Source organism: Adiantum capillus-veneris, chromosome 23 (assembly GCF_014529385.1).
Source record: "Adiantum capillus-veneris isolate H3 chromosome 23, ASM1452938v2, whole genome shotgun sequence".
Lineage (NCBI taxonomy): Eukaryota > Viridiplantae > Streptophyta > Polypodiopsida > Polypodiales > Pteridaceae > Adiantum > Adiantum capillus-veneris.
The window spans coordinates 91,790,510-91,851,414 of record NC_140953.1 but is presented as its reverse complement, the minus strand read 5'-3'; the positions used below and the strand labels follow the sequence as shown (position 1 = coordinate 91,851,414).

The 60,905-nt window shown below is 41.9% G+C and overlaps 1 protein-coding gene across 1 annotated transcript; it reads left to right on the top strand.

Annotated features, from left to right (window-relative positions):
• Positions 1-52,877: 52,877 nt before the first annotated feature.
• ASP1 (aspartate aminotransferase 1) lies at positions 52,878-55,801 on the top strand. Its single transcript, XM_086496497.1, has 10 exons — positions 52,878-53,132; positions 53,750-53,835; positions 53,915-54,121; positions 54,206-54,311; positions 54,444-54,548; positions 54,620-54,792; positions 54,889-55,048; positions 55,124-55,219; positions 55,324-55,418; positions 55,497-55,801. The coding sequence occupies exons 1-10, from the start codon at positions 52,923-52,925 to the stop codon at positions 55,564-55,566; spliced, it is 1,308 nt and encodes a 435-aa protein (XP_086352623.1). The 5' UTR covers positions 52,878-52,922; the 3' UTR covers positions 55,567-55,801.
• The last annotated feature ends 5,104 nt before the right edge of the window (positions 55,802-60,905 follow it).

The following is a 60,905-nucleotide window of genomic DNA, read 5'->3' as shown; positions in this document are numbered from 1 at the left end:
AGGCATTCCCCATGGTATTAAGAGAAGATCTGTAACACCTAGCTTTGTCAAACTAGCTTAGTCAGACTGCTTGTTTTTTAAACCTAGACAAGTGATTATGACAAAAAATTACATTGAATTTAATGTTTGATACCAAGCAAATGTGTTGAATGTTATGCTACCAATCACAATTAAAGCAGACAAACATGGATGCAAAAAGATAAGGGGAAATGCTAATGGACAAGAAACACCTCTTTATGTTGATGGTCGCGCTTGATTTGAAGTGTAAACGAGAGAAAGATTCCACCAAGTCCTAATAACAGCAACACGTCCTGTACACATTAGGAAACACAAAGAATACCTCTAGGAGGCACATTAGTGGGAAAAGGTACCAACACTTATTGAACACAATAAAGAATAACATAAGGAACCCTAACCTAATTATTTGCACTCCCCCTAGAGAGTCAAGGGAATATGATATTGTAGATATTGGGGGGAAACCCTAGGGCTAAACCCCTATCCTCGTCGTCGAGAAAAACAAAGTCATCATCTGTGAGACCATATGTGCCATCCGTATAATCATATAAATCTTCATCATCATCAGAGGCAGCATTGCTTAGTAAGAAGGTCACTAGACGTCTATAGTCATCTTGGTTAAAAGGATATGCTTGTGCAATGGGAGATACACTCTCTAGTAAGTATGGATCAGTCGTGGTCAAGAGACGTATCAGCCATTCTAACTCCTCGAAATTCCTCTCACATGCTAGCGTACCTACCAAATCCCATTCACAGGCAAGCACCGAAAAGACCATGTGAAACATTTGTGAAAAGTAATGAGGGTAGCTCTCCCCCAAGGCAAGAGTGGATGACTCTAGCGTACTAGCCATATCTGTACACGCAAATAGATGATGGTTAGAGTGCAAATATTACAAGGGTCGTATTCTTGTGCATAACGTGTTTTTATGATTTTGTGTTATGGCTCTTGCTCTTTTACTTTTTAATCTTGTTTTTGTGAGTATAAGGCTTTATATATACATTCCCTAAGATTGGAGATTAAGAGGTCAGGGAGGAAAGTTGAGAGGGAAGCAAGTGAATGATGGATGTCAGCAAACACTCCCCCCTTCCTTGGGTAGATCATACCTTTTGGAATGATGTCGTCACCTTTTGAAACCAATTGTTCCAAGTTGTTATGGGTGAAGGCTTTAACCAATAGTTTTCGACCGCCCTATGTGTTTCATCTAGTTGCAAGGGTGGTAAGGTACTCTCCCATGATTTTATTTGCAACATTGTTGTAGGTGGTGAACTTACAATGGGAGGTGTAAACTCTTTCTTGCTTGTAGTGATATGTACAATGGTAGGTGGAGGTTGTGTAGAAGCTTCTATTTTTGTATATGAACTACATGAAGAGCAAGAAGCTTCATTTGATTTCCATGTTCCTGAGTTAGGTGGAACAAATCGTTCTTTCTTTGGTACCCAAACTAGCTTTGGAGCAGGTGTGTAGCATTCCGTGATTTTTTCCTTTCCGCAATCTTCAATTTGTTTTGGAGCCACATGATTGAGCTCACATGGGCCCGCTGACAAGTAAGAGCACAATTTACGTTTTGGCACCCAGATTTGATCATTTCCTTCATAGTAGCCTTGGGCTTCCAACAATAGTTTTTTAGAAATCCAACGCAACGCTTCTTTACATTTCTTGGGGTGAATAGACGTCTCTTACCATGCTCCTGTCTTTTAGCAGTGGCTATGGTTGCTAAAGAAGCTTTAGGGACCCACTTGTATGTTTTCTTTGCTACATTGGGATGGGTCTTGTGTGTCTCAAGCTTTATTTCAACTACATCAGTTGAAGCTCTAGAGAGTTGGGCTATGGGGACATATGGTTCAACCTCTTGGACATGCAATGTTTTGGGTTTTATTTCCTTAAGAGGCAATATCTCAGGGACTATGGCTTGAGTGGCAGGGCTAAGAGTTGGTTTCTGTGTTGTGACACCCCCTGTCCCCCAATCAATAGTGCATTTGGTGGCTATTATCCACGTGCGTCCTAGGTTTATATCACCCTCCATAGTTCCAACATGCATGACCAAAAAGTCTTGAGCTACAACCCCATTGCCATAACTGATAGAAGTGTGCCAAATCCCAAAAACCGAAGTTTTTTTCTTGCTGACACCCTTGACTTGGATAATACTCTCAGATAAAGGTGGCTTCCCTAACTGACACCACACCCCATATGATAGCAGATTATATTTAGCACCCGTGTCCAATAAGGCATTATATAGCACTTTTCCATAGGTGTTGTTTAGCTCAATAGGGTATCGTAGAGGTGTGTCAAAGTCCAACCAATCCTCGTCGGTTTCAACGTGGAATTCATGTGTGACTCAAAGGTTAGCCTCTCGTTTCCGTCTTATGCATTGTTGTCGCTCCTTAGCCTCAGCTTGAGCTTGTATCTTCTTCAATTCTATTTGTGCCTTGGCTACCTTTTTGTATGGATGGCAGGTAGCTCCTCTTGGCTTAAAGGATCATAGTATCTTTTAAATTTGCTCCCATTGAGGAATCCAATGGTTTCAACTCCATCAAGAGTTTCCATACGAATGGTTCCTTGTGGGGTGATCTCACATACTCTATATGGTCCTTTTCCCTCATATTTCAACTTTTTCCTTTTGTTACGCACTCCACACATAAGGACTTTATCACCAACGTTGATATCTTTGTTCTTTAGATGACGGTCAAACCATTTCTTCCTCCTATCTTTCTCCACAAGTGCATTTTGCACAGCTAATTGCCTCTCTTCATCTAACCTTTCAAGGATATATAATCGCTCAACTAAGGGGTTACCATCCCAACCTTCTTGAGAAGCTACTCGAAGACTAGGAACGACAAACTCCATGGCATAACCGCTTCTTGGCCATACACATCTTAAATGGTGTGCAGTTAATGGCAACTTTGTACGCAGTGCAATAAGCCCATAGAGCTTATGTAAGCTTTAAATCCCAATTTGTGCGATGAGCTTCCACCGTTTTGGCTAAGATAGAGATTAAGGTCTTGTTGGTGCTCTCAGTTTGGCCATTTGCTTGTCGATAATAAGGTGTGGACTTATGGTGAGCTTGTTGGAATTAGGGTTGCACAGAAACACACACAGCTTGGAGAAGACGAAGGAAGCTCAAGGCACACAATAGAGAGTGTGTTACTTAGTATGCAATGGAAATATAGATAGCCCTAGAGTGATGGGCGTATATACAATGCACGGGGGAAAAAACCTCCTAAAGAGGGAAAAAATGCCCCGGCGGTCCTAGTGTGTTCACACACATCACTACCACATGTATGTGGTAACAAATCCCCCCTGAAGTGATGCGGTGAACGAGAGCTGGCACATGAGTAAAGGGAAGTGCCATGCCCTGAGGACACGATCAGTCTACAAAGGGGAGTAAGCCCAAAGCTTTGCGGAAAGCTTCAAGCTTCTCACGAGACAATGCCTTTGTGAAAAGATCTGCAAGGTTGTCCTGTGTTGGCACATAAGCCAAGCTGATCTCTCCTGCTGAGAGCCTCTCCCTGACATAGTGGTAATGCACCTCAATGTGCTTTGTGCGAGCATGAAAAATTGGGTTCCTCGCAACTGCCAATGCGCTCTGACTGTCAGTGTAGATAGTGTTGGCAGTGTCCTGTCCAACACCCAAATCAGTCATAAGGCGTCTGAGCCATACACACTCAACCGTAGCTGTGAAGACTGCCCTGTACTCAGCCTCACAACTCAAAGTGGCCACAGTAGGTTGCTTCTTGCTCAACCATGATATACATGAACTGCCAAGCATGAAACAAAAACCACTTGTGGACACTCGCGTGTCAAAACAACCAGCTCAATCTGAGTCCGAAAAAGCATGTAAGTCTGGCGGCAATGATCCCCCTTGGGATAAAACAAGCCAAGATGTAAAGTGCCACTAAGGTAGCGGAAAATCCTCTTGACAGCCTGCCAATGCTTAGACCCTGGGCTATGCATAAATCTGCTGACCTGTGAGACTGCAAACTGAATATCCGACCTCGTGTTGCATACATAAATGAGGCAGCCAACAACAGTTTGGTAAAGAGTGACATCAGCAGGATCGCAAGCATCATGTAGACTCAACTTCAAACCTGTTTCCATGGGAGTGGCAATAGGTTTGCAATCCTCAAGTCCAAACTTACATAGCAATGTCTCTATGTAACTTTTCTGACACAAGGCAATACCACCATCACACTGCTTAAACTGTATACCCAAGTAATGATGCAACAGCCCCAAATCTTTCATCTTGAAAGTAGCATTCAAATCAGCTTTAAATTCAGCAATATGTCTCTCATTTGGTCCAGTGATCAGCAAATCATCAACATAAAGAACCACGATGAGAAATACATCACCCTCACGCTTTACATACAATGTGCTTTCTGTTGGACTGTTATGAAAGCCTTGTTTGACCAAATGAGTGTCAACTTTCTCATACCAAGCACGAGGAGATTGCTTCAACCCATACAAAGCCTTGTTACATTTGCACACTTTGTCCTCTTGTCCTTTTATGACAAAACCGCGAGGCTGCGTTACATAAACTTCCTCAAATATGTCACCATTCAAGAAAGCAGTAACAATGTCTGATTGATGTACATCCCAAACAAAATGAGCTGCCAATGCACAGAGAAAATGCACAGTAGTCATACGACAAGTGGGAGCAAAAGTCTCTTCATAATCTATGCCTTTTTGCTATGCATAACCCTTTGCAACAAGTCAAGCCTTATGGCGATCGATCTCACCATCCGGTTTGCGTTTCAACTTGTAAACCCACTTTGTACCAATGGCATTTTTGCCAGGAGGCAAATCACATAAAGTCCATGTGTCATTTTCTATAAGTGCATCATATTCTGATTGCATGGCAGCCATCCAATTTTCTGAATTTTGTGCTTCATCAAAAGACAGAGGCTCCTCAACATCATGTAAACTAGACACAGCCAAAGCATAACAATCTGATGCATAAGATGCATGGCGAGAGCCTAAACGAGTACGACTAGACAAAGGTGCATCCAATTTACTGTCACGCAAAGTGTGCACCAGCCATTTTGGCATACCTCTAGCCTGTTCATTTTCAGCCCTTTCCTCATCAAGTACATCATGTACATCTGCATCAGTAATAGGTTGATCTAAAACATTTTCAGAAACCCCCATAGGCTGTACATTTGCCTCATTGGAACATACATTCATATTTCCACCACTGAAAAGAGGAGACAAAGTGTCATAAATGTCCTGTGAGCTTACATTGCTGTCTCTAGTACATGACAGCAAGGGCTGAACAGAATCTTCCACAAACACTACATCCCGAGAAACCAGAATACGTTTTGTTTGTGGATGATACAACCTGTAACCTTTGCTTTCAGCACTATAACCAACAAAAATACATTTGACAGCCTTATCATCCAATTTTCTGCGCTGCACTTGTGGCACCAAAGCATATGCCAAACAGCCAAAAACACGCATGTGCTCAATAGAAGGTTTTCTATCATGCCATGCTTCATATGGAGTAATAGACTGCAAATCTTTCGTAGAAAACCTGTTAAGTACATAAGTGGCACACATAATGGCCTCAAGCCAAAAAGAATGCGGCAAAGCTTGACTTTTGACCATACATCGTGCCATTTCCGTCAGTGACCTGTTTTTCCTCTCAGCAACACCATTTTGCTGAGGTGTATAAGGCACTGTACATTGGTGTTTTATCCCACGACTAGCCATAAATGCATTAAATTCATGAGACATGTACTCCCCCCCTCGATCGGAACGGAGGGTGCCCATAGTACATTTCAAGACATTTTCAGCCATAGCCAGAAATTGTTTGAAGCACATAAAAAGTTCGGACTTCGCTTTAAGCGGAAATACCCATGCATGCCTGGAGTAATCATCAATGAAAGTCACGAAGTACAGGTAATTGCCCAAGGACGGAGTTTGCATGGACCCACAAACATCACTATGCACAAGCTGCAACCTACATGTGGCCCGAACTGAACCATCCTTTGGAAATTTAGAACTCTATATCTTACCCAAAATACAGCCTTCACAAACATGTTTGACAGGTGCTTCAAGAGGTGGCAAAGAAGCAACCATATCAGATTTTTGCAAACGCAGCAAACTGGCAAAATTCAGATGATCAAAACGTGCATGCCAAAGTTTTGCATCTGAAATAGCCCTTGAATCTGCAATAGCATTTGCAAAGTTTTGTCCACACTTGTCATACAAAGTGAGCTTATACAGCCCACGGCACAAAAGCCCAGATGCAACAATTTCATCACCAAAACTAAGATCATGAACTGTACATCTGTCATCCACAAATTTGACTACAAGTCCAAGTCTAGCAAGTGCGGATACAGATAAGAGATTCTTCTTGATCCCAGGTACATAAAGTGTATCAACAAGTGTGAAGGAACTGCCATTAGAAGCAGTGAGCACAATCTTTCCAACTTCCTGAACTGGATAAGAGGCGTTGTTGGCACAAGTGACTGAATTCCCATGAGGGACAGACTCGAGAGAGGTAAACAATTCACGATGTGAGGTAATGTGCTTTGTAGCACCATCGTCGAAATACCACACATGTGAATCTGCAGCAACTGACAAGCATGCATCATGGACAGCAGGATTGTAAGTGCACTCTGCGCTAAAAGCCCATTCTGCATCAACATCAGCAACATAGTCTCCTTTCACAGAAGACTCAACAATGGCTGCATTTGTAGTGGAACCAGCAATTGCAGTGGAACCACCCTCTTTCTTCTTAGCCTCTTTGGCCTTCAACTTAGGACACGACTTGATCAACTGATCATTGACTTTACAATAATGGCAACGCATCTTCTTTTTGCCCTTATCACCAAAATTGCCAGAGGAAGTACTGCCAGCAGAAGCATTAGGAACATGATTTTTGCCACGTGCAGCAGAACCATAAGAAGTGGCTGCATTACTGTTACCACCCTTTCTTTGAGAAGCAATAAAGGCCTGCTCAACTGCACGCTGCCTAGTCCTGTTTTTTCTAGAAAGTGACTCTTGCAACAGCAATGTGCATAATGCATCAAACTTGACAACTTCAAGATTTCCTTGGGTCATCAGTCTCCAAGTACTAGCAAATGTATGGTAGGAATCTGGTAAGGCATCAAGAACCGTCTGCACAAGGGAACTGTCTGAAATGACTTCACCTGCAGAAATAAGCTGCTCATTGATATCCTTGACACTAGCAAGGAAAGTGTCCATATCATCTTCCTCATGCATAATCTTCGACTCCAACTCTTTACGCAGCAAAGCAATTTTAGCCTCATTGCGGCTTGCATAAAGACCTGCTAGAATATCCCAAGCCTATTTTGCAGATTTTGCAGAACGGATGTGAGGAACAATGGTGCGCTTCATAGACAACGCAATCAATGCATGAGACTGCGCATCCTTAACATCCCAACGAGCTTGTTCTGCCGTAGGCAAAACAGCTCTAACAGTTGCAATCCTTGCAGCAAGACCTGCAACATCCTCAACATCGCCTAGATCCTCAGAACCACGACGTACATCAATGCCCTGCACAATGTTCCAGACACCCTTTGACACAAGAACATGTTGCATCATATAAGCCCACATAGGGTAGTTTTCCCCATCCAACCTGTCCTCAGCAGCAAACATCTTGAACACATCTGTGTTGTTGTTGTCAGCCATGATAAATGCTGCACCTGGTGTGAAAACTGCCCGAAAATAGGACAAACAGAGCGGGAACAACCTGTGCTATATAGCACAAACCATAGAAGACTGTAAGGCACCTGTTATGCAAAAAACGGTACTGACAGAAATCCTGCACAAAATGACGAAATAGCCTGTGCAGTACTGCCTGTAGTGGAAACGGAGGCCGAAATGAGCCCAAATCAAAATTCTGAGCAAACCAAGCTCTTTGAGCTGTCCCAAAATTTTTGTCGACCTGCGAACGCTCGCCAAAGCTCACTGATATCGGAGAAGGTGAGCAGGCGTGTGTTGGAGCGGCTGGCGACTAAGCCCGGAAGGATGTGACCTGCTCTGATACCAATTGTTGGAATTAGGGTTGCAGAGAAACACACACATCTTGGAGAAGACGAAGGAAGCTCAAGGCACACAATAGAGAGTGTGTTACTTAGTATGCAACGGAAAGATAGATAGCCCTAGAGTGATGGGCGTATATACAATGCACGGGGGAAAAAACCTCCTAAAGAGGGAAAAAATGCCCCGGCGGTCCTAGTGTGTTCACACACATCACTACCACATGTATATGGTAACAGAGCTATCATAAAGTTGGTAGTGAGTTCTTGTATTACTCCATTTATAAAATGAGTACCATTGTCACTCACAATCCCAAAGGGACAACCAAATCTTGTAATAATGTTCTTAAAGAGAACCTTGGCAGTTGATTTCGCATCGGCCTTACGTGTCGCCCTGGCTTCCGCCCACTTTGTCACATAGTCAGTGGCAACGATAATATATCGAGATTGAGTGCTACGAGCTGCGAGACTAATTGGGCCTACAAAGTCCAAACCCCATTTTTCAAATGGTTGAGTCACTTTAACAGGATGAAAGGGAATCCTATCCTTTCGTTGTGTAATCTTGTAACGTTGGCATTTATCACATCCTTTTGCAAAAAGTGATGCATCCTTGAATAAGGTAGGCCACCAATAGCCTGATTGCAACACCTTTCTAGCTGTTAGTTCCCCTAAGAAATGTCCTCCGGCTATACCCATGTGGGCTTCTTGCAGTATGTATAAATACTCATCCTCACAGGCACAACGTCTAAGAATATCATCCTTCCCTAGCCTATAGAGAGTTCCTGCAATGAGAGAGTAAGGTTCACATTCTTTTAACAATTTTTGAGCTATGTCTTTACGAAGCTCTTTGGGTGGAAAACCATTAACTAGAAAGTTCACAATCTTCTCACTCCATTCAAGTATGGTTTCGACTAGGAATAGAGAAGTATCAGGCAGCTCATCATCGACTCCAGTAGGGGCTTCACCATTGGGTATGTGAGACAAATGATCCACCATGACATGTCTTTTACCAGGTCTCACCACAATGGTAAAATCAAACTCAAGGAGAATTAACAACCATCGTGTAATTCTTCCCGTGGAACAAGGTTTATTTACTAGATACAACAAGGCTTGATGATCAACATAGAACACAAACTTGCTGGCCAGAAGGTAGTAGCAAAATTTCTTCACTGCATAAATCATACCTAAACCTTCTCGCTTTGTAGTGGTGTAGTTTCTCTCGGCATCGTTCAATTGACGACTTGCAAAGCTAATGGGGTAGTCCAATTTATGTTCTCCTAGTTGAGCTAGAACACACCCAATAGCAAAGTTCGATGCATCAATATTCACATGGAAACATTCCAATCGAGCACTCGTAGAATAGGAGTGCTAGTCAAGGTCTTTTTCAATGACTCATAAGCATGGTCACACTCCGTAGTCCATTGGAACTCAATAAGAAGCTTGTACAGAGGATGAGCTATCTCGGCAAAGTGTAAAATAAACCGTTGGTAATAACCAACATGGCCCATGAACCTTTGAACTCCTTTATAGTTTGTAGGTCGTGGCAATTCAACAATGGCTTTAATTTTACTCTCATCTGTGGAAATCCCATTTTTGGACACTATATGCCCTAAAATGACTCCATGTTTAACCCAAAATTGGCATTTGAAAGGGTTTAAGGAGATGCGATACAATCTACACTTCTCAAACACTTTTTGTAAGCATGATAGATGTTCTTTCCAAGAGGAATAAACACAAAGGTCATCTAAGAAGGCTTCACAAAACTCCCTCAAATATTCTCTAAAAGCGGTGTTTATTAATCTTTGAAAGGTATCAGGGGCATTGGTTAAGCCAAAAGCCATAACACAAAATGCGAACACTCCAAATTCGGTTATGAAGGCTGTCTTAGCTTAGTCCTCCAGCACAATTGTGATTTGATTGTAGCCAGAGTACCCATCTAAAAAGCTATAAGCTTCTTTCCCTGCAACTCTTTCAAGCACATGTTCTGAATATGGCAAGGGGTAATGGTCCCTCCTAGTGGCGGCATTGACCTTCTTGAGATCCATGCACACTCTGAGTTTCCCATTCTTTTTTGGCACAATCACTATTGGAGACACCCATTCTGAGTTCTCAATAGGGTATATGAATCCGCATTCCACAAGCTTTCAATCTCTTTTTGAATGATTTTTGCATATTTAGGATTCATTGGGTAGGGTCGTTGCTGAACTGGTTTAGCCATGCTATTCATGGGGATTGTGTGTTGCACCACGGAAGGTGGAACACCTTTCATATCATGATATGTCCAGGCAAATATATCCCTAAATTCCTTGAGAATTTCTTTAAGTACACACTCCTCAGTCTCTGTCAGATCTTGGGCAATGAAAACAGGTTTCTTCTTCTGGGTCTGCTAACTCTATTTCCTTAACTATCGTTGGACTGTCATAGACTCCATTGCTCCCATCGGTAGGTTTTCTTTGAGCCTTTGTATACACAACCTTACGTTCCTCTGTGGTGTAGGATTTGAAATGTTTAGGTGGAGGGTGTATGTCTGTGGGGTCATGTTGTTCTGTGGACTGTGATTTCACTTTCGATTCCTTTTATTGTTGAGCTAACTCTTGATTTTGTCGTCTCCTTACAGTATGTCTCAACTTTGGCTTCTCTGTAGCTTCTCTGTAGCCTCTAGTTGTGCAATGTCAATGGGTTGTGGACTACACCACATAACGTTTTGAAGGTATTCACCCCAGTTATCTACCGACTTCCGATGAGCATCACATGCCCCTATATAATTAAGCCATTATGCGGTCAATTTCTTTTCATTTATTCTAGCACACACTTTTTCTCGATATCTTTGCCTCTTATATCTCTTACTCTTTTTGTGTAATTTTCGATTACAACAGATCTCCAGTGAAGAGTGACTAGATGAATCGCTTCTTGTGTCTTCTGCTCCCTTGGATAGATTGTCATCTGGCGTACCACTGGGCCATTTGCACTAAGATTTAACTCAGATTCTTTGTCCTCAGAGTCAATTTCAATTGATGATTTTGACCCCAAATCGTGTGGGCTATAGTCTTGTGAGGCGCTATTGGTTCCAATGCGAGTCAAACTTTCATCTTATAGGTCATCAAAAGCTATATGCATTGCTTGTAGCATATTTAAGGGTACGAGTGGTGGCATTTCATCCCCCTCAGGTGTTACCCAAGTCGTCCCCCTATTTCCCCAAGTGTCTATAGTTGTTGGTAGGTGGACCCAATCCACATTGTCTGACTCAGTCATCCCAGGTACATCCATATAAGGAGAATCTTCCCCAACATCAGTGTCCGCTTTACACGTGTAACAATACTGCAATGGGGCCGAGTGAACTGAGGTGTCAGATCTATGATCAATTATAAACCTGTTTCCTAGAGGATGTGCTCGACCAGCTACAAGATCCACTCTAGTGAAAGAATCTTGGAACTGCAGGTAGACATGGTTTTTAGACCAGTCATGCACCATTTTTGCTTCCCTCATGAAAGGACGTCCTAAGATCATCTCCGATGCCATAGTGTGTTTGGAGAAATCCATAACAATGAAGGTAATTCTTATTTTATTTCCAAAGACCTTGATCTTGAGATCTTCTAGCATCCCAATAGGTTTAACAATAGACCCATTGGCCATCTTCACTACTATGGTTGTGGTCGCAAGGTGAGGTCTTCCCATAGTTTCCCATCAATTTTTAGTCACAATGCTAACCCCAATGGCACCATCAAGGATTCCCTTCACAATTATGTATGGTTGCATTGGATTCATTACCCTCAAAGTATTGTCCCAACTTGTTAACAGGTATTTCTGTAACAAGGTTCTCATCTAGGTTGGGTTGTGGATCTAAGTGTTCCTCCTCTATTGGCATCTCCCCAGCTCCATCCATCTGTGCAAATTGTGGTAGCCCAAACTTTAGTTCTCCATTGAGGAAGGCTCGAAGAGCTGAGACTAGCTCAGGGTCTTTCTATAGTTTGGACATGATGGTGGTTCTAACTTCTGAAGACATGAAATCCATCAATTTGGCAATGTTTAACGGCACCTTTTGGACTTCACTCCCTTGACGTGGGGAAGATGGGATCTCCATTTCTTTGATAGGATCAAGTAGTCCCTCTGTAAACATTCTTTCCATCAAGAAGTGAGTACGCCAACTTTCCCATGATTTTAAGTCACTTTCTTCTTGGATGACACTAGGTATGGCTAAGGGTCTATGGACTTCATGAGGCTGTTGTTGCGTAGGGAACACGGTGTCTGTAATCTGGATCTGCCTAGGTGCTGGTTCTAGATCCCTTTGGGTATCTTCTACCAAACTCCTTAATTGCTTGACTCGCTCAATCTCCTCTGTAGGGCTTGAATAAGTTCCTATCTTCTTCTTGGATCTTGGCCATTGTGGCTCATGAAGATCTTCCTTGTTGGTTTCTATCTTAGTGGTCGTTTTGGTCTCCATGGTTTCACCTGAATCAGAATCCTCTTCAGCATCGTTTGTATATACGGGGTCGTCACCAGTCCCTATGTTGGTCTTTGAACTAGGGTTTGACTTCGCTGATTTTTGCGATTTCTTCCTTCGTATTTTCTTCTTTTTTTGAGATTGGGCAATTGATGCCGTGTCTCTTTCCTCAGGAATATAATTTTGTTTTTGGAACATGGATCGTGCGAGTACATCTACTGGTACCACAGGTGTACTTTGTGATGGATCCTCGATAACTCCAATCAAGTTTAATGGCGCGATCTTCGGTGCATTTGGATTATTTGGACATTGGGCAATCAACTGATCTATGCCACATCAATTACACATGAGTATCGGCATTGTGGACGTGCTTGCTTGATTGGTTTGCATTAGTGCGGCATTCTTTTGTAGCCTAATAGGACACTCGGCTACACGATGTGGACCTCCACATTCATAGCATTGAAGAGGTGGTCTCTTAGCAGTGTAATTGATATTTTGGCCTCTTGCCGCAAGAGCAGCTACTTGATATACAGGTTTGACTTGTCCCCAATAGTCCTCCATGTAGTATTGTGGACTTTCTTCAAGCACATCCATCCCATAGGCAATATTAGGATCTATATCTTCCTCCCAGCCTTCCAAACAAGCAATAGATGACTCACAACCCACTTGATTCATAGAAGTGATTCTCGGATGTGGTGGTTGCAGTCCTAGCACTGGAGGTGGTAAGGGTGTTGTTTGAACAACATTTTGGGCCCTAGGGACCATGTGTTGTGTTGTTTGTTCAAGAGGTGGGGCCGGCATCAATGCAGGCACTCCAGGTGTGTCTGTCCATGCTAAGGTTGGTCTATTGGCCATCGCACGCTTAAATACTATGCAATCCTTAGCTTGATGACCATACCTCCCACAAGCATTGCAGTTCCCATTGAATTTTACTTTAAAAGTAGGGCATTCACTGGTACTATGCGGCCCATAGCATACTGAGCACCATTGTTGCTCCCTTGTTGGATAGATATGATTGTTTTGTGGAGCACGATTGTCTCTAAGACTCTCTTGAATAGCCTTGGTGAGATCTGCTAAAGTCATCTCAGATATCTTTGGCTCCTTAGCAATAGGCTTTAGGGTCATTGGCTGATGCCCTGATGCTTGCGAGCTAATAGATTTAGGCTCAACAGACACTCTTTCTCCTTGAATCATTAAATTATCCTCCAATTGGATCGCATTGGTGGTGACAGCTTCCCAAGTGGTGATACCTCTAATGACTAGGCCATTGTAGATATCCTCATGTAGTAACCCTCTAATGAAGCAATTGGTTATTGTTGAAGCGCTCATTTGGATTACAACGAGAATCCAAATGCTTCAAGCGACTAATAAAGTCTCTCACCGACTCCCCTTCCTCTCCTTGGGCTTTCTGGAGTTGAGAGGCTACACCCCAAAGCACTCCCTCTCTTCTGGATTCTTTCAAGAACAGTCTCCTAAGAGTAGGGTAAATCATTTTTTCTTCCACCCTTAGGGTTCTATACCAATCCCCTGCCTTCCTACTTAAGGTTAGGCTTAAGGCATTACTCTTATGCACGTCATTGTGTTCTCCTAGAGAATTGCATATTTGTTCAAACACTTCGATATGCTTTCTCACATCCCCGTCTCCACTAAGTTTTTGTGTGAGCTTGGCTATTTGTACTACCTTACTTCTAGGCTCTCTATCAGGCATGTTACGCATATTCTCAGCAATAGATTGACCAATAGCTTGAGCAAACGTTGGCGAGTTACCTAAGTGAGCAGGCAGCGTGGGTGAAGGCGCTCCAGAGACTACATGTGGAGTAGGTATTGGCATTGGGCTTGGTGCATAGGAAGCCCTTGGATTCCATGTTGGGTACGATGTTGTGCCATGTGGTGGGCCAAGGTTCATGTGGGTGGCCCTAGGCATAGCAGACGTCGCATGTGACATGCTAATGCTAGCCGGTATGGTCCCATGGAAATAAGAGCTTGGGAGTTGTGGTTGTGGAGCATAGGTTGTTGAAACAATGGGAGGAGTAGGGACTACATGAGTGCGATGACCCATAGGTGCATACGATTGGTACACACTTGTAGGTACTGTTGCATACATTGAGCTACCATGTAGCGGTGCTTTATTAACAAATGAGGTCCATGGTGTGTTTCTTGGCATGCCCATCATTGGGGTAGGCAATGTAGTCGTGGTGTCATCAAGGGAAAGATGAGCTAGACTTGGAAATGTAAAGCTATCACTTGTGGGCTCAGATTGCACTGAGACCCCTGGAGAAACAACATATGGAGGATCCATCGGACTTACCGAGGGAGTCTCCATTTGCGATAAGGTCGGTTGTTTAGCCTTTCCTGTATCCAAGAATCTCATGAGACTCGTTGAAGGCATGTTGATCCCCTTGTTCTGTCTCTCTAACTCAATGACCGTATGGATGACCTCACAAACTATTTGTTGTTGATCCTCCACACTAGTAGCACCCATTGTGGATTGTAGGACATCTAACCAACCCACGTGATAGGTGTGACCTATGTATAAGTTGGTTAGAGTTTCCATTTGTAGTTCGTACTCCTAGTTCTCATTTAAGAACGCTCCTTCTAGGATTGAGGTGCTAGGGGTGTCCTTTGAGCTAGATGCAATGTTGCTTTCTAGGGGTTGGCCCTTAGCGGTTGCTAAGTCAGGAGCACTCGATTGCTATCTTAGCAAGGATATTGACATAGGGGCTTTCGATTTTAACTCTCTTTGTTTCTCCACCTTGTGTAAGCTGTCGACTTCCTTTTTCCTAGCCGCAATGATATATCGCTCAACCTCTTGCACTTCGGCAAGGCTTCTACCATCGGGTAATATGACCTCGAAGGGGAATAGCTCTGAAGAGTCAGGAGGTGCAATGAATGAAGTATTCACGTGCACACTCTCTAAGGGCATAGGGTCTACGTTGGTCATGAATGGAGAATTTACTTCCCCACCCCCCTCATTTACATCATTAGCTCCATGTTCAGAGCGAGTGGCTCTACTAAAGGTTTTCTTCAAGCAGCTAAGCACGCTCGGCCCGGACCGCGGGCCCATGGCATGCATGTCTTGGCTTGAGCTATCAAGATGAGGCATTGGGAAACCCTCCATGACGTCGTAGTCAGAGGAAGAGTCACTAGCCGCTATGTTCGGGTCTTGGTTTGTACTACCTTGGGTCCCCGCCGAGGGCCCGGAATCTAAGGTAGGTGGATATTGAGAACTCGCGTAAGTCAAAATTCTCTATAGTTGCTCCGTCTCTAGCACACGACCAGATCGCAAATGCATGTGCCTTTGGCACCCTACAAGCGTCGGCGAATAACCTCAAAGGTTAACCGCTTACTTTTTTAGGCATCCGTTTTCACTCATTTTTTTATGTTTTTTAATGATCGGTTTTTTTTATTAAAGTGTGTGATAGCTCAAAACAAACGTATCACTCAAAGGGTAGCGGTGTGCTTTACAGCACAACGTTCGGTCACCTGGAGCTCCGTTGGTTCTCAAAAACGTCGAATTTTACCTACGTGTGAAGCTAAAATACGTAGTTTTAAAGGGCGACTGAGGCTTGAGCCTGAGCGTGAGCTTGGGCTTGGGTCTGGGAGATATTCCCGCTCTGGGCTTGGGTCTAGGATAAGGTCGTCGCAGCCTGCGCGCACAAGCACACACACACTCTACCTTCCTACTTACAACTAATACACCTACTGTTACGCACTAACACACTTCATTAGCTCTCACATATCTACTTCCTACTTACTGTACTTTACATTACACAGAACTAACAACATTAATACTAAGACCTTATCACAGAGAAAACACAGTAACCTTTCAAAACTTCATTAACAAAGAAATACACAGTAGCAACACAAAATCCTTCTTCTCAACACACAGACCTTCCTTCCCTACCCTTCCTACAATTGAAATTGCACCACAAAAGAAGCAGAGAGTGCCACTCAAGCTTAGTATATGGCATTCCCCGGCAACGGTGCCAAAAATGTGCGCGTATGTCGCACATGTCAATGCAAGGAACTTGCCGATACACTATGTGCGAGCCACAAATGGCTCCAAGCACACAACAAGCCTAAACTAGTAGCTCAAAGATGGCGATGGTGTGTCACTCACTACTCTACGCTTGCTGTCGTGGAGGATTCCTCGCCGTGAAGAAGAGGGAGATGCCGCTACGCCGTGCTCAACCGCCTCGCCGTTGTCGTGTCACCGCAATGCTCTCTCTCTCTCTCTCTCTCTCTCTCTCTCTCTCTCTCTCTCTCTCTCCCTCACGCATACACACACACACACACACACAAGGAGATGAAGAAGAAGAAGATGGAGATGGAGCAAGAGCACTCTTCAATTGCACAAATGAGAGAATGAGTGAATTTTAGGTTTAGTTCACTTTTATATGAGCTCGCCCCATTCACACTTGGGCACCCATGCTTAGCCAACTAATCCCTTGAATGTTCCAATTAGAGTGCCTCTCTCATCGGTGATCACTCTTACCCTTTTTCTATTGGACCGACAAGCCCGGTACTTGACTCTACCAAATAAATAATACAACGTCCGTCGTAGGTGATAGGAATGTGCGTGAGGGTTAACACACATAATCACTCTAATTGCATAGCTTAGCTTAGTAATTTGCATGGTACAGGAGATGAGCATGCCATTGAAGCTTGGCTCTTGGTTGGATTTGCATTCCATAGCCAAGAGTTGTTGGTGTAGGCCTCTACTTCTTAATGCTTGGAGAAGGAGATGGAGTTATTCTTGCACACGAGTTGTGTGTGTGTAAGTGTGTGTGTGGCCATGAGTTAGAGTAAAATGTAGCCTTTTGCTATTTGCTCATGTTGGCATCATATTGGCTCCTGCAAAGCTTAGTCAATGACAATTTAGAAGCATAATTGCTAGCCTTGTGACATGTCCCCTTTCCCCTTTTGTGAGAGCTTAGGTAATTAAATAATCCAATTAAACTCTCATTGGACCTCTTAGTCTTCTGGCCAATAGGAATCAGGCAAGCCATTGGGCTGCTGAATGTTCATTGGACCCCTTGGTAGAATATCAAATAGTCTTCTAGGGAGCTTGATTTCTATTGGTTCTTTTATCAAGCATTTTTAAATTAACTAGACTAAGTTTACTCTAGCTTAATTCTCATTTGTCCACCTCTATGGCCATCCAATAGGATTTGAGGGGAGGTTGGGGGCAACTGGGCTAGGAGCCTGACATGTGTCCACCAGTTTTCCCTTTGTGTAAAGGGGGAGCCTTGGAGAGTGTGTGTGTGTGTGTGTGTGTGTGTGTGTGTTTCTCTCTCATCCCCTACAATAAGGGCTCGCCCCCTTCTTCCTAGGGATGTGGGATACTTTTAGTCTTCCCATGACCATCCAATTTTCCCTTGCTTTGGCCATTGGATAAAAGAGTTAATTTTTGGAACCTTAGCCTATGGAAGTCTTAATGGAGATGAACCTTAGGTCTTCTAAGCCCCATTGAAGCACATTGCTCTTTTGCAGTCTGTCCCCCTTTGGATCCCTATTTTCCCTTCTTTGGATCTCTGACAGAGACAGTTTGGCAGCCTTACCAATATTCTAGCTTTTACTCCCCTGGTACTTCCCCGTATTAAATGATCAGTTTAACATGAGAAAATCATTTGGGAGTATTAGATATCAGTTTTTATGACATTAACTCTCTCTTGAAATCATAGTCGTCCTCGACTATGAGGTAGAGAAGATCAAGCCTAATCATTAGCTTGTTTTCTAGCGGGTATAGGATCCCTATTTTATCCTACGACATTGTCCCAAAATGGATGACTAGTCCATTTGGTGCTTGAGAGCGTTAGCTGCCGCAAGCATGTCTGCACATTAGTTCGTATCAATCTTCCATAGTAGAGTGGCAAGCTCTACTTGGTGTTCGGGAGACGTCGTCTCCACAAACATGACCCTCAGCATGCATACTCATTAACATGTGCACACAATAAAGAAAAGAGAGTCTTATAAGACAAAAACTTTGTTTATTTATATATATTTACATTTTCTTACTCTAGGGAATCATTGTAAGCATTGACAAGGTTTAGGTTATCCTTTAGTTGTATGCCTTCCATCCATCTAGCATTTTCAAAAGGATAATTTTTAAACTTGATAAGATATCATCGGAAAGTCTTACCACCTCGTAATTCCTTGTCTTCGTGTCGGAGAATGGACTCGGATGTAGCACCTCTTCTTGGTCCTTGATCTCCGGTGGATCTTCAATTATTGCTTCTTGAGGTGGCTCTCCTTTGTAGGGCTTTAATATTCTCACTTGTGGAAACCATTGTGCATGAGCCAATGGTTGGGCAACTTGAGTTGATAGGTCATCTCACATTGATTGGCCTAAGAATCTAAAAGGGGCCATAGTATCTTTTTGCTAATTTAGCATAGTACTTTTGGTGTCCCGTAGGATTCTTTCCCGTTGTGTGCCTTAATCAAGCCTTGGGAAACTTGAGCAAGACCCAATCGTTTTGTTTAAAGGATAGGGCTCTTCTGTGCTTATCAGCAACAACAGCCTTTTGCCTTTACTGAGAGATGGATTTTGTCATTAAGTATCTAATAGCTAACCAACCCAAATGATTTTCTCATATTAAACTGATCATTTAATATGGGTAATAAACGGGAACAAGGCTTAGAATATAGACATGTGCTTACGGATCTATCTCAACACGGGGCCAATGGTAAAGGGGCCCAAATGAGAGATGGTATGTCAAAGAGCAAGGTTAACTAATGAAGCTTAAAATACCTTAGGGTTAGCTTCATTAAAGACCTCCAATGGTTAATGTTAAAAGTCCTTTTGACCTTAGGCAATTGACCTTAGGCAAGCTAGGGTTGTGCTTGATGTGGGAACCCGACCTAAACTTAGGCAACAAGCTAGGGCTGTGCTTGAGGTGGGAACTCCACCTAAGGTGCTTGTCATGCTTGATGACTAAGGTACTTGAGATACTTGTCACATTTAATGAGGAAGTTGCTTGAGAAGCTTCCTATGCATGGGGGGTAAGATGCTTAAGTCAAAAAGAGAACCGACTCACTTAATGAGGAAGTTGCTTGAGAAACTTCCTATGCATAAAAATCTCAAAGTTAGGGGAATTCTAAAAGAGCACGAGGGACACATGTCAGACTCTCACTAAGCTTAACCACATGGTGTGCTTGAATGCTAATGGTTGGGCTAAAGAGGGGTCCAATGAGCTTCTACTTCCACCTAACAAATATCTAGATATTTTCAAGCTCTCTCTCTCTAAGGGGTAAGGAGGACACTTGTCAAAAGACTACCCATGTACTTGACTGCATGCTACATGTGATTGGCCAGAGGGAGAGGCGTCCAATGAGCCTGCAGCATGTGGAAAAGTCTCCACTCGCCCAAAGCAAGGAGGGGGGGTGCTAGGGGGATATACACCATCACACACAGTCATTGGAGACACCATTCTCACTTGGTGAAAGTTGAGGAACATCACCTCCTTCTCCAAGCTTGTGAGAGTGTAAGCCTACACCAACACTCTTGGCTATGGAATGTAAATCCAACCAAGATTCATGCCTCAATGCTTAATCTTGTCATCTTCTCCATCTCCATTACTATGCTATTATGTATGCTAGCAAGAAGAGTAATGATAAGTGAGGAACTACTTCTTTCTCTTTTGGAATGTTTCTTCTTCCTCTTCCCTGTCCTCATTCCTCGCTAGCTCTCTCCACCTTCGAAGGTGTTTGAGGCCTTGGGACTGAGGCTTGGGATAGTTAATGCTTTCTTTAAGTTTATGCTATGCTTGTGATGCATGAAACTTTCCATCTTCATTGCATCACGTAGGTCACAAGGAACACAAAGATTGTATTGTACCAAGTCTCTCTTGATGGGAGAAACTATAATACAAATGCCTATTGGAGGGGGGGCGGCTCCAAATGAATCCGGTCCTCAATTATTGTCATGTTCTCTAAACTCTCTCTCTTGCAAAAGTATTGTTCATGCCAAGTCAACTAAGTACCATGCCTATGTTGCTACCATCAATTAAGTTCACCCACTATGCTCACAAAGTAATCTCTCAAAAGTGCTTCACCTAATTTCCTAGTTCCGCTACTCTCAAAGTTCATAGGTCATTTCCATTACATTGGTATCAGAGCATTTGGTTTCTCTTTCTTGCTCAAGAAGAGAGGTCCTTAAGTAGCCTATTAATGGTTGATTTTGTTAATTATACTAGGGTAAGTGGGACTAGGATCTATTATCAGTTTTGTTGAGCCCACTATGTGGGATATGGTGCACACCTTGGGAGCTTTGGTCTTAATAATGGAGTCTTTTTAGACTTGCCTATGGCTTTACCATTATTGAGCCATAAGAAGTCTGAAAGGAGCTATCCCTCAACAACTTTGCTATGTTAGACTCACTCCACTACTCTCTATAATTAACCAATTCGAGCCGTGGGTGTAGATACTTAAGTGCCTATTTTCAAAGGCTAAGAGGAGTAGCAACTAAGGTTTTGAATTGCCAAATCATACACTAAGTAAACACATAAGTTTAATTAGCATGGCTGACAATAATCAAGAGAGGTGAACATTGATAACTTTGATTTTGCACATGAAGGTGCCAATGATGATGCTCCCATGTTTGTTAATTATCTTGTCACTAGGTTGCAACAAGCTATGGGCAACCCCACTTTGCAAGCCGAAGTTACTCAACAACTTTGTGCTTATGAGATTTCCTTTCCTCTCCAAGAGGAGAGAGAGCTTACGAGGCCTCTTGAAGAGACCCCCAAAAGAAGACTCTCTCCCATACGAGAGGAGGAATCCAAAGATCAAGAAAGCAATGAATCCCTAAATTCCTCCGAAGTGGCTCCACTAAAAAGGAGGACTAAACAATCACCAACTCCTCCCAAGAGGAAACGGTTAACAAATAGTCCTCCTCGTCACTCCAAAAGGGAAGAGAGGAAACCAAGGAAGAAAAGGGCAAGAAAGAGGTCACCCTCTTCACCTTCCTCTTCTAACGATGAAAGCTATGGCTATTCTCTTAGAGAATACAAGAGGGGAGGACATCGCAAATCTTACCCTGCATGGCGAAGGTCACAAAAGCTCAAGAAGTTCAAAGATGGAGGAAAGAGTATCTCTTTTCTCACCTTTGGTGCTACCGACAAAGTATTGGCCTTCATCCAACAATTTGATGCGGCCTTTGGAAACGAGGGCTTGACGGAGTCCTCCAAGCTACGCCATGTAGCTATGCACTTCCAAAAATCGGCTCGTCAATGGTGGGCTAGCCTTCGAGGCAATGGGGAAGCACCAAAGACATGGAAAACTCTATGAGTTTCCTTCATGAAGCAATTCCTTGCAAGTGATGCAAAGGACAAAGTGCTCACCGAATGGCGGAGTTTAAGGCTTCTCTCTCATGAGTCTATCCACAAATATGTGGACAAGTTTTGGGATTTACATCTCAAGGCTACTGTCTTTCAAAAGATAGACTTTGCTGAGCAAAAACAACAATTCTGTGCGGGATTACCTGAAGAGATGGCCGAGTACGTCAACTCTCAACGGCTTGACTCTATCAGCGAAGTAATCCACCATTCCATGGTTGCTTCACACATCAATTTCCAACAAGGGGTTAGACGGAATGTGAAACCCATGGAAAATAAAGACAAAAGTGATGCAAAGGGAAATTAATGCCCAAAATTTTTCCCACGGCCATTCCAACAACAACAACAATAATCGGTCCAAGGAGAAAGAGTTTACAAAGGTAAAAATAAACTCTCTTCTGAAGAGCTTGAAACTTTTCGCAAGGATCACAAATTTTTAAAGTATGGGGAGCAAGGACATGGCTATTGCTCTTGTCCCAAAAGAAATGCTCGCCAATGAGACTCCTAGAGCTTCCACTGTCGAAGCTCCAAAAGAGGATACTCATTGCAAAGGATCACCTCTCTCCTATGCTTGGGGAAAGGTAAGGGAGCATGATGCTTTCATCTTGTTTGACCCTGGTTCTGCTCTCAACTTCATATCAATGGATTTGGCCACCAAGTTGGGCATTCAAGCTTTTGAGATGGGAGATGTTGTAACGGACGATGCCGCTTTCAAGGGACAACAAGCCTCCGTTACTCCCTTGATTGGGAATTTGAGGCTTCATGTCCAAAGCTATGTCGAAAAAGAAGACTTATTCATCTCTCCTCTCCAGCATGAGGATGTTATCCTAGGGATACCATGGTTCAACCGCATGGCTGCCAACATGAAGTTCCCTGAAAGGAGAATCTACTTCACCTACAGGGGAAAGAATATGTATATAGATGCTAATGAGTCTGGTCGTACTATACCACTTGTAAATCCTCTCGCCCTTGATAAATCAATGAAGAGCTTAGTTTCTGCGTACATGATTTTTGTCAAAGAATCCCTAAAAGGTTGTAATGTTTCATCAAAGGTGAATGGTAGGAATCAAGAAGAGTTAGACTTGTCTAACTTTCTAAAACGATTCCAAGATGTGTTCATTGATGATATCCCTATGTAACTACCTCCAAAACGAGGGGATGATGACCATCGAATTGAGCTCCTATCAGGAAGCTCACCGCCTAACAAACCTCCTTATCGAGATTCACAAGCTCAACAAGAGGAGATCATGAGGCAAGTACAAGAATTGGTAGACAAAGCAATGGTGAGGCCTAGCTCCTCTCCCTTTTGCTCTCCAGTCCTTATAGTGCAAAAGAAAGATAGTACATATCGCATGTGTGTGGACTATCGCGCACTAAACCATATCACTATCAAAAATAGATTTCTCGTACCCCGGGTAGAAGATCTATTTGATAAGCTACAAGGCTCTACCTACTTCAGTAGGATTGACCTTAATACCATCAAATAAGGATAGTAAATGAAGATATCCTAAAGATCGTGTTTTGTACAACGTTTGGCCTTTATGAATATCTAGTCATGCCTTTTGGCTTGACTAATGCACAAGCTACATTCAATCGATTAATAGCTACATTCAATTGATTAATGGAGAAAATTTTTAGACCCTACTGCAAATTCATTGGAGTGTTCTTTGATGATATCATCATCTACTCCAATTCCTTGGAGGAACACAAGCAACATCTCCAAGTGATTTTTCAAGCATTAAGGGAGAATAAGTTTTTTCTCAATCAAAAGAAAAGCAAATTTTTCCTTCAAGAGATTCAATACTTAGGCCATATTATCTCTCGAGATGGTATCCGTATGGATCCATCAAAGTTGGAGGTAATAAAAGCATGGCCTAATCCAAGGAATCTACATGAGCTAAGAAGCTTTATTGGTATGTGTGCATACTATAGACGCTTCTTAGCAAAATTTTCTCAAATAGCAAGACCATTACATGACCTAACAAACAAAAACATTAAGTATTCATGAACTGCTAAGGAGGAAAGTGCTTTTGACAAGCTCAAAGAGAAGCTTATCTCCCAACTAGTCCTTATGCGTCCGGATCTCTCAGAGCCATTTGAGGTCCAACGTGATGCTTGTGGTGATTGCCTTGGAGCAGTCTTGCTTCAAGAAGGGCATGCCATAGCATATGAGAGCCGAAGGCTCAACACGGATGAACGGGTCTTAGGCATTTATGAGAAAGAGCTGTTAGTTGTTCTACATGTCCTAGACACATGGAAGCACTATCTATTGGGGACTCCATTCATCTTACCAACAGACCATCAAAGTCTCAAGTACTTCATGACGCAAACAAAGCTTTCCGACAAACAAATGAGGTGGGCAAATTTTCTTTCACAATTTAATTTCCACATTGCTCACATTGCTGGTAAGCACAATGAAGTGGCTGATGCACTTTCACGACGACCAAAAGTTAATGCTGTGTCAATAGCAACTCACAATGATCTATCTTCTATGATGGATGAGTATGCTACTGACCCTGACTTTAAAGACATAATGTCAACCCTTGCTTTGGGGAAGAAAGAGGAACCATTCACCTTGTAGGATGGTTATCTTCTCCATGGCAATAGGCTATGTGTTACTCACTTCCTTCGTGAGAAAGTCATGTATGATTCCCATGCTCCTCCATATGCGGGGCATAGAGGCATTCAACCTACTCTTCAAGGAGTAGAGACGTACTTTTATTGGCCTACCATGAAAGTGGACTTACAAGAGTATGTTTCAAAATGTGTAGTATGCCAAAAGACCAAGTCTGATAGAGGGAAGCAACCTGGATAACTCCAGCCATTGCCAATTCCTAATTCACCATGGGAGAGTATATCCATGGATTTTATCTTTGGATTACCAAAATCTATCCATGGGAATACGGGAATATGGACAGTAGTCGACAGGTTTAGCAAGCAAGCACACTTTATCCCTGTTAAGAAGACTATTAAGGCATGCCTTCATATCACAGATTTTCAAACACCATGGATTGCCAACATCCATCGTGTCAGATAGAGATCCTAAAATGACCAGTAATTTCTGGAAAGGTCTCTTCAAAAATCTACGTACAAGATTGAATTTCTCTTCGCCCTATCACCCACAAACGGATGGCCAAAGTGAGATAGCCACTCTTACGATTCTTGATCTACTAAAGACTTATGTTACAGAAATAGATCAATGCTCACAATGGGAAAAGTACTTACCTCTTGTAGAGTATGCGTATAATAATACTATCCATACTTCTACGGGAAAATCACCTTTTGAAATCATAGAAGGAAGACCTAAAAGTCCCTTGCTACTTAAAGTACATGGGAAGATCTTCGCTACCGATTAGTATAGCCGTGACCTACAAACATCTTTTCAAAAGATTAAGGAGGCTATATCCATCTCCCAACTAAGGCAAAATGATGTTGTTGACCAGCACAGATGGGCCTTAACGTTCAAAGAAAATGATTGGGTCTTACTTAAGTTTCCTAAGGCTCGATTGAGGCAAACGACCGGCAAAAATCCTACGGGCCATCAAAAGTATTATGCTAAACTAGCAAAAAGATACTATGGTCCTTTACAAATTTTGAAGACAATCAATGAGGTAGCTTATCAACTCAAGTTACCTAACCATTGGCTCATACACAATGCTTTTTATGTGAGCCTACTCAAGCCCTACAAAGGAGAGCCTCCAAATGAACCAATTGAAGACCCTCCCGAAATCGAAAATCAAGAAGAGGTACTACAACCCGAAACTATCCTTCCGCATGAAGAAGGTACTACGACATGGTAAGATTATCGGACGGTATCTTATAAAGTTCAAAAATTATCCTTTTGAAGATGCTAGATGGATGCAAGGAATCCAGCTTAAGGATAGTATAAACCTTGTCAATGCTTACAATGCTACATTAGAGTAACCAAATGTACGTGTTTATTTTAAATGATCAATGTTTTTGTCTTATAAGACTAATTCTCTCTTTATTGTGCACAAATTTAAGTAGTATGCATACTAAGAATCATGTTTGGGATGACGACGTCTCTCAAACACCATGTAGAATTTGTCACTCTACTTGGGAGGATAAAATGGACTAAACAGCAGACATGCTTGCGACAGCTATGTCTCCCAAGCACCAAATGGATTAGTCATCCATCTTTGAATAATGTCGTAGGGTAAAAAGGAATCCTCTACCCGCTAAGACAAATTGACTAATGACTTTGACTTTATCTCTTTTACCTCATAGTCAAGGATGACTATGATTTCAAGAGAGAGGTAATGTCATTAAATATCTAATATCTAACCAACCCAAATGATTTTCTCATATTAAACTGATCATTTAATATGGGATAATAAACGGGAACAAGGGTTAGAATATAGACATGTGCTTACGAATCTATCTCAACACGGGGCCAATGGTAAAGGGGCCCAAATGAGAGATGGTCTGTCAAAGACCAAGGTTAACTAATGAAGGTTAAAAGACCTTAGGGATAGCTTCATTAAAGACCTCCAATGGTTAGTGTTAAAAGTCCTTTTGACCTTAGGCAATTGACCTTAGGCAAGCTAGGATTGTGCTTGAGGTGGGAACCTTAAGCAAGCTAGGGCTGATGTGCTTGACGTGGAAACATTAAGCAAGCTAGGGTTGTGCTTGAGGTGGGAACCCAACCTAAACTTAGGCAAGCTAGGACTGTGCTTGAGGTGGGAACCCGACCTAAACTTAGGCAAGCTGGGGCTATGCTTGAGGTGGGAACTCCACCTAAGGTGCTTGTCATGCTTGATGACTAAGGTACTTGAGGTACTTGTCACATTTAATGAGGAAGTTGCTTGAGAAGATTCCTATGCATGGGGGGTAAGATGCTTGAATCAAAAAGAGAACCGACTCACTTAATGAGTAAGTTGCTTGAGAAACTTCCTATGCATAAAAATCTCAAAGTTAGGGGAATTCTAAAAGATCATGTGGGACACATGTCAGACTCTCACTAAGCTTAACCACATGGTGTGCTTGAATGCTATTGGTTGGGCTAAAGAGGGGTCCAATGAGCTTCTACTTCCACCTAACAAATATCTAGATATTTTCAAGCTCTCTCTCTCTAAGGGCTAATGAGGACACTTGTCAAAAGACTACCCATGTACTTGACTGCATGCTACATGTGATTGGCCAAGGAGAGAGAGGGGTCCAATGAGCCTACAGCATGTGGAAAAGTCTCGACTCGCCCAAAGCAAGGAGGGGGGGTGCTAGGGGGATATACTCCATCACACACATTCATTGGAGACACCATTCTCACTTGGTGAAAGTTGAGGAACACCACCTCCTTCTCCAAGCTTGTGAGAGTGAAAGTCTACACCAACACTCTTGGCTATGGAATGCAAATCCAACCAAGAGCCATGCTTCAATGCTTAAGCTTTCCATCTTCTACATCTCCATTACTATGCTATGAAGGAGTATGAGCGGAAGTGCGACGCGAGAGAGAGTGCGAGAAGAAGAGCATGACGATATGGTGAACTCGCTCTACTGTAATGTGTAAAGCATAGTGAGTTCTTATTAGGTTTTCACAAAAGAATGTGTGTACATACCTGGCGGCCCGCCCACTTACTTGGGCGACCACATTGGGCTTTATACCCCAACAACCTCCCACTTAAAGTCCAACGTGGTACTTTAAGTATGAGAGAAGCTACTATACAAGCTAATATACAAGAGATGTAGAGAAGTGATGCACTACCCTACACCTAACTGCTTGCCAAAATGTGCAAAGCTCTCTAGGGGAAGTCCTTTTCTAAGTAGATCAGCAGGATTTTCTGTGGTGTGAACTTTGACAAGCTCAAGTTGCTTATCCTCGAGCATTTCCCTGAGGAAATGATACTTCACATCCACATGCTTTGTCTTTGAGTGATAAACTGGATTGCGAGCCAATTGTATAGCACTTTGACTATCACAATATAGCACAGGCATCTCTTCTTTGATTACCAAATCTATTACTAGTCGATTAAGCCAAATTGATTCTTTGCATGCCTCTGATGTTGCAACATATTCAGCCTCTGTAGTAGACTGAGTAACACAATCTTGTAATCTAGAATTCCATGATACTGCTCCACCAGCCAATGTAAAGACATACCCTGACGTATACCTTCGGTTGTCTAAGTCACCTGCATAATCTGAGTCTGTAAAACCCTTTACACTTAGCTCCTGACTCCCATAGCATATACGCATACTCTTTGTAGCTTTCAGGTATCTCAATATTTCTTTCACTGCCTCCCAATGTTTCTTGCTTGGGTTTGACATGTATCGACTTACTACTCCCACTGCAAATGCAATGTCTGGGCGAGTAGCAATCATTGCATACATTAAACTACCCATTGCAGACGCATATGGAATCTTATCCATTTCAGCCTGTTCTTCCTCAGACACAGGACAATCTTGTTTGTTAAGTTTCACATATGGTGGCAATGGAACACTCAATGCCTTTCCCTTCTCCATATTGAAACGTTGCAAAACCTTGTCAATATACTCTGTTTGAGATAACCAAATCAACTTCTTTGATCTGTCTCTCTCAATGCGCATACCAAGTATATGACTTGCCTCACCCATGTCTTTCATGTCAAACGATTTTGCCATCTTTGACTTCAAAGCTGAAATTTCTTCCAAGTGCTTGCCAGCAATCAACATGTCATCCACATACAAAATAAGGATCAGCCAACTACCATCCTTAGCCTTCTTTGTATATAGACAGTGATCGAACTCACTATGTTTGTAGCCTTGAGAAAGCATAAACTTGTGGAATTTATGGTACCATGCCCTCGGTGATTGTTTTAAGCCATAAAGACTCTTTAACAACTGGCATACCCAATCTTCCTTGCCTTTCTCAACAAACACTTCTGGCTACTGCATGTAAATTTCCACATCTAAATCACCATGTAAGAACGCTGTCTTGACATCCATTTGGTGCAACACCAAATCTAATATGGCAACCAATGCAAGAAAGCATCTCAATGTAGTCATCTTGACCACCGGAGAGAAGACGTCATCAAATTCAATGCCTTGTTCTTGCTTAAAGCCCTTGGCAACAAGCCTTGCTTTGTACTTTGGCTGACTATCATGAGCGGTGATCTTATACCTGTAAACCCATTTACAAGGTAGAGCCTTTTTGCCCTGTGGTAATTTAACTAGCTTCCATGTCTGGTTTTTATGCAGAGCTGTCATCTCTGACTGCATGGCCAATTGCCAATTCCCGGAGTCCTTCATTTGCACTGCTTCCTTGTAACATGAAGGCTCATTGCAATCAGTCAACATGACATAGTTCATAGATGGAACAAACCTATCAGGAGGTCGTGTGATACGTCCAGATCTACACACAATAGGTGGCTCAGGCTCAGCCCCAACCTGTGGTTCCAATCTATCCTGTCCTTGCTCCTCTTGAGCCCTGACATTTTGTCTTGCACGTGCAGGTCCATCTTCTTGGAAGAAAACTTTTCTAATCTCCTCAACCCTCTCTGGTTTAGAATGATATTTGGATTCATTAAAGTGAACATCATTGCTGCGGACAACCTTTCTGGATTCAGGATCCCAAAGTCTGTACCCCATCTCACTAGAATTACCATAGCCTAGAAAGATGCACTTTCTACTCTTTGGCTCAAGTTTGTTCCTAAATTCCTTTGGAACGTGAGTATATGACTCACAGCCAAAGACTCTGAGATGCTTGTATGAGGGCATTTTGCCTGACCATACCATCTCTGGCACTGAATCCTTCTGCAAAACCTTGCTAGGAGATCTACTTACAAGATGAACAGCTGTTGATACAGCTTCAACCCAAAACCCATTTGGCAGTTGTGCATCAGACAACATACGTCTGACCTTCTCTTGTATGGTCCTATTCATCCTCTCAGCAACACCATTTTCAGGAGGATTGTAAGGAGCAGTAAGTTCACGTTTTATACCTTTTGACTCACAAAAGTCCTGAAAGGCCTTTGAAACATACTCTCCACCATTGTCAGTGCGTAAGCATTTAAGCTTCTTGCCACTCTGATTCTCCACAAGTGTCACAAACGTTTTGAAAACACTAAACGCTTCATCCTTGTGTTTGAGAAAGTAAACCCATACTTCCCTCGAGTAATCATCTATAAATGTCATAAAGTAAGAAGCTCCCCCTAGAGATAGGTTAGGCATAGGTCCACACAAATCACTATGAACAAGTGCCAACTGTGTATCTCTTCGACTGCTTCTATGCTTATGTGGCTGCTGTGTTTGCTTACCATACAGACAATGTTCACAGAATTCAAAATCATTAAATGAAAAGCCAGGCAAATAACCAAAACAAGACAAGATTTCCATTCCCTTCTTGGACATATGTCCTAACCGGTTATGCCACAAAGAAACGTTCGGCTGCTCGGTTACATTGATTGCATTTTTAGAGACATTTGATACATAAATCATGTAAAGTCCTCCAGACTTTACTCCGTGTGCTACTGTCATAGAACCCTTGGATATCTTCCACATGTTCTATCCAAAAGTGGTGACGTAGCCAGCATCATCAAGTAAACCTGTGTTGATCAAGCTCTTTGTAATTGCGGGAACATGTCTCACATTCTTTAGCGTGAAAGAAGAGCCATTTTGAAACTTCAATTGAACATCTCCAACACCTAAGATCTCACATGTCTGCCCATTGCCTAGCCGAACATGATCTTTAGTGGTCACATAAGAGGTAAACCACTCCTTGTTTGGAGACACATGAAGTGATGCCCCTGAGTCTATAATCCAGTCACTCAATGCATTTCCATCAGATGCTGTAAGAAGAGCTGAGTCCATTGTATTCTTCACAAAATAGATGTCTCCTGACACTAGACTGTCATCCTCTGCAACAGTGTTTGTCACATTTATTTCTTGAATCTTCACTGAGGACTTGTTCTTCTCACCATGGTCTTTAGCTTTCTCTTTGCCTTTTTCTGCTTTCCATTCTCTGCAGTGTCTTTTCATGTGACCCTTCTTTCCACAATGGTAGCATTCTATGTCACTCTTGCCTTTAGCACTGCGGGACTTGCTACGAGACTGATTCCTCTTTCCACCTTTGTACTTTTCTTTGGTCCTTCCCCTGACAACTAAGGCTGTTCCTTTGCCTTTGTCCATTGTCTTTCTATTGGTTTCTTCAGTAAGCAGACTTCCTTCTACACCTGCTATGTTCAAACCATCTGGAGGTGCAGAATTACTCAAAGCTATGCGAAAAGTGTCCCAACTCTCCGGCAATGTGATCAATAGGAACATAGCTCTAACAGGTTCATCAAACTTGACACCTTGAGCTGACAACTGACTAGAGATTGTGTTGAATTCATTCATATGATTGGACATAGGTGTCCCTTCTTTCATCTTCAAGTCAACAAGCTTCTTAAGCCAGTATACCTGTGAAGCTGCACTCTGCTTCTCATAAAGATCACTCAGCTTTAACCATGCTTGATAAGCCGACATCTCATCTGCTACATTGAAGTAAACGCTTTCTGCCAAAGTCAGCATAATGGTAGAAAGTGCCAATTCATCCATTTCGCTCCATTCATCTTCGTCCATATCTTCTGGTTTTATCCTCTTGAGATTTATAGGTTTTATCCGCTTCTTTTGTACCAACACCTGCCAAATGTGCTTCTTCCACAATGGGAAATTGGTTCCATCCAGCTTCTTGATATTGTAAAGAGCAGTGTCCTGTGATCCAGCCATAGCTACGCTTCACAGTAGTTTACTTTCCTGGGAAAAATTCGGCAGAGTTTCCCCTGTAAACTGACCTCTGAACCAATATCAACCTGTCAAATGAACCAAGAAAGCTTCAGATTCTGCAGAAATTTTGGCAGAGTCTCCTTTGTAAAATGGCTTTGGTGTACTCAAAAACAGACCAAAAACAGCTCAAAAAACACTGTCTCTCTGACACTGTAAGCTACGGGTAAACCTATCCTGCACTTGTACTGTCTGTCACTGTCCTGTAAGCATAGACTGTGACAATGCCTCAACGGCAGTAAAGCAAAGATGCAATCCCAACTGTCTAACTCACAGTCAATACATCCTAGCTGCCTATCTAAGGGTGCTCGAGGGATCGCTCCAAGACCTGTATCACCGAAAGGATCTCAACATTCGAGAATCCCCCAGCTCAATAAAACCTCACTCAACCCTCAACAAAGGCTTCAGTAAATCTGACAGTACATAGACTTCCCACAAAGTCATACATCCACAAATTTCCCACTATATGTTGTAACCGTTGTGGCGGTTGTTTGTTGCGTGACTCACAGCCAGCAAACCCTCAACAAACATACATCATCTCTGACAATACATCCCATGTGACATCCCATGTGGAAGTACCTGCAATGTCAAGATGAAATCTGGAATATCAAGCAGCAAACACAAGCTACCTGATGAACTAGTGAATGTCGCCTACAGTCTGTGTGTAGATGCGCCCGTGTCGTATGTGACACGCCTCCAAGAACTGTGAGCCGTCCTTCGATGTGTAGACAGCCACAAATCAACACTCTGGGAGTGTCGATATCCTCAGCACCTACAGTCGTAGGCCGAAAACCCCAAATTTGCAGAGTTAGATCTGCACCCGCTGAGACCACGTAGTCGAAAATTGCCTGCGCAGAACTTTGTCGAAGCCGAACGGTGGCCGAGATGACCTCAGAATGAAATTCTGAACACACCAAGTCCTTCGGGCTGTCCCACAAGATTTGGGGCCGTGTCTTTGCCTGTCGAATTTCACTCCAATCTGAGCTGGTCACTCTAGCCTCCTACATTGCTGCCCCGAGCCTCGATCTGAGCTCTGATACCAGTTGAAGGAGTACGAGCGGAAGTGCGACGCGAGAGAGAGTGCGAGAAGAAGAGCACGACGATATGGTGAACTCGCTCTACTGTAATGTGTAGAGCATAGTGAGTTCTTATTAGGTTTTCACAAAAGAATGTGTGTACATACCTGGCGGCCCGCCCACTTACCTGGGCGACCACATTAGGCTTTATACCCCAACATGCTATTATGTATGCTAGCAAGAAGAGTAATGATAAGTGAGGAACTATTTCTTTCTCCTATGGAATATTTCTTCTTCCTCTTCCCTATCGTCATTCCTCGCTAGCTCTCTCCACCTTCGAAGGTGTTTGAGGCCTTGGGACTAAGGCTTGGGATAGTTAATGCTTTCTTTAAGTTTATGCTATGGTTGTGATGCATGAAGCTTTCCATCTTCATTACATCACGTAGGTAACAAGGAACACAAAGATTGTATTGTACCAAGTCTCTCTTGATGGGAGAAACTATAATACAAATGCCTATTGGAGGGGGGACCGACTCCAAATGAATCCGGTCCTCAACTATTGTCATGTTCTCTAAACTCTCTCTCTCTTGCAAAAGTATTGTTCATGCCAAGTACCATGTTTATGTTCCTACCATCAATAAGTTCACCCGCTATGCTCACAAAGAATCTCTCAAAAGTGCTTCACCTAATTTCCTAATTCTGCTACTCTCAAAGTTCATAGGCAATTTCCATTACAGATTTAGCATCCTTAATCTTTTGGAAAGATTCTTTCAAGTCTCGTCTATATTCATTTGCAGCGAAGATCTTCCCATGTACCTTGAGTAGCAGGGGACTTTTTTATCTTCCCTCTATCACCTCAAAAGGTGCTTTTTCGATGGAAGTATGTACAGTGTTGTAAGCATACTCCACTAAGGGTAAGTAATTCTCCCATTGGGACTTTTGATCTACTTTTGTGACATAAGCTTTTAGTAGATCAAGAATTGTTAGGTTAGCTATTTCACTTTGGCCATCCGTTTGGGGATGATAGGCCAAAGAGAAGTTTAGCCTTGTACCTAAATTCTCAAAGAGACCCTTCCAAAAATTATTGGTCATTCTAGGATCTCTATCCGACACTATGGACATTGGCAAGCCGTGGTACTTGAAGATTTGTGATATGAAGAGGGTTGCCATTTTATGGGCTTTGATAGTCTTTTTGACAAGTATGAAATGTGCTTGTTTGCTAAACGTGTCTATTATCGTTCATATTCCTGTATTCCCATGGATAGAGTTGGGCAATTCAAAGATAAAATCCATGGATATGCTCTCCCACGGTGAATTAGGGATTGGCAAAGGTTGAAGCAATCCAGGTTGATTCCCTCTATCAAACTTCGTCTTTTGGCATACCACACATTTTGAAACATACTCTTGTATGTTAAGGAGGAGCATGATATTCATACATTACTTTCTCATGTAGTGAGTTAGTAACGCATAGTCTATTGCCATAGACAAGATAACCATCTTGTAGGGTAAATGGTTCTTCTTTCTTCCCTAGTGCAAGGGCTGAAATCACATCTTTAAAATCGAGATCGATAGCGTACTCATCTATCATAGAAGATAGATCATTGTGAGTAGCTATGGATACCGCATTCAGTAGCTATGGATACCGCATTCACTCTCGGTCGTCTTAAGAGTGCATCGCCTACTCGATTATGCTTGCCAGCAATGTGAGCAATATGAAAATGAAATTGCGGAAGGAAGTTTGCCCACCTCATTTGTTTGTCGGAGAGCTTGATCTGCGTCATGAAGTACTTATGACTTTGGTGATCTGTTCGCAGAATAAAGGAGTCCCTAGTAAATAGTGCTTCCACGAATCTAGAGCATGTAGAACTGCTAAGAGTTCCTTCTCATATATGCCTAGAGCTTGCTCAACAGGGTCGAGCCTTTGACTTTCATAGGCTATGGCGTGCCCTTCTTGGAGAAAAACAGCTCCAAGGCAATCACCACAGGTGTCGCATTGGACCTCAAATGGATTTGAGAGATCCGGTAGTGTAAGCACAAGTTGAGAGATAAGCTTTTCTTTAAGCTTTTCAAAAGTGTTGTTCTCCGTGGTGGACCATATATACCTAACGTTTTTCTTTGTTAGGTCATGTAATGGTCCCACAATTTGTGAGAACTTTTCTATGAAGCGTCTATAGTATGCACACATACCTATAAAGCTTATTAGTTCATGCAGATTCCTTGGATTAGGCCATCCTTTTATTACCTCTAGCTTTGATGGATCCATTTGGATGTCATCTTGAGAGATAATGTGACCTAAATACTGAGTCTCTTGTAAGAAAAATTCACTTTTCTTTCGACTAATATAAAGTTTATTCTCTCTTAAAACTTGAAATATTACCTGGAGGTGTTGCTTGTGTTCGTTTAATGAATTCGAGTAGATGATTATATCATCAAAGAACACTCCAGTAAAGGTTCAATGAGGCCTAAATAGCTTCTCCATCAAGCGATTGAATGTGGCTAGTGCATTGGTCAAGCCAAAAGTCATGACAATGTACTCTTAAAGACCAAACGTAGTGCGAACTGCGGTCTTTACAATGTCTTGATCAACTATCCTTATTTGATGGTAGCCACTTTTTAGGTCAATCCTTTTGAAGTAGGTTGACCCTTGTAGCTTATCAAATAGGTCTTCTACCTGTGGAATGGGAAACCTATTCTTGATAGTGATCCTATTTAATGCTCTATAGTCGACACACATACGATATGTGCCATCTTTCTTTTGCACTAATAACACTGGTGAACAAAATGGAGATGAGCTAGGCCTAACCATGCCTTTCTCAACTAACTCATGCACTTGCCGCATAATCTCCTATTGTTGAGCTTGGGAAACTCTATAAGGAGGTTTATTAGGTGGTGAACTTCCTAGAAGAAGTTCAATTGCATGGTCGTCATTGCCTCATTTGAAAGATAGTTCACAAGGAATATCGTCAATAAAAACATCTTGGAACTCCTTGAGAAAATTAGATAACTCTAATTCCTTTTGATTGTTTATATTTTCTTTTGCTAAAGCATTAGGTTCATTTTGAGAATCTTTAACAAAAATCATGTACACGGAAATAGAGCTCTTTATTGACTTATTGAAAGCTTGCTTATGTACAAGAGGTATGGTACTACCCAACTCCTTAGCATCTATGTCCATATCTTTTTCCTTGAACTTAAAGTAGATTTGCGTTTCAGGGAATTTAACATTGGCAGCCATGCGATCAAACCATGGTGCCCCTAGGATTACATCCTCATGCTTGAGAGGAGAGATAAAGAAATCCTCCTTGTCCACATAGCTTTGGACATGGAGCCTCAATTTCCCAATTAAGGGAGTGACTGAGGTTTCTTGCCCCTTGAAAGCATCATCAGCAGGTTCTCCCATCTCATAGGCTTGGATGCCTAGCTTGGTGGCCAACTCTGTGGATATGAAATTGTGAGTAGAACGAGGGTCAAATAGAATAAAAGCATCATGTTCTCTTACCTTTCCCTAAGCATGACATAGAGGAGATCCTTTGTGATGAGCATCCTCTTCTTGAATTTCGACCAAGGTAGCTCTAGGAGGCTCATTACGTGTATTCTTGTGGGGGCAGGCACGATAGGCATGCCCTTGCTCCCCGCACTTAAAACAACGGTTATCTTTTCAATAACGCTCTAGCTCTTCAGGAGGAGTTTATTTTTTCCTTTATAAACTCCCTTCTCCTTAGCTTTGTTGTTGTTGGCGTTGCCTTTGGGAGACTTTTGGACATTGTCCTTTCCCTTAGGCTTGTTACGATCCTTGTTTTCCGTGGGCTTAAGATTTCTCTTAGCCTCTTGTTGGAAGTTGATTCGTGAAGCCACCATGGTATGGTGTATGACCACAGATATGGTGTGTGGCCTTTGGGAGTTAACATACTCCCACCATATCCTCAGTTAAACCCGCACAAAATTGTCGTTTTTGCTCTCCAAAATCCATCTTTTTGAAGACAGTGGCTTAGAGATGTAAATCCCAAAACTTGTCTACATATTTGTGGATAGATTCATAGGGAGAGAGCTTCAAACTTTCCCATTCAAACTGCTTCATGATGGAAGCTCTTAAAACTTTCCATGTTCGCAGAGCTTCACTGTTTGTTCGTAGGATAGACCACCATTGCCTGGCGGACTTTTGAAAATGCATGGCTACATGACGTAGCTTAGAGGACTCTGTGAAGCCCTCATCTCCAAACGTCGCATTGAATTGTTGGATAAAGGCCAAGACTTTGTCCGTAGCACCAAAAGTGCCATCATAGGTAAGGAAAGAGATGTTCTTTTCTCCCTCTTTGAACTTTTTGAGCTTGGACGACCTCTTCCAGGTGGCATAGGATTTTCTATGGCCTCTTCTTTTAGGTGGTTCAAGAGCTGCACCATCACTTTCTTCAGAACAGGAAGAGTATCAGGAAGATGGAGAATAGGGTGACCTCTTTCTCGCCTTTTTCTTCCCTTGTTCCTCCTTGTCTGTACCATCACTTTCTTCAGAAGAGGAAGAGGATGAAGAGGGTGAACTCTTTCTCATCTTTTTCTTCTCTTGTTTTCTCTCATCCCTCTTTGAATTATGGTGTAGAGAAGTATGCGAGGGTCTTCTCCGTTTAGGGGGTGTTGGAGAGCGTTTTGCCCGCCGTCGTGGAGCCATCTACGCCAAGGTGGCAGGAGACTCACTTCTTTCTCGTTCTTTCGGTGGGGTCTCTATCATTGAAACTTGGGTTCTCCTTTGGGAAGGAGATACGTCATCGAGTAGTAGATTTTTGAGCCCTCCATATGGATCCTCTTCTTCTTCCCTTATCGAAGAGACTCCTCTTTTGGAAGTCTCACTAGGAGGCCTCCTAGGTACCCTCTCTTCTTGGTGGGGAATTTGGAGAATACCATGGGTGCGCAATTGTTGTAGCACTTCACCTTGGAGGAACGGGTTGCCTAGGGCTTGTTGAAGCCTAGAAACAAGATACTTTACAAGCATAGGGGCATCATTAGTTGCTCTTTCATTAGCAAAAGCAAAGCTATCAACATTCATTTCAATCTCTTTTCCTTTGTCAACCATACTAGCAGATTTTTGCTGTAAAATTTTACTTGTACTTTGGCACTTCAAGCCCTAGTTGCTACTTCCTCTTTACCTTCAAAGATAAGCACTCAAACATCTATACCCGTGGCTCAAATATTATTAATTGCAAGAAATAGAAGAGAGGGTTCAACACAGCCAAGATAGGACCGATTCCTGTCAAGCTTCTAATAGCTCAATAATGGTTAAGCCATAGGCTAAGCCATAGGCCAGCCCCGTAGGACTTCGTTATTAAGACCATAGCTCTCGATGGTATCCCCGTTAACTGCATAAAGCAGGCGTGCTTCAAGGATGAAAAATCCCTATTCTACTTATTCTTTTGCAATTTATAACACCAACCATTTGTAGCAAGCTTGAGGACCTCTCTTCTGGAGCAAGAAAAGAGAAACCAATAGCTATGATACCAATGTAACATTTAATGCACTAGTAACTTGTGTGTAGCTGAAATTGATAACATAGTGAGCATTTCATTAAGAACAAGTTCCTAATGAGCATAGAGAGAGTACTTAATTGAGAAAGAAACCTAGCAATTTACACCTAGCTAATTTGGCATTGAAAATGTCATAAAATCTAATATCTAACCAACCCAAATGATTTTCTCATATTAAATTGATCACTTAATGTGGGAGAATAAACGGGAACAAGTGTTAAGATATAGATATGTGCTTATAGATCTATCTCAACACGGGGCCAATAGTAAAGGGGCCCAAATGGGAGATGGTCTATCAAGAGCAAGGCTAACCAATGGAGCATAAGACCTTAGGGTTAGCTTCATTGAAGACCTCCAAAAAATGTGTGTAAAAGTCCTTTGACCTTAGGTAAGCTAGGGTTGAGCTTGAGGTGGGAACCCGGCCCAAGCTCGAGGTGCTTGACCTGCTTGAGGTGCTTGTCGTGCTTGAGGTGTTTGTCCTGCTTGAGGTGCTTGATTAAGGTGCTTGAGGTGCTTGACTTACTCCATGCTTGAGGTGCTTGACTTGCCGCTTGATTAAGGTGCTTGAGGTGCCTTGACATGCTTGCCTGAGATGCTTGTGGGAATACCCCCTAGTCCAAGTGCTTTGTCATGCTTGATGACTAAGGTGCTTGAGCTTCTAAAGTCAAAAGCATCCCTACAAGAGGGGGGGCGAGCCCTTTTCCTAGGGATTAGAGAGAGAACACACACTCACACTCACAAGCGAAGCCCAAGCTTGAAGAGGCAGCAAGGACACATGTCAGGTCCCTACCCATGTTACCTTCATGTGTTGCTTGAAGCCTATTGGCTAGGCTTCAAAGGGGTCCAATGATAAATTACTTGAATTATCTAATTGTTTTTGCATTTATCAAGTTCTCTCTCTCAAAGGGGAAAGGGGGACACTTGTCCCAAGGCTATCCCTGTTGCTTGTAATGGCTTCTGCTTGTGATTGGCTAGGCCTGGAGGGGTCCAATGAGCTTCAAGCATGAGCTACAAGGGGGGGTCGACCCAAGCAAGCTAGGGGGGTGCTTAGGGGGTATACTCACCCACACACACTCACAAGCACTCTCATTGTGTACTATGCAAAGTGCAAGAACTCCCTCTCCTTCTCCAAGCAAGTAGAGGTTGAGAGCCTACACCAACACTCTTGGCTATGGAGTGCAAATCCAACCAAGAGCCATGCTTCAATGCTTAAGCTTGCCATCTTCTTCTTCTTCATTACTATGCTATTATGTATGCTAGCAACAAGATTATGATAAGTGAGGAACTAATTCTTTCTCCTACGAAATGTTTCTTCTTCCTCTTCCCTACCCTCATTCCCTGCTAGCTCTCTCCACCTTCGAAGGTGTTTGAGGTCTTGGGACTGAGGCTTGGGATAGTTAAAGCTTTCTTCAAGTTTATGTTATGTTTGTGATGCATGAAGCCTTCCATCTTCATGGCATCACCTAGGTCACAAGGAACACAAAGACTGTATTGTAACAAGTCTCTCTTTATGGGAGAAATCATAATACAAATGCCTATTGGAGGGAGGACCACCTCCACATAAATCCGGTCCTCAATTGTTGTCATGTTCTCTAAACTCTCTCTCTTGCAAAAGTATTGTCTATGCCAAGTTAACTAATTGCTATGATTATGTTGCTATCTTCAATTATGTCAACCCGCTATGCTCACAAAATCATTTCTTGAAAGTACTCTCATTAAATTCCGCTACTCTCAAATTGAATAGGCAAATCCCATTACAGAAAATACTTGAAAAGAGAGAGAAAAAAAACAATTGACAACAGTTGAGGACCGGATTTACATGGAGCCGGTCCTCTCTCCATAAAGGCTTTGTATTATAGCTTCTCCCATCAAAGGAGACTTTTGTACAATACAATTCTTGTGTTCGTTGACAAAAATTCGTTGGTGCAATGAAGATGGAAGCTTCATGCACCAAATTATTCTTGAAAAAAACACACCTAGTGTCCCTAGCCTCAGTCCCAAGATTTCACACACCTTCAAAAATGGTGAGCGTAGGGAATGAGGATAGATTGAGAGAAAGAAGAGGTATCTTACAAGAAAGAAGTATTCTCCTCACATAATCCCTCTAATTGCATAGCTTAGCTTAGTAATTAGCATGGTAGAGGAGATGAGCATGCCATTGAAGCTTGGCTCTTGGTTGGATTTTCATTCCATAGCCAAGAGTTGCTAGTGTAGGCCTATACTTCTCAATGCTTGGAGAAGGAGATGGAGTTCTTGTTGCACACATGAGTTGTGTGTATCTGTGTGTGTCCATGAGTTAAAGTAAAATGCAGCCTTTTTCCTCATCTTGGTCGACCCCTCTTGCTATTTGCTCATGCTAGCATCTTATTGGCTCCTGCAAAGCTTAGCCAATGACAATTTAGAAGCATAATTGCTAGCCTTGTGACATGTGTCCCCCTTTCTCCTTTAGTGAGAGCTTTAGGTAATTAAATAATTCAGTTAAACTCTCATTGGACCTCTTAGTCTTCTGGCCAATAGGAATCGGGCAAACCATTGGGCTGTTGAATGCTCATTGGACCCCTTGGTAGACTGCCCAATAGTCTTCTAGGGAGCTTAATTTCTATTAGTTCTTTTATCAAGCATTTTTAAATTGATTAAACTAATTTTACTCTAGACTAATTCTCATTGGTCCCCCTCTATGGCCATCCAATAGGATTTGAGGGGAGGTTGGGGCCAACTAGGCCTAGGAGCCTGACATGTGTCCAGTATTCCCTTTGTGTAAAGGGGGAGCCTTGGAGTGTGTGTGTGTGTGTGTGTGTGTGAGTGTGTTTCTCTCTCATCCCCTACAATAAGGGCTCGCCCCCTCCTTCCTAGGGATGTGGGAAAACTTTTTAGTCTTCCCATGACCATCCAATTTCCCCTTGCTTTGTCCATTGGATAAAAGAGTTAATTTTTGGAACCTTAGCCTATGGAAGTCTTGATGGAACTGAACCCTTAGGTCTTTTAAGGCCCATTGAAGCACGTTGCTCTTTTGCATGATGTCCCCCTTTGGATCCCTATTTTCCCTCCTTTGGATCCCTGACAAAGACCGGTCTGGCAGCCTTACCAATATTCTAGCTTTTACTGCCCTGGTACTTCCCCATATTAAATGATCAGTTTAACATGAGAAAATCATTTGGGAGTATTAGATATTAGTTTTTATCACAACACACCACATACACACAGGATGGACACAAATGCACGCACGAGCAGCTGTTGCAAGTCGAGATTGGACCAAGCATTCAAGCATCGAGGTCGTCAAAGTGCAGTGATTTCATGGAGTTCCAAATGTGGACATTTGTGCAAGGTGCAATGGATGACACGTGGAAGGCATCTCCTTGCTTGGGAAATTTATGCCCCATTATATATGTATAGATAGATTTACTTTAAAATTATTTTGATCAAGAAAAAAATGTTGGCACTCTCTTTGAGACCTCTCTCTCTCTCTCTCTCTCTCTCTCTCTCTCTCTCTCTCTCTCTCTCTCTCTCTCTCTCTCACACACACACACACACACACACACACACACACATGCCCTTCCATTTTGGGGCTATTCGTGACCAATTTTTGATTGAAATTGGGATTTAGTGTATTAATTAAAAAATCCTAGCTAGAGTCCAAGTTTGCCTTGAAGTAAATCGGTAAAATTTTGCTAGTGTACACACGACCAATTTCTTAAATTTTTAAATTTTACGCCCATTGGCTCTCCAAAAGCAAAGTTGAGCCACCCTTCAATTAGAGAGCAGTCAAGAGCTTTTTTTTTTACTTTGAACACACACACACACACACACAAACACAAACACATAACACACCACATACACACAACATGGATGCAAACGTACGCACGAGCAGCTGTTGCAGGATGAGATTGGATTGAGACCTTCAAGTGCCAAGGTCGTCAAGGTGCAGTCATTTCATGGAGCTCCAAACGTGGATGTTTGTGCAAGCTGCAGTAGGCTTCTCCTTGCTTGAAAAATTTAAGCTCCATTATATATGTATAGATTTACTTTCAAATTATTTTGATCAAGAAAAAAAATGGCACTCTCTTTGAGACCTCTCTCTCTCTCTCTCTCTCTCTCTCTCTCTCTCTCTCTCTCTCTCTCTCTCTCTCTCTCTCTCTCTCTCCCCCCCCCCCTAGTGCAGCCGTTTTTTGACCTAGTAGACAACAGTTCACTCTTTTGATCATAACTTTTTCATCCGAACTCCGATTTAGGTGATCTTTAGCCTTAATCAAAGAGCACGATGCCCTCTATGCATTGATGTAAAGGCAAAAAAAAAAAGGTAGAGTTATGGAAGGCATTTTTGTAGCATCATTTCTGAAGTAAACAGGTTCAAGAAAGTAGACTTTCATTTCTTATTTTACGTAAGATGTAATTTATCTTTGATAATTATCTCAAAGATTTTTGGATTAATTTGCTAATTTTTTTCTAAAAATAGTGTAATTCTGCTGAGATAATTAGTTAAACTAATTATCTGAGGTTAAAAAAATTATCACGGGTTCCATAACATATGATTTACCTCTAATAATTATCTCAAATCATTTTGGATTAGTTTGCTATTTTCTCCTTAAAAAATATAATTTTGTTAGATAATTAGTTAGAATAATTATTTGAAGTTAAGATAATTATCACGGGTTCCATAAAATATATTTTACGTCTGCTAATTATCCCAAAACATTTTGGATTAGTTTGCTATTTTTCCCCTTTTATTTTCTCCTAAAAACAGTGTAATTCTATTGAGATGACTAATTATCTGAGGTTATGATAATTATCACGGATTTTATAAGATGTATGTCTCCTAAGTGTGGAGATAGCAACACAACCACCCAACCAACGACATTGAAAATCATGATCATGGCATACTTGATATTGTTGCAAGAGACCGTAAACAAACAAGGTGAAGACTTACGGGCACTTGCAATGGAGAATGGCACACTAAGGGTACTTGTGGTTGAGAATGAGAATCTCAAGAGGACACTTGAGATGGAAAAAACACGTTTGATGCAACTTAAAGAGGAAGTCAAGGAATGTAAACGCTCTCTTGTGGACTTGAATGCTTTGAAGGGATGATATGAAAAATGACATCATGAGCCGGGATGATATGAAAAATGTATGCACAAATAAGTCTTGGGATGATATATGTAGTAACAATGTGGTTCTAATTCCTCACTCATGCAAGCTATGGTTCAAACAAAGAATGTTGAGAATGTGGATGTGGGGGAGTTGAAGGAACGAGAGCGACGTTCCAAGAAGAATGTTATTCGTGGAATTTCCGAAGAGAAGTTAGAGACACCTCCTTCTTTTGCCATTGTTATCAAAGATTTCTTCAAAACCTACTTTGGCATGTCCGGAGTTATGGTCTATGGAGCACATAGAATGGGTAATCAAGGAGCTCCTCGCTCGGGAGAACGGCCAATTGTATGCACCATGCCGGATGAGACCAAATGAAAGATTATCCTTGATAATAGCTGGATCTATTTGAGGGATACAAAATGTTTTGTATGTGAAGATCCACTATTAAGCAACAAAATATGCATCGCAAGGCATATCAGGAAAAGAATAAGAAAACCAAGGAGATCTCTCACGAAGAAAATGTGCCCAAGGAGGAGGCAAGTCCCTCAAGCAAATAGGTTTGTGTGGCCTATGAGACCGAGTTAATGTGCCCAAGGAGGAGGCAAGTCCAAATAGGTTTGTGTGGCTTTTGGAATTGTAATGGATACCCATGGAATGCGGGGATTGGCATTGATGGACTAACAAGCAAAGTCGATGTTGTACTTCTTGTTGAAACTTGGGAGCATGATACACAAAGGATTAACGGCTTGGAGGATTACAATGTATATTCATTGATGTGGTCAAAGAATCTCAAGCAACAAAGAGGGCAAGGAGGGGTAGCATGTATGGTTAAGAAAGGATTGGAAGATTTTGTATCAATTGTGAAAGATGACAAGTACAAACTTTATGTATGGCTGAAAATTATGACACCAAAAAGAGCACCCATTTTTACAACCGGTTGCTACATCCCTCATCAGGATTCTCCCTTTTATACTTGCATGAATAGAGATCATTCATTTTTTTATTTAGAAGTGGACATTGCTTATTTCAAAGGCGAAGGTGATGTTATTGTATTTGGGGATATGAATACTCGCACAAAAACATTGCAACATGATACTCAACAAATTGATATGTCATACAATTCAACTAAGTTGGAGGAAGTTCACTTGTATGACCGTACTTCAATGGATGAGAAAGAGTTGGATCACTATGGAAAGTGGGTATGCTAGGAAACATAATGAGGATAGTGTGATTGACTATATGATACTCTTCGAAGCCATCATGTATCGCATAAAGAGTTTCATGTTTGGTCAATGGATCCCGGAATCCGACCATCGGACCTCATGTATTGACCTTTCCTGTGGAGAAGTAACTAAGCATGATAATCTCAGCCAAAGGGAAGAGAAATTATCACTATTTATGGATTTCAAACTGGCACCAATGTACATTAAAATGGTTGAGCAAAAGTTATGAATGACAAAGCTTCAATATGACGCACCATTGAAAACTAAATGGGAAGCTTTCAAGAAAGTTATTTGTTCTTGTGTAGAAGAATGATTTTCCATAAAGCATCTCCACGGTATCAACAAAGATAGATCACGCAAAAGGTGGTTTGATAAAGAATGTCAATATGCTCAAAAGTCCTTGATAAAGCTTGATGCAACTATGGACAAAGACAACTATCAAAGTCATTTGCATACATACAAAGCATTGATTCAAAAGAAGAGAAGAAGATGGGAAGTAAAGCAACAACTTTTTCAAGTTCAAGAAAAGGCACATGCATGTGGAAGATTTTGGAGAAACTTGAGGGGCAAGCGGGTTGAGAATTTTGGTAACTTGAATCTTGTGGATATGTATACACATTGTATGCAATTATATGAGTAAGCAAATACTGAAAAAATGTCATTTTATGGTTCACTCCCATGTATGTCCTCTTTTTTTATTATTGAGGATGTATGCGGTGGGCTTGAAAAGTTGGCCACTCGCAAAGTGGGAGATCTTCAAGGTATCAAACTGGAGATGATCAAATGGACGGGAGATTTTACCCATGAGTGGATGTGTGATATGTTTAACCTTGCACTTCAACATGGTATGCCTATGATTGGAGTACTAATTGGGTTAAGCCTTTGCATAAAGGAGGGGATGTAAAGAATGTAAACAACTACTGGACTACAATGATTGGGTCTCTTATGGAAAAGTTGTTTGGGTGCATAATGGAGATGAAATTGAGTGATTGGGTTGAAGAGAATGACAAGCATGCAAAAGGACAAGCGCGTTTTCGTCCGATACCATAGCACCATTGATCATCTTGTTAATCTTTGTGTTTTCATAGTCGGTTGAAAGGCAAGTGATTGTCTTGTTGTTTTGTGGACTTTAAGAAAGTCTTTGATATGATTCCACGTAACAATTTGTGGAGAAGGATGAAAGAACTCCAAGTGCCAAGTGAGTTTATGCTTGCGGTTTCTCGAATCTATGAGAAGGTGATTTGTCAATTGTGCATAGGAAGAGAAATTTCAGAAATTTTTGTAAGCACTATTGGGGAAGTACGTTTTCATCAACTCTCTTTGGTCTATGCATCGATCAATTGGAACGAATGGTACTTGACTTTATGCAAGAAGAAGGCATTGAAGAGGTCACTATTTGCAATGCGATAATCATACTTTTGTTGTATGCGGATGATGTAGTGTTTCTAGCACACACTTTAGAAGATACACAAAAGTTTATATTTGTTCTTGAGAACTTTTGTTTGCATAGTGGGTTGATTGTGAATGAATCCAAAACAAAGGTTATGCTTGTGAAAACCAACCATAAGGAGAAGCCATGCATTGTGTACAACAAAGAGACACTTGAAGTTGTTGAGAGCTTTAAGTACCTTGGCCTTGAGGTTCCGTCCAATTACAAGTGGTATGAATGTGCTATGCATCATTTAGAAGCGGGAAAGAGAGCATATTATGCATTTGAGAACATGTGTAATGCGGAAACATCAAGTGTTGGGTTCTCAAGAAGTACTTTTTTAATCCATTGGTGACACTGGTTTTTCTTTATGGAGTTGAAGTGTGGGGCGGGAACATCTCAAACTCTACTTGGAAAGAGTTTGAGAATGTCCGACGTGTTTTCTTACAAACTTTCTCCAAGTTAAGACACAAACACCATATATGCTTCTACTTCTTGAGTCAGGATCTCTTCCAATTGAGGTTATGCGCATGAAAAGGGTTGTGGAGTACATGATAAAGAAGCGTCAAAACCCCTCACATCGACTTCCTACAATTGCATGGGAAGCAAGTAAAAAAGTTCAAAAGATGCATAAAAGCAAGATCTTGAGCATGGGATGGATGCAACACATAAAGAAGTGGTTTGGGAGATGGGATGCATTACACTTGCTACATGATGCTTCAATTGACTCCCAAGTGAATGAAGCTTTTCTACAACGCCAATGTATTACGGCTTGGGAGAAAGCCGGAGAAAGCCGGTGGGTCACGCTTCATACATTACACCACCCATATTGTCCCCAACTACAAAACCATATTCTTTGCTGAAAGAAGAAACCGTACTCACACTTACATGCTTGAGCCTATCCCCTTGTCGGCGATACGCACTATTGCAACCATTTGGCTTAGCTTTCATTTCCTTTGATGCGAGACAGGGCGTTGGGGCAACGGAGAAGAGTCAAATCGATTGTACACATTATGCTCATTGCAAGTTCAAGAGTCTTAGTACCACACACTACTAAAGTGCTCAACTTTTGGCCACATCCGAACTTGCTTCTCTCACATTTTCAGCCATGACTTAGACCTACACACTTTCCTCTCACAGCCACAGTGTGGGCTCTCCATTGCAACTCTCATCACCCCAATTTTGGAGCATCGAGAGTCACTCATCAGTCATACACATACTACATCACATGTAACTTTGGTCCCATACGTCATATTTGACCTCCGAGGACGATAATAAAATCTCTCTCTCTCTCTCTCTCTCTCTCTCTCTCTCTCTCTCTCTCTCTCTCTCTCGCGCATGCATGCACACACACACACACACATACACATGTCCTTCCATTTTGGGACTATTCTAGACTAATGTTTGATTAAAATTGGAGTTTAGTGTATTAATAAAAAAATCCTAGTTAGATTCAAAGTTCGCCTTGAAGTAAACTTGTAAAATTTTGCTAATGTACATGAACAATTTCTTAAATTTTGAAATTTTATAACCATTGACTTTCCAAAAGCAAAGTTAGCCACCCTTCAATTAAAGAAAACTAAAGTCAAACACTTTTTTTGTTACTTTTTTTTGTTACTTTGAAAGGTTGAATATTGAAGGTTTTGGCTCTCTCTCTCTCTCTCTCTCTCTCTCTCTCTCTCTCTCCTGTGCATGCATGCACACACACATACACATGCCCTTCCATTTTGGGGCTATTCAAAACCAATGTTTGATTAAGATTGGGGTTTAATGTATTAATAAAAAATCCTAGTTAGATTTCAAGTTTACTTTGAAGTAAACTCGCAAAATTTTGCTAGTGTACAGACGAATAATTTTTTAAAATTTGAAATTTTATGACCATTGGCTTTTCAAAAGCAAAGTTAAGCCACCCTTCAATTAAGAAAAGTAAAGTTGGAAAAGTAGAGTCAAACCTTTTTTCTGTTATTTTGAAAGGTTAAAAATTGAAGGTTGTGAAAAGGTTCACAGGTTTCAAGCTTTAGAGAAATCAGACAATTTTGTAAGGTTTTCTTTGAAGTGAAGCACTAAGTGATATGTGAAGGGTCTCTCCTTCTTTGAAAATTTGAAGCTACATTATATATAGTATAGATATAGATATAGATGTTATTTGTGAGAAGAACGTACTCACATGCTCCTTGGCATGGTTGGCAACTATATCAATTATTTGGTCAATTTTTCCTAATGGCAATTATTTGGTCAATTTTTTGTAATGGCAACTATATCAATTATCTGGTCAATTTCTTCCAATGACATCAAAGATGGTTGTGGGGGGAAAGCTAAAGGTCGGAATAAAGGGTGCCTTTTTCCAACTTTGGTAGCAAAGGTAGATTGGCGAGTGAGTGGAGACTTGATGAGATTTTGTTCTTTTTGGAAATGAAAGGTTTTTTTTTTTTTGTTTGGGGGGGGGGGGGGGGGAGGGGACCCTTTCTGATCAAATATAATTTGTTACCAATATATCTATGTACGCTTTGTTAAGGCATTCGGGCTAGAGCCCCCTTCACCAAATTCTCATACACAAATAGTGCTAGTGGTTTAACAATGCATGTGGGCATTGGAATGTGTAGTGCATCCACTGAAAACTACGTGGCTTCTAACTTGTTCGGGAAATCAGAGGGCAAAACACTTGCTACACGATTTTATGTACAAAATTGATGAGTCAATTATAGGATATATGGGACCTTGTGGAGCAAACATCGAGTATTTGTTGCTTATAAGTTGTTGGTTACAATGTGCTAAAAAGTAGATATATTGCAAGAGAATTGGTTATTTCACTTGAAGGCCCACCCAACCCCTTCGTGGGGACAAGGTGCATACTACAGAGAATGCATTCACGGTTCACCCCATTCATGTGTTGCAAATGTGTCTGTCTAGTGATGTTTGAGGTGCTCCTCTCTTGCCCCTGTCTAGGCCCTCCATTGTGGAGGATATTTTCAAGCAGAAGAACACACCCCAATTGCCACCCCATAAATTGGTAGCACTAGCACCAGTCTCAAGTCATAGATGCACAATCTCCTTAAGTCAATGGCAAGAGCCCATCAAAAGGGTGGTGCATCTTTGGTTTGGGGGTTGCTTCAACACAGCTAGAGTAGAGAAATTTGGAGTGATGCCGTGCAATAGTAGTATGGAGTTCAAAGAGATGTTCGTGTAGTAGTATCATGGGGTAGACATTGGGGTTGCTTTCGTAATTGTCAAGGGTCCTTCAAATGCACCTCTAGCAGATGAAGGACCTCAGCATATGGCGAGCCCTCTATGTGTATGAGAAAGAGAGAGAGATAGATAGATAGATAGATAGATAGATAGTTCTATTATCGTCCTGGGAGGTCAAATATGACCTATGGGACCAAATGAACATGTCACGTGGTGTGAGTGGAGTTCATAAGTGACTCTCGATGCTCAAAAATGGCTGAAATGAGCGTCGCAATAGAGAGTCCACATCGTGGTTGGGAGAGGAAGGTATGTAGGGAGAGCTCATGGCTGAATATATGGGGAAAAGAGGACCTAATGTGGTCAAAAGCTGAGCACTCAAGTAGTGTGTGGTACTCACTCTCTCGCACTTGATGAGGGCATAAGGTGCAAAGTCGATGACACTCTTCGCCAGTGCCCCAACGTCCTGTCTCACAGCGTAGAGAATGGGAGCTAAGACGAATCGAGGCAATGGTACAGATCGCACTCAACGGGATGGGCTCAAGGATGTAGGAATGGGTTCGGTTACCTCGTTCCGAGAAGAAGAGAGATTTGTAGTTTAGGGCAACGTGTGTGGTGTAATGGCTGAAGCGAGAACCTCCGGATTTCTCCCAAGCCATGATACATTGGCGTTGTAAGAAGGCCTCATTAACTTGGGAGTCGATCGACGCATCCTTGACCAAGTGACATGCATCCCATCTTCCAAACCATTTCTTGATATCAAGCATCCACCCGGAACTTAGTATTTTGCTCTTGCATGTCTTTTGAACCTTTTGACTTGCTTCATATGCGATTCTAGGAAGTCGATGCAAAGGGCTATGTTGTGTCTTACGCATGTACTCCACAACCCTTTCCATGCCCAAGACCTCAATGGGAAGCGATCCGGACTCAAGAAGTAAGAGCATGTAGGGTGTTTGTGTCTTGACTTGGAGAAAGTTGGTGAGAAAACGCTTTTGGACATTCTCAAACTCTTTCCAAGTAGACTTCCCGATGCTTCCACCCCACACCTCCACTCCATAAAGAAGCACCGGTGTCACCAATGTGTCAAAGAGGTACTTTTTGAGAGCCCAACACTTGATCTCTCCTGCATTGCACATGTTCTCAAATGCATAATAAGCCCTCTTTCCGGCTTCCAAGCGACGCATTGCACAATCCTTCCATTTATGATTGGATGGAACCTCAAGGCCAAGGTACTTGAAGTGATCTACCACTTCAAGTTTCTCATTGTTGTATACAATGCATGGATTTTCGTCATTGAGGGTCTTTACAAGCATAACCTTGGTTTTGGATCCATTCACGATCAGCCCGCTATGTAGGCAAAAGCGTTCCAAGACACTCATAAGCTTTTGTGCATCTTCTAAGGTATGTGCCAAGAGCACTACATCATCGGCATAAAGCAAAAGCATGATCACCGCATTTCCAATCTTAACCTCTTCTATGCCTTCTTGCTGCATAAAATCAAGAACCATGTATTCCAATTCATCAATGAGTAGCCCAAAGAGGGTTGGGGAAAGTGGGCATCCTTGTTTGACACCAATAGTGCTTGCAAAAAATTCTGAAATTCCATCTCCCATACGTAATCGACATATCACTTTTTGGTAGATGCGAAAGACTGCATGCATAAATTCTCTCGGCACTTGAAGGCTTTGCATACGTCTCCAAAGATTTCCTCGCGGTACCATGTCAAAAGCTTTCTTGAAATCCACAAAGCAACAATACAACTTTTTTCCTTTCAATCGAGACGCTTCCATAAGAACTCGAAGAGTGACAAGGTGATCAATAGTGCTATGATGCTTTCGAAAACCTGCTTGGCCAAGCGCACGTTTGCCATTCTTTTCAGCCCATTCACTTATCTTCATCTCCATGATACATCCAAATAACTTTGCCATCAAAGAACCAACCATTATAGTGCGATAGTTGTTCACATTGTTTACATTATAGAGAGAGAGAGAGAGAGAGAGAGAGAGAGAGAGAGAGAGAGAGAGAGAGAGAGAGAGAGAGAGAGAGAGATTTGTAGTGTGTACACGTCCTCGTTTGTTGGGCGCAGACTCTGAGGATGAGGCTTCATGAACGTCTACAGGTTGAACGAGTCATTGTGCACATCATAGGGGTCGACGATGGTGAGTGAGAAAGGCGACGATAAGTGGCACATGAGTGCTCCAGCTTCCTCTCATGTCTTTCCATATGCACCCCTAGTGAGCACTCTATGTGCATGAGAGAGAGAGAGAGAGAGAGAGAGAGAGAGAGAGAGAGAGAGAGAGAGAGAGGCCTTCATCACTTTTCAAGCTCTTTTTAAAAGAGATAGATAGGCGAACGTATCCCTATGAGCACCATGAGTGAGTGTGGATGTGCATGTGTATGTGTGTGTGTGTGTGTGTGTGTGTGTGAGTGAGAGAGAGAGAGAGAGAGAGAGTCAGGTTACGTTCATGTTGCCCTGAGGATGTTAAACTTGGAAGCTCATTCCTCTCCCTCCCATTCACTTTGCATTCTTCATGGAAAGGAAAAAGCTAACAATCGATCCACTAAACCAAAAGACGTTCGACTTGGAGCCTAGGCACGCACCCCACGCTCTCATCTACATGTGGTGTTAGAAAAGGAGGTTGGAAACCTTTGCTTTCGAGGGCCGAAAAGGAGCACTTTCTACCGATGAATGCTAGCTAGCAGGGACGCACTCTCCTGCTCCACTCCTTCTTCCAAGTAGTCTGAACCCAATCTTAACACAAGGCCTGTCCACTCTCCTTCGGCAGACAAAAGTTGCTTATGTTGATGGTGGGTTGGAGGGAAATTTGTGAGCACATTGAGTGGTGACCTCCTTGGATTTTCAAAGAAGAGAAACGCTAGCCATAAAGGTATGCGCTAGAGATGCATCTTCTTTTGGGAGGTACAATTTGAATTTGAAAGACGCCATTGGGCATCAAACTCGGGTCTACACACACACGCACATAGATTCACCTTGGTTACAACCCCGTTGGCAAGAGGAAGACGAGAGAGAAATGATGATGGCAAGGAAGATGAGGGTGTAGCTCGTCTCGACCATCGGCTAGCTAAAAAGGCTCATCCGTGTAAGCCATTGCCCTTGACGTGCTCAAGCCTCCTTTAGGACTTGGGAAACATTTTTTGTGATTTTGGAACGTTTTCACACACATACAAGCATGCTAACTCTAAATGTGAGAGGGATAATCACACAGAAAATCTCATATTATAACTAAAAATTTCATAATCTGAACCAGCTTGAGAACCTTCTTGCCCAAATTTGAGCCGGCCATTTATCATTCTGAACCCGTATCATTTTCCATAGAAGGGGAAGATAGCGCGAGAGAGCTCGCCAATGATCAACTCAAGCAAAAGCAATGACATTACATAGAGGGTTAGGTGAGAGTCGGTGTGAAAGGGTGCGCACACGTACTCTGAGTGCAGTGCCGCCTGGAAATAAGGAACGTGCCGCACGGGCCTCTTTGCGCACACAAGCTTCCTCTCTGCAGGAAAATCGCTCTCTCAACCTCAAGCTTCCCCCTTGAAACTCGAACCGCAGCGTCCAACTATGTGCCCTACTATTACGCATTTGCCGAAGCGGCTTACGCATTAGCGGCCGGTCATTTATCATTTTGAACCTTCCACAGAAGGGGAAGACAGCGAGAGAGCCGGCCAATGATCAACTGAAGCAAAAGCAGTGACGTTACATAGAGGGTTAGGTGAGAGTCCGTGTGAGAAAGCCCGATTTACATGCACACTTTAAACCCGCCCCTCGAAGGTGTCGAGAGCTACTCGCTTTTTGTTAAGCGGCATCCATCCATCGCCGCTGCGGACCGGTCGCCCCCCCCCCCCCCCCCCCCCCCCCCTCCCCTCGTCTGGCTTTTTCTGCGTCATCTATTTAGTTCTGTCGGCCATGGCATATCGATCCCGTCTTGCCTTCCTCCTTTCTTCCTCTACTCGAAGGCTTGCCACCATGGAGGCAGCTGGTAACCATGGCGTTCCCAGCTCCTGCAGGCGCTTCAGCTGGTGGAGCTCCGTTCAGCCCGCCCCCCGCGATCCAATTCTCGGTGTTACTTCTGCTTACCTCGCAGACACTCATCCTGACAAAGTCAACGTCGGCGTGGTACGCTTCTTCATCCTTTTCTCCTTCGTTACTTGCTTTCTCTTACACGTTTCTCGTCAGATGCAAGTCCATAGCTCTGCTTGCAGTACGCAGCATGTAGGTTAATTAGATCTCTCCAGGTGGAGCACGATTATTCCAACTTTAGATATGGAGAAGGTATCTGCATGCCATGCTCTTCAATTGGCGGCTTGCTGCCTTTTTCCTTCTTATCTTCAGGAACCGTTGTTTTTTTTCGCTTTCCATATCCCTCAAACACCAGTACAAAACTCTTAATTGCGTTTTTTTGGCAAATTTGTTCCTTAAAGCTTTTCCGCGGTAGAGAATTTAGTGCGATGCAAAGCTCAATTGCGTCTTTTGCGTGACACAGAATTTAGGGCGATGCAGAGCTTAATTGCGTTTTAGTGTATTTTCTCTGTAAAGCTTGTAGGACAGCTTGCTACGATACAGAACTGTTCCAAAACTACCCCTCCTTCACGGTCTTCATTGCATTCGTCTTGTCACGTTACTCTGTTGAGGTATAGTTTAGAGAAATTCGCCCTCTTTGTTTCCTGCTGAGCGACCTTATGAAGACGAAACTTTGGAGATGAAAACCATTATCTTAATTTTGATTTTCCCAGGGTGCTTATCGGAATGATCAAGGCAAGCCAGTGGTGCTGGAGTGTGTAAGGGAAGCAGAACGCCGCATAGGAGGTCAAGAGCTCATGTATGTACTGGAATAATATATCTTACAAATGGGCTTAACTTTGTATAAGCTTTGTGAGCTTAGAGATGTTCTGCTGCAGGGAGTATTTGCCCATGGGGGGCAGTGCAAAGTACTGTGAGCTTTCTGTGGGCCTGGCATATGGTGAGGATGCCCAAGTATTGAAAGACAAGAAAGTGGCATCAGTTCAGGCACTTTCTGGGACAGGTGCTGTCCGCCTCTTTGCAGACTTCATAAAAAGGTTCCGACCTGAGTCAGAGGCTTACTTACCCATGCCAACATGGTCCAAGTATGTGCCTCTGAGTTGTCTTTCTTTTATGAGCTTCGCTTCTGTTTCCCTGGTCTAAATATGAGAGTTACATGCTTGTTACAGTCATCACAACATCTTTAGAGATGCAAATGTGAATCAACATACTTACAGATATTACTTAGCTAGCACACGAGGATTGGACTTCGAAGGATTGAAGGAAGATCTGAAGGTGAGATTACGACTGTCCTGTCAGTTGTTTTTATGGAAAATATATACACCGTCATGCAGTTATGAAGCATATTCACGACAATAACTTTGATGCAAATTAATTTGGAGCTTTTTTTTGTTGTTTGTATGGCAGAAAGCTCCCAATAATTCTGTAATATTGTTGCATGCATGTGCTCATAATCCAACTGGAGTGGATCCTACACCAGAGCAGTGGAAAGCACTTTCTAAACTTTTCAAGGTCAGCTAATGTTTCTGCAATAGTGCCTATGATTTTTGAGTGTCTTGTTCTAACTCGTGATTGTCTTCTAGGAAAAAGAGCATTTTCCTCTGTTTGACATGGCATACCAAGGGTTTGCCAGCGGAGACACCCAGAGAGACAACCAAGCTATCAGGATTTTTCTAGAGGATGGTCACCAGCTAGCCTGTGCACAATCATTCGCTAAGAGCATGGGTCTGTATGGGCAAAGGATTGGTTGTTTAAGGTGATGGTAGTCGGTTGGTACTCATGATCTTTGGAAGACAGTTTTTAAATATTTTCTCCAGTCTGTTGACACTTTTGCTTGTTGGATCAATTTCAGTGTTGTTTGCGATGATGCTGCACAGGCTACAGTAGTCAAAAGTCAGTTAGAGTACATTGCCAGACCGATGTACAGTAGTCCACCAGTGCATGGATCTCTGTTAGTGGCAACAATATTGTCAGATTCAGATCTTAAAACTCTTTGGTTCAAAGAAGTCAAGGTGAGGAAGAGTTTTGAATGGGTTAGTCCCTTTGTTGTGTTTCAAGTTTTGAGTAATTTAAAGCTGTGGTGACAGGATATGGCTGACCGTATTATTGGCATGAGGACTGCTTTGCGGAAGAATTTAGAAGATTTGGGTTCCAAGCAAAATTGGGAGCATATTACAAACCAGGTTATTTTTTAAAAGGATATTTGGCTTTCTATTTGTGTCAAACACAACGTTGAGCTTGAGATATGCCATTGGTTCTTGAGACAAAGTTTTTACTTCTGGAACAGATTGGTATGTTCTGCTATAGTGGACTCACCCCAGAGCAAGTTGATCGCATGACACAAGAGTTTCACATTTATATGACCAAGAATGGGCGCATTAGGTACTAAGACTGGAATTCTATAGCTAGTACACTGTGCAGTGTTTTTTGTGCTTAAATCGAGCTCTATTTGTTAAACAGCATGGCAGGAGTGACATCTGGAAATGTTAAGTATCTGGCGAATGCAATTCATGAGGTCACCAAGGCATAAAGGCAGTTTTCCCCCATTTATTATCCTTGTAAAGGACGTACCCCACAATTTTGAGAGCGAATAAATCAATAAGCTAGAGAGAGCTTGTCCCAGTTTTCATGCGGCTGAAATTACGTTGAGAGTTATCCCAGTTTTGGTGAGGGAACTTTCGCATTCATTGTCACATTGCTGAGGAAGGTGCTAACTTATTCATTGTTATACATTCTCTATTTCAAATGGTGTAATTGGTTAGTGACACCATGTTATCTTCTTTGCTGTCGAATCTTCAACTCTAATATATCTCACGTTTAGCAAAAACAAGAAACTTTGAACGGAGATTACGAGTTCTGAGGGTTTGTGTTTTTCTTGGCATTTGGTTCATATTTGTGTGGTTAGAGATCTGAGGCTCAATTTTAGATGTGAGGGCTTGTATCTTTTGTAGCTTGAAGAGACTGCCAGATTAACCTCGTCTTATGCTCTTCTGAAAATATGTCGAGTCGTACATATTTTGAAAGAGGGCCCAATTGAAGGGTGCTTTTGGGTGCTTTTGTAGAAGGCAGGCCTCATTACAGGCATAACATTTGATTGGCGTTAGTATTGAAGGGTAGAGAAAAGCTCGTTTACCGACTTGTAAGCAATAAATGATTTTGCAGAAGAATGGATGTTGACATTTGATTCTTCCTCTGATTTCTGAAGGGAATGGTTGTGTAACAAGAATTCTGTCAATAAGAGGCGAATCCAGATTTGATCTTCTACCTTACAACCAAACATACAACAGATGGTCCTGTTGGTGCTAAGTTAATGCTGCATGCTAAAGTACCACATGGTGTTTTAAGTAAGAGGGTTTTTGGCTTTCTAAGCAAAGCCTTATGGGGAAGAGAGTTAAGAGGTGGATATTTGAAATTTCATTGTTTACAGCATTGGCTGGAATTATCTTTACGCTTGATTGAAGTCTTCTTTTGTTTAGTTTGTCAATGGGTCTTTACATTCAGAAAGGCTTGAATGACAACTTTTCTTTCATTTTATTCTTTAGAATGCCAAAGTTATAACCTTCACCTTCTTTAAATATCCTTTGAATGCACATGATATAGATGGCCTTCAAATCCATTACAAGCCAGAACTCATGCAGAGCTTGGGTAGTTACAATAGCCATGCATTGCAGAGACGACATTGAGGCATTACAAATGACTTGGGACATTATGTAAAGACGAGGCAGTATGAAGACAGAATTCTTCTTGATGCTGGAAAGAAATGAAGATGCAAGAAAGATCCATGTATAATCGGTGCTTGTAAAAGTAAGTGGTCTTTGGGGTGGAGAGAGAATTTTTGTGTAGATATTGAGAGCCCATCCTCCATGGCATAACTCTTCTTGCACGAGCCATTTTGGAATACCTCTAGTTCGCTCATTTTCAGTCCTTTCCTCATCAAGTAGGAACATCCTGAGGTATCCTATGTGGCACCTTATCTCTGCCACATTCATGAGTGTACATCAACTAGGTAGATCGTAGAGATTGTGCATCAAGAAAATTTCAAACTTTTGCAAGAGCAAGCATGTTGACTCTATGATTCATGCTTTGTGACTAGAACCACAAAGTCCTACACATCATCAAAGCTCACATATGGCTTATTTTCTGAACCTCTATTATGTAGGGATTGATATCAATAGAAAACATGTGGGACGCATAGCATTATAGAGGATCAAATTTCCACCAAATTCCTAGTCAATATATGCATCTTTATGCCTTTTTGAGCTATGAATGAAATGACTGCAAAATGCATAGCATTGACAATGTAAGGTTTGGTACGTCAATCTTGATTATCATACCTATGTACAAGAGTGAACTACACACTTTGACTATGGACAACTTGTAATCAAAATGACTATTTGGATATTTATTTGGATTTGGTTTGATCGATGGTGCATTAAGAATCGATATAGTTTTTATGGTTACATGGTGTCGTCTTGTTCTTTAACAGATGAGCGAGTGGCTCAGTGCAAGATGCGTTCATGATGGCTTCAAGTGTCTATGCAAATAGCATGCACCTATTATTATTAGAGCAATCTGTTAGATTTGTTTTTTTAGGGGAACACGCACAACTTGTAGAAGATGAAAAAGCTCGAGAATTTATTGCTTTTAGTGGACAATGGAAAGATAAGTTAACCCTAGAATGATGGGCGTATATACAATGCATGGGGGGGAAAACCTCCTAGTGAGAGAAAAAATGCCCCGGCAGTCTTAAGTGTGTTCACACACATCACTACCACATATATATGGTAACAAATCCCCCTTTGGGAGTGATGCGGTGAACAAGAGCTGGCACATAGTGTATAGAGAAGTGGCATACCCTAAGTGCATGATCAATCCACAAAGGGAAGCAACCCCAAATCTTTATAGAAAGCTTCAAACTTCTCATGAGGCAATGCCTTTATGAATAGATCTGCAAGGTTGTCCTGTGTGTTGGCACATAACCTAAGCTAATTTCTCCCGTTGAGAGTCTGTCTCTGACATGTTGATAATGCACCTCAATGTTCTTCGTGTGAGCATGAAAAATTGGGTTCCTCGCAACTGCCAATGCGCTCTAAGTGTTAGTGTAGATGATGTTGGCAGTGTCCTATCCAACACCCAAATCAACCCTAAGGCATCTAAGCCATACACACTCAACCATAGCTGTGAAGATTGCCTTGTACTTCGCTTCACAACTAGAAGTGGCCCACAATAGGTTGCTTCTTGCTCAACCATGATATGCAGGAACTGTCGAGCATGAAATAAAAACCACTTGTGGACACTCGCGTGTCATAACAACCAGCCCAATCTGAGTCCGAAAAAGCATGTAAATCTAGTTGTAATGATCCCCCCTTGGGATAAAACAACCCAAGATGTAAAGTGCCACTCAACTAGTGAAAGATTCTCTTGACAACCTACCAATGTTTAGACCCTGGGGCTATGCATAAATGTGCTAACTTATGAGACTACAAACTGAATATCTGGTCTCGTATTGCATACATGAATAAGGCATCCCTGATAAAGAGTGACATCGGTAGGATCACCAGCATCATGAAGACTCAATTTTAAATTTGTTTCCATGGGAGTAGCAATAGGTTTGCAGTCCTCAAGGCCAAACTTACATAGTAATGTCTCTATAGAGCTTGTTCGACACAAGGAAATATCGCCATCATAGTGCTTAAACTATATGCCCAAGTTATTGGCCGTTGTCATGACTTCCACTGACCGCCTTGTGTACTGTCACTTACTATCGGATGGCACTATTGGCAATCGACTTGCTAGTTGTTGTCAAAAGGAGGTTATTGTTAATTTGCAACATGGATAGTAGTTGCTTGTTTGATATGCTATGTGGGTACTTATACTCTTTGTTGGCACGTGCATCAAAATCTAAATCGCTTCTTTATAATGATGCAAAATCCCCAAGCCTTTCATCTTGAAAGTTGCATTCAAAATTAGCCTTGAATTCAGCAATGTGTGTCTCATTTGGACTAGTAGTCAGCAAATCATCTACATATAGAACGACGATGAGAAATACATCACCCTCATGCTTTACATACAAAGTGCTTTTTGCTGGACTGTTATGAAAGCCTTCTTAAACCAAACAAGTGTCAGCTTTCGCATACCAAGCATGAGGAGACTGCTTCAACCCATACAAATCTTTCTTACATTTGCACACTTTACCTTCTTTTCCTTTTATGAGAAAGCCACGAGGCTACGTTACATGAACTTCCTCAAATAAATCACCATTCAAGAAAGCGGTAACAATGTCCGATTGATGTGCATCCCATCCAAAGTGAGCTGCCAATACACATAGAAAACGAACAATAGTCATATGACAAGTGGGAGCAAAAGTCTCATCATATTCTATGCCTTTTTTATGTGCATAAACTTTTGCAGTAAGTCAAGCCTTGTAGTGATCAATCTCACCATCCTGCTTACGTTTCAACTTGTAAACCCACTTCGTACGAATTTCCTTTTTGCTAGGAGGCAAATCACATAAAGTTCATGTGTCATTTTCTATAAGTGCATCATATCCTGATTGCATGGCAGCCATCCAATTTTTTGAATTTTATGCTTCATCAAAAGACAAATGTTCCTCCAATCAAAGCATAACAATCTGACGCGTAAGATGCATGGCAAGAACTTGGACAAGTATGACTAGACATAGGTGCATCCAATTTACTATCACGCAAAATATGCACCAACCATTTTGGCATACCTATAGCCTGCTCATTCTCAGCCCTTTCCACATCAAGTGCATCTGCATAAGTAATAGGCTGTTTCGTAGGTTTTACATTTGCCTCATTGGAATTTACATTCAAGTTTCCACCGTTAAAAAGAGACAACAATGTGTCATAAATGTCATGTGAGCTTATATTATTTTCTCTTGTACATCTACATTAGTAATAGCCTGCTCATTCTCAGCCCTTTCCACATCATGTACATATGCATCAGTAATAAGTTGATTTGTAGCATTTTCAAAAAACCCCATAGACTGTACATTTGTCTCATTGGAATTTACATTCAAGTTTCCATTATTAAAAAGAGGCAACAATGTGTCATAAATGTCATGTGGGCTTACATTATTGTCTCTTGTACTGAATAGAATCTTCCACAAACACAACATCTTATGAAATCAAGATATGTTTTGTTTGTGGATGGTATTTTTATTGAATTGATATTTATCCATTTATTGCAGTTGACAGGTGGCAAAAGAATCAGCAAATAATGGATTATGCAGAAGGATATTATATTTTATGTATATTTAATTATTCAAGTGCTCTTTATGAGCTTTGGCCATTTATGTCCGGCCAGTCAATTTGTACTCATTTTTTAGCATTCAAGAAATCTATAAATAAATACGTGCAAGAGGTAGCATGTTCCCGTCCTCTCTCTTGCTCGCTGTCTCTCTCTATTCACGTACATCGTTGATTCTGTGCTATGCGAGGTGTTAGGTATGCCGATTCGTTCCTTTATGCTTAGCAATATGTTGTTTTGGGGTATTTTGCAGGGCAGCCACGCATCAGTTTGTAGCAATGGTATTAGAGCTCTGGAAACTATCTTGGAATTGCAATTACTGCTAAGGAAGCATAGATACCGATAGAACAAGAGATATAATGAATACAACTAAGTTATTTGAACCCTTTCTTTCAATATGTAAAGGGATGTATGTGTATATTTTGTGGGAAAAGATTATTTAATGCGAATCTTGAATTACAAATCGAATGGGCGCTTATAGACTGATTTTTAGTGAGCTAGTTTGGTTGGATGATTTTTCTTTTGAAATCTTTAATCTCATATAATACGACTGTTGTAGAGTGCATAGCGTGAGAAGTAATAGGATGGTTGAATGAG

Excerpts from the sequence above, each read along its gene's own strand:
- ASP1 (XM_086496497.1), top strand. The coding sequence starts at position 52,923 with ATGGCATATCGATCCCGTCTTGCCTTCCTCCTTTCTTCCTCTACTCGA. Across the intron at positions 53,836-53,914 it reads ATAGGAGGTCAAGAGCTCAT|GGAGTATTTGCCCATGGGGG; the intron begins GTATGTACTGGA and ends GTTCTGCTGCAG. Across the intron at positions 54,793-54,888 it reads CAAAGGATTGGTTGTTTAAG|TGTTGTTTGCGATGATGCTG; the intron begins GTGATGGTAGTC and ends GATCAATTTCAG.